Raw genomic sequence first — 66756 nt, forward strand, 5'->3', positions numbered from 1 at the left:
AAGAAATACTTTTCTTTCTTATTCTCATTTCAAATATTTAGCTTTTATTAAATAATTATCTGAATCTTGCGAACAAAGTTTTTATCTGACGTAAAATGTATAGAGATCATACATATACCAAAAAGACAGTGTACATCGCTGTCACAACAGCGTTTGTTTTCATTCAAAGGCTTTATGGCTTTAATACCTGGTGGGCTGGTCTGTAGTCAAAATGCCCAATTTTTTGTCCCAGTCCAGCCCTGCAGGTTAATACTGGCAGTGTCACCATGCCAGCTGACTGTATTTCATCATCAGCCAGTGTTGTTCTTTATACATCAATATTACCAAAGTTTACCATAAGGCAGCATAGAAAGTATTTACTTGCTTTCAGGTGTTATTCAAATGTTAGTCTTTTCATTTGTTTCCACACTTTTTTCCTGTTTCAAAATCAAACACCAGTTTGTGAGAAGATTATCTTCTTTTTTTAATAGGCATTGGTTTTGCATTGGCATTGGCTAATTTGCCAATTGTATGTTAAAATGTTCGTATTTTAATATTAAAAAATGTTTTTGCCCAAAACATATGTGCACTACATGTCAGTAAAAATACTATGCAAATATTGATGTCCTTGACTGCTGAATAAACACTGACTGATTGTATCTCTTGTACTTTATCAACGCAGTATCTAAAAACTTTGCACCGTAGTGGTTAAAATCTCATTCTAATAAGAGTTAAAAGCGCATTCGCTTATTAGGTTTATAGGGTTATTGAATTATGGTTAACGGTTGGTAGAATTGTTTTTAACATTATCTGACAATTACATCTGCCACCCTTCTCCAAATCTGTGCCCCTACCTGGCCCCCCCAACAAAAGATTTCTAGACACGCCACTGCTCGTTTACGGAGGGTGCAAATTGCGGCAGCTTGTGTTTTAACTGGCACTCGAAGGTTTGAGCACATCTCCCCTATTTTAGCTTCACTTCACTGGCTGCCCATTTCTTTTGGCATTCATTTTAAAATTCTTTTATTTGCCTTTAAAGCTCTCCATGACCTAGCTGCATCTTAACTCTCTGAGCTGCCACAGTCTTATAAACCCACCCGCTGTCTCAGGTCAGCTGATCAGCTGTTCCTGAATGTTCCCAGGACTGAGCGCAAACTTAGAGGACATCGTGCTTTTGCTGTAGCATCTCTGAAACTGTGACACGATCTGCCTTTAGAGATTAGACAGGCTTCTTCTCTGCCTGTTCTTAAATCACTCCTGAAAACTCATCTCTTCACCCTGACCTTTGACACCTTGTAAGATGTTGGTTTTTAGTTTGAGTTTTTTAGTTTATTTTTGCTGTTTTATCTTGTTTTTAAATATAGGGCTGTTTAAATTTTTTATGTATTATGTGTTTTATTTTCTTACTGTTAAGTTTTATTCTATTGTTGGGTATTTTAAAGTGCTTTCTCAATAAAGATGGATTGGATTGGACTGGAAGATAAACACTTTAGTTTGCAGTACTGTGGTGAGTTCACAGTAAAGCACTGTGTTGGACTGGCGCACAGTGATTGTGGCGTTCATGGTCAGTGTTAGGTTACCTCAAGTACAGTGGATTCATTTGCATTTAAGCTGATGATGCTTCGATTAAGTCATCAAATTTCACCTTTATATCAGCTGTATAAGACAATTCTCAGGATACTGTTAGTGTAGGAAATGGAAAGACAACCAAGATATCTGTGAAACGTCTGCTTACATCTTGAATTCAGCTCCGGCGTATGTGGTAAGTTGTTAATGAGTGACTTTAATTTATTCTTTCTTCAGATGTGGCTATACACTCTACTGAGAATAAGCATACTGTCACGATATGAGTGGATCTTCAAAATAGACATCAAAATAGTTCATGGAGAAAATAAGTAGAAAAAGTAAAGATCTTCTTAGGAACAATACTGTTTGGATAATTATAACCATCATAAGCAACTGAATCATTTCAACATGTATTTGCTCAAAAATTTATTACAAAGACGTATTTAATTATCAACACAAGGAAAGTCAACAGTTTCTAGAACTCCAACAGGGGCAGGACTTGGAGGTACTGGGATTTCAGGAGGCAGCAGAATGGTACACTGGTCAGTGTCATTATTATTGACCGGTGATGGTGGATGGCCTTGGGGGGAGCTGAGAGGTAACTCAGACCTCTTATCTTCAGGACACGGAAAGCAAACATACTTCTTTTCAGCAGCTGGAGACTTAGAGACATCCCAAGTCATCAGCCTCATGCGTTTAGGCTGAGGCAAAGGTTCCTCTTCATCCTCCACAGAAAAAACAGCAGAATATCTACGCTTTCTGCCCAGACCTAACTCTGCAATGGGTGGAGGTGTCAGAGGCAGAGGAGACATTAAAAAGGCCAAATCATCATCCAGGGATGAACAATCATATTTAAAATCTGGATGCATGATCTTGTCTGTGTCCTTTGACTGAAAGCTGGCATCAGCAGGTGGAGGAACTGAAGAAACTGGAACATCAGAACTCATCAGCCTCATGCGTTTAGGCATCAAATGTTCCTCTTCATCCTCCACAGAAAAAACAGCAGAATATCTGCGCTTTCTGCAGAGACGTAACTCTGCAGTGGGTGGAGGTCTCGGAGGCAGAGGAACATCAGTAGGACACATGAAAAACGCCACTTCATCATCCAGGGATGAACGATCATTTTTCAAATCTGGGTGAATGATCTTGTTTGTGTCCTTTGAATGAAAGCTGGCATCAGCAGGTGGTGGACTTGGGAGCTCACATGCAGGTGCACTGATAGGTCTGAACATGAAAGCGGGAACTTCATTGTCCAGAGCACAACGGTCTGCATCGGATGAGTGTGGGAGCTTCTCCTTTGCCTGTGGAGGAGGCAGACTTTGAGCCAAAGGGATCTTGTGTTGCAGAGGAACATTCAAGTCATCTGACGTTTTGCTCTGTTACATATTATTGTTGTTGTTGTTGGATTTTTCTTTAAAAATTCACACGATTTAATGTTTAGAAACAGACACAGTGAAGGGTAACTTACCACAGCTCGAGCCATTTTAGGCGTCTGTCAAGGCAAAGACGCAGGATTTGGTTTCTCTGTGTAAGATTACAGGACAGTTGTCAGTTTCATTTTCAAGTCAGTTGGATAAATTCATATCAAACTTCTCAAACTGTATCATTAAAGCATTGTTTAGGTGGACAAATATGAAAGATATGAAGATAAAAACAGTAACAGCTGGCAATCAAGGGAAAACAACCTTACGAAAAAGGTCTTAATCATTATTGTTTAAAAGTAAATCTTTCAGTCCTTACTTCAGTGATTGTTTGAAGTCTCTGTGCTTGTTGTCAGTCGCAGATTTGTGTAAAATAGTTGCAGTTTGTGAATAAAGTTTGCAGGAGCTCCAAGGTTTGTCTGTTCAGTACCAAAGTAATGAGGAGACTGAGTGCAGGTTTGGAATCCTCAGTGACAGAAGAATGCAGCAATGTTTGAATTTGAATTTGTTATTGTTTTATTAACAACAACTACCAGGATCATGCCATAGCAACACAGTGATGCCCAGTCAAATGTCAGGTACAAGGGATAGCCCACATACACATCCAACAGCACAGTAAAGCAATGGGCACCAATGCCACCAGTCAGGCCTTAACAGTGGCGTGTCTAGAAAATTTTTGTTAGGGGGCCAGGTAGGGGCACAGATTTGGAGAAGGGTGGCAGATGTAATTGGCAGATAATGTTTAAAAAAAATTCTACCAACCGTTAACCATAATTCAATAACCCTATAAACCTAATAAGCGAATGCGCTTTTAACTCTTATTAGAATGAGATTTTAACCACTACGGTGCAAAGTTTTTAGATACTGCGTTGATAAAGTACAAGAGATACAATCAGTCAGTGTTTATTCAGCAGTCAAGGACATCAATATTTGCATAGTATTTTTACTGACATGTAGTGCACATATGTTTTGGGCAAAAACATTTTTGAATATTAAAATACGAACATTTGTAACAAACAATTGACAAATTAGCCAATGCCAATGCAAAACCAATGCCTATTAAAAAAAGAAGATAATCTTCTCACAAACTGAAGTTTGATTTTGAAACAGGAAAAAGTGTGGAAACAACTGAAAAGACTAACATTTGAATAACACCTGAAAGCAAGTAAATACTTTCTATGCTGCCTTATGGTAAACTTTGGTAATATTGATGTATAAAGAACAACACTGGCTGATGATGAAATACAGTCAGCTGGCATGGTGACACTGCCAGTATTAACCTGCAGGGCTGGACTGGGACAGAAAATTGGGCATTTTGACTACAGACCAGCCCACCAGGTATTAAAGCCATAAAGCCTTTGAATGAAAACAAATGCTGTTGTGACAGTCCCATATGGAAAAGAAATAGTAAAAACGTATATGATTTACTCATGAAAGTGGCCACTTTCTCATTACTTTCATATATTGTTTTAGTAAGTATCCAAAACATACAAGATTCATTATATAATCTTTCAAGGGATCTTATATCTGTTTTTACTCTTGTATGCTTTTCATACAAGTTTCACACAAGACATTTACAAACTTTATAAAATTTATATATATCTTTTCCATATGTACACTGTCTTGTTGGTATATGTATGGTTTCTATACATTTATGTCAGATAAAAACTTTGGTTGTAAGATTCAGATAATTATTTAATAAAAGCTAAATATTTGAAATGAGAATAAGAAAGAAAAGTATTTCTTTGTGCCCCCCTCTCCCTGTTAATACCCTACCTGCCCCCCTGGCAAAACTTTCCTAGACCCGTCCCTGCACAGTTACCAGCTGTCAGCTACATAAAAAAAGGATGCTGGTGTTATTTGTCTCTCAGAAACAGTTCATAACTTCCCTTCAACTCATTCCTGTCACCTAAAAGGTAAACCTGTTTCTCCATCACTGTTCAGCTCTGATGATTCAGTAAGGACATCTCCTGGTTTCATCTTCATGTTTCCCTCTCACCACATAACCAAACCGACATCATGACCAGCAGCTTTACAGCTGTGGCTCCAGCAAACATCAGCTGATACTAGAAATTAATATTAAATAAATTCTAACAACAGCTGATCAAGCTTAAACGTGCTGCTGTTGTTTAGCGCGACATCCGCTGGTTTCCTGTTTCTGGCGCAAAGTGGGCAATAAATAAACAAGAGAGACGATCAGCTGATCATTGATCAGTTTCATGATTAAAGTAGCAACAGAAGAGGGAGGGTGGGGGGGATAAGAGAAGAGGCAGCTGTGCAGCATAAAGACAGAATAAATCCAGCTTTGTGTCTTTTCCCATTCTAGCTAAAGTACGGGACAAACTGCGTCTCTTCTCAGCTCAATACGAAACCCGTAATATTTTCTCTGAATGAGGGACCATTCCATTTTTTAAGGAGCCGTTGGCAACTCTACTAACTAACCTTATGAATAAAATAAAGTTCACTATCAGTAACATCATAGCAACCGAACAGCTGTATAGAAACTCCGTCAAGCTGGCTAGAACGCAGTACGAGTTATTGCAACTGACGGTAAAAAGTCAGCATAACGAAAATAAACTCCACCTAAACTTGGTTTATATCTGACCCAGATAGACTGCAGGTCATAACTTCTTACCTGAAGTTCAGTTCACCTGACACTCGGACTGGCGGCTGCCTCGGGGCTCTCCTCCTGCCTCCCCTTCCCTCATCCACCTGCTGGCCTCTGTGGAAGCTCCGCAATAGCCACCACCAAACAATTGAGTTATTTTTACACATCTCCCAGCATCTGGCCAATCCACCACCTTTCAGTGTTTATACTGTTACGGGGAAAAAATGAAAAAAAAACCATTGGCCCATAAAAACGAAAAATCACCATCGGCCCACCGGGCAAATGCCCAGTATGCCCGATGGCCAGTCCAACTATGTCCTCTGGGCTGGAGGGTGGCGGATTAAAAGCTTTGGTGCATTACCGTGAGGCGAAGGCCATCCATCACAGCTTTTTTGGGTTAGATAAATGAAAACTATGTTTTTGTAATAATTCCTGTGACTCCTCCTGCTTTTTCAACTCAGCCCATCACACGTCTATGTCTCTCCTTGTTTCGTCTTTTATTATGAAAGGGTTGTGTTTCCATGTTCAGTGTGTTTCATTTTGCTTCCCCTGTGGTGTCAGGTTCATTTGTGTCAGCTGTGTTTCCACTTCCCCTTTTATTTTCTGTGTATTTAAGTCCGCTGTCTTCCTCTGGTCAGTGCTGGTGTGTCTGTTTTCCTCCGTTCACGTTATTCCGGGTTTCAGGTTATCTCCTGATTCTGTTTAGGTCCATGTTCATGTTCATGTTCATGTTTTTTCATCAGAGTTTCTCGCATGCACCTCCTCGGATTCATGTTCATGTTTTTCCTGTCATAGTTGTCATAGTCATACTGAGTTATTCCCAGTGTAGGTTTTAGTTTTAGTTGTCGCCCCTGTTTGCTGGGCCTTGTTTTGTGTTCAGTTCACCTGACACTCGGACTGGCGGCTGCCTCGGGTCTCTTCTCCTGCCTCCCCTTCCCTCATCCACCTGCTGGCCTCTGTGGAAGCCCCGCCATAGCCACCACCAAACAACTGAGTTATTTTTACACATCGACCTGCATCTGGCCAATCCACCACCTCTCATTGTTCATGCCCTTACAAAAAAAAAAAAGTCACCAGGCATATGCCCGGTATGCCCGATGGCCAGTCCAGGTATGTTAACCTGCAACCAAATCTGCAGCTCCATACAGCAATGTTACGACTTAGATTATATCTTATAACTCATAACTCTTATGTTAGCTCCCCTCAGTAGCATACTGCCTGAAATATTCGACGGCTGCAATAATAAGTGTTATTTTTTCCTTGGTATTCTAATTTCACCGAAGTTTACTAAACTCAACAAACTTAATATTACTTACCGAGACATTTATTCTGTCCTCACTTTCTTTCACCGAAAAATTGTTTCCTGCGGTGCCGTCTTTCGTGCTTGGCTCTCCTACCTTTGCTAACGTGATGCACATAGCGCAGAAGCCGATGCTGCATTCACTTACACTCGGATATCTGAACTTCACCGTGAAAACATAATCGGACATTTGATATTTGATTGAATTTTATTGTTTTGCCTTTGGGGTGGCCAGTCTGGTTGGGGGGTGGCCTGTGCCCCCCCAGGCCACCCCGCTGGACACGCCACTGGGCCTTAAAAATACCTGACTTATATAACAGCACACTGACAGTGTCTCATCCAAAAATAGAAAATGTATAAATACAGTTAATATCATTTTTATTTAAATTTTATTTAATTCTCTTCATATAGTGCCAAACAGATGTCTCAAGTCGTCACTGTTACAACATAGATAAACATGAACATGAAATCCATTATTTAATTCTCTTCCATTCACTCCAGTTCAATTCAATAGCTATATAGATGGATAGACAGATACTGTATTATATACTATATTGATTCCAAATGGAGAATTAATGTGTTATATCACCAGGATAATGAATTCAAGTAGTACAATCTCCAATAAACAGACAACACAGTTCAAGTTCAAAGTGCAATATGTGCAGGATCCAGGCTTTATATTGTAAGATGCAAAACGTTTATATATACATAATATTGTTGAAAAAATAAAGAAAGTTAAAAATCAAAATAAGTTTATTGTCACGGTGGCTGATGTGATTGCAATATGAACCCGAAAGCAGACAAGGGAGAGATGGAACTGAATCTTAACAAAAAGCAAACCATTTATTAGGTTGAAAAAACATGAACACAAAACAAGGCCCAGCAAACAGGGCATTTGCCCGGTGGGCCGTGCTATGATGTTAATGATGTTGAACTTGTTTTATCTTATTTTATTTATAAGGTTAGTTATTAGAGTTTCCAACCATCCCGTAAAAAACGGAATGGTCTCGTATTCAGAGAAAATATTGTGCGTTTCGTGTTGAGGTGAAAAGGAACAGTTTGTCCCGGACTTCAGCTACAATGAAAAAGACACAAAGCTGGAGTTATTCTGTGTCTTTGCTGCACTGCTGCCTCTTCTTCTCTCATTCTCTCCCTCCCCTGTTTCTACTTCAATCATTAAACTGATCCATGATCAGCTGATCGGCTTTTCTCTCTGGTTTTTTTTATCTCCCACTTTGTGCCAGAAACAGGAAACCAGCGGATGTCGCGCTAAACAACAGCAGCACGTTTAAGCTTGATCAGCTGTTGTTAGAATTTATTGAATATTAATTTCTAGTATCAGCTGATGTTTGCTGGAGCCACAGCTGTAAAAGCTGCTGGTCATGATATCGGTTTGGTTATCTGGTGAGAGGGAAACATGAAGATGAAACCAGGAGATGTCCTTACTGAATCATCAGAGCTGAACAGTGATGGAGAAACAGGTTTACCTTTTAGGTGACATGAATGAGTTGAAGGGAAGTTATGAACTGTTTCACTTTTTAAAGGTTGCCCTGTTGGAAAAAATATTTTGCCCTGCCATGCTGTTTATTGATGTGGTAAATGAATGGTTTATGAAAATATATGTAAATCTGTCATCAGTAATCAGTAATGATCATGTCTCACCTCTAGTCTTCTCTGTCTTAATTTCAGGTTTTCACCATGTGTTGTAGATAGTTCAGGAGGTTAACTCGACCAAGCAGTCTACTTTCGGGTACTGTTTAGAATACCAGAATAGGGAGGATGGTGTAGGTTTAAGTTTATTAGACTGACGCATATATACCAACAAGACAGTGTACATCACTGTGACAACAGCGTTTGTTTTCTTTCAAAGGCTTTATGGTTTTTCCTATAATACCTGGTGGGCTGGTCTCTAGTCAAAATGCCCGGGCCGATTTTTTGTCCCAGTCCAGCCCTGCCAGAGGAACGAGACGCTCTTTTAAAATTGACATTCTCCTCCCTGGCAGCGTCCCCAGCAAACCATGTGGAAGTCAACCTGACCGCGTAGCTACTCATGCAGCAAGGTGGTTCCCCTCTCTTCCTAATCTGTCTTGGGTGTGTGAGGGCTCAGAGAAGCACTTCCAGTTCATTAAATGCCTCTCACTTCATACCCCATCATTCAAAGTTGTTAAGAATACATCACACTAAGTGTGCATTTATGTCTCATAGTGATGCATTGTACATACTAGGAGTACACTGCTGCTGCTTAGTGTAGTCTAGACCGCGGTCAGCTCCTCGACTAGATGGATGAGGTCCCGATGATACCGAGATTTTTAATTTTGATCATTTAGAGACAAAAAACCTCCACGAGGCTTGCATATTTCTGGTTCATGCTCCAAGTCACGCACATATAAAATTAAAATAAATAAGATGTAATGTTAATGGAACACCTTGAAAACCCATCAAATGTCAATGAGAAAGAAATCATGCTGGAACAAGAAGATGTCACAGCGTTAGACAGAAATGAAAATGATCATCCTACATCCCAAAAATCAAAGTAAAAAAATTACTATTAAATTTTACTTGATAACTAAATCAAAACTAATGCACGAGGACAAAAACGATGGTTGACTGCACTGACACTTTGATTAGCAAATAAAAAAACAAAAACAATCATTTTCACTTAGTTATTGGATGTGTATATGATCTGTTTTAATAAGTTATTTATTTTCATATTGTGAAATAGCCTAAAAAACAGACTAAGCATTCTAACTTTGTGCTATTCAGTCAGTCCCATACATGAACATGGACACACACTTGATCTTGTTTTATCTCATGGTTCTTCTGTTTGTTTCTGTTTTTAACGTAGAGATTTGTGATGCTGTGTTTTCTGACCACAGTCCTGTGATGCTTCAAGTTCCTCTTGCCCGTACCTCAGTTAAACCGCGCTGCTGCTCGCCGCTGTCGTATTTTTGACCCACTGCTGAGCAGTTTTTAACAGTTTTTAAGCAGAACTGTAAAATCCCGGAGCTTTTGTGCAGCCAGACTGAGGAACTGAGCTCATGGTTTTATTCCACCTACCAGATTGCTTTGGACACTGTGGCTCCGTTAAGAACCAGGCAGCCTAAAACTAAATCTGACCTCTGGCTGAAGGCTGTCAGACGCAAGTGCTGTCGAGCTGAGCGTGAATGGAAACAAGCTACAAGTGTCATTCCAGATGCTAAAGGACTGTTGGCATCAATATCAAAAACCTGTAAAAGATACCAAAAGACAACACTTATCTGACATTGTTTCGTCAAACTGTCACAACCTGCATGTTTTATTTAAAACCATTAACTCTGTTCTTAGTGCACCACATACTGACTGCAGCCTGTAAACATTTTTTTAAACACTTTTTTATTGAGAAGGTCTCCTCCACCAGGGCTCAAATCTCTTGGCAGCCCTACTGAGACCCCCAATGTGTATTTAGATACCTTGACACAGTACGTTAAACCAGCTGTGACAAACATGGAGGTCAAAGTGAACTCTGACCTGAAGCTTGTCAGCCAGATTAAGGCAGTGGTAAAATCAAGCTTCTTTCAGCTCAGGCAGCTGATAAAATAAAGACATTTATTTCACAGCAGCACTTTGAGACAGTTATCCACGCCTTTGTTAGCACTCGGCTGGATTACTGTAATCAGTGTTGGGGAGTAACGGAATACATGTACCGCCGTTACGTATTTAAAATACAAAATATGAGTAACTGTATTCCGTTACAGTTACCGTTTAAAAAGGTGGTATTCAGAATACAGTTACTTTGTTGAAATAAATGGATTACACTGCGGTACTTTCCTGTTTCATTTTGTCGCGGGTCAGGACTGTTTGGGTTTTGTTTGACAGCTACGTTCTGTTGTTCCAGGCGGCAGCGTTATGGTTGCCATGGTTACAGGGTGACGCTCTCTCTCTGTGTGTTTCCTGGGTGAGAGAGGCCTTTTTGTTGTTGTTGTTGTGCTAAGCTAACAGGCAGAATGCTACAAGCATAGCTCTAAAGAATGTAGCATCATGGGCAGTGTAGTCCGTGCTGCAGGGAGAATGGACTGCCATACACGTTATGTGTCTGTGAGCGAGGGAGGGAGAAAAAGGAAAAGTACGAGCTGTCATCGAGCAGAAACGGGAGCTGGAAGCATGTAAATATAATAATAACCACTGCAGCCAAACAGAGAGCCTGACGAGCCCAGCTGTAAGTAAGCTATTTAGACTCGACTGTACACCGTGTTCGTGTTTTCCTCCGAAACAATAAGTTCAGTTGGAGCAGTCTTTCAACGCCTCTCTCTGTCTCTGCTAGCAAAGTTGACCCAGACAACAAAGTAAAGCTATTTTTCGGCTACGAGCCCGACACGAACCCGACGTATTAGTCAGAGGTCCCTTTACTACGGTTCGGAGCCGCGGACCTTCAGTAATAGTAATAAATCACACAGCAATAGTACATTCACGTTGTTGTAAAAATGCATGATAATATATTAAGTAATCCAAAGTATTCAGAATACGTTACTGTCATTGAGTAACGTAACGGAATACGTTACAGAATACATTTTGGGGCATGTATTCTGTATTCTGTAATGGAATACATTTTAAAAGTAACCTCCCCAACACTGACTGTAATGCACTTTATATAGGGATCAGTGCTTCATACGTTACTCGTTTACAGTGGCGTGTCCAGCGGGGTGGCCTGTGCCCCCCCAGGCCTAATTTGCCAATTGTATGTTAAAATGTTCGTATTTTAATATTAAAAGATGTTTTTGCCCAAAACATATGTGCATTACATGTCAGTAAAAATACTATGCAAATATTGATGTCCTTGAATGCTGAATAAACACTGAAAAAGAACTGATTGTATCTCTTGTACTTTATCAACACAGTATCTAAAAACTTTGCACCGTAGTGGTTAAAATCTCATTCTAATAAGAGTTAAAAGCGCATTCGGTTATTAGGTTTATAGGGTTATTGAATTATGGTTAACGGTTGGTAGAACTGTTTTTAACATTATCTGACAATTACATCTGCCACCCTTCTCCAAATCTTTGCCCCTACCTGGCCCCCCCAACAAAAATTTTCTAGACACGCCACTGACACAAAGAAGGAAAACCCACCCGATTGACCAAAATCAACTCAAAATACTCCCACACAACAGAACCTCCTCTATTCCTCACTGGCTCCAAATCTTTCAGTAGAAATATCAGTGGTTCACTATTTGTCACCATCAAAATACTCCACAAATCTCGCGAATGATTCACTTCCTTATAAACCAGGGAATCAGACACCGAAGCAGTTAGGTTCTAAATGAAGCTTCGGACGTCACTGATCCGAATTTGACGTATTTGACTGATATTGACCCTCATGTCCCGTTTATTCTGGGCTTGTACCTGTAAGAGCTTTGGGCCTGAAAGTTTGCACGAGTAGTATAGAGGCCCTTAGCGGTTACTCGGTGGCTTTTACTCGCTACATAAAAACTATTTCACCTTCCAGATACTGCATTATATGACATCGTCAGTTGGTGAACTTTCCTCTCATGGATATTTTGTATAATTAATTTGCATATCTCATATAGAGATGACTTGCACTGATTTCATTTCAGATAAATATTCCAATTTAAAACTGATCAGATGTGCAGGTGCTTTTTAGTCACCTGGCCACTATTTTAACTCACTGCAGCCAATCTGAGGTTTCACAGAATTTCCTTCACTGACCATCTTCAACCTTCAATCTCTACACTTGCAATGTTGCTGTTAATGAGAGCAGCTTTGCTGTGATCTTTAAAGATCATTCTCATGATGTTGCTTTGGAAATGTTTCTTAAGAATTTGTTGAGTTTAAGTAATATAACAGTAATTATAATTATGACAGAACATGGCAGATTTCAGTGAATGTGGAAAAATATCACAATCACAGCAGTTATAGCAGCATCCTTTAGATCCTTTAGCTGCTGCTCCAGAGAATTTTATTAGAGTAGAGTGGACATCATCACTGAGGGTCATTGCACAGAAGTGAAAACAGGAGGAAGCTACAGACCACTTCAGTGGTTCACGACTTTGTATCATTTGTATTGTAAAGATTTTTTCAAATTGTTATTTTATTTTGGGGATTTTATATTATTTTATGTCTGTATGTAGTTATTAGTAGGGATGGGTACCGGTGTCCGGTGCCATGATGGCACCGGTTCTGACATAAACGGTAGTAACCAGACCGAAAGCAGCGCACATTTCGGTGCTTTATTTCGGTGCTTTTTTTTCCTAAGCTGTAGGATTCTAGCCAATCATTTTACGTTTCCGAGGATAGTAGGCGGGCCCAGGTACGTACGTTCTTTTAGAGCAGAGCTACAGATTAAAAATGTCCAAGGTGAAGCGGTCAAAAGTCTGGCTGTACTTCACAGCAAAATATGCAAACTCAGCAGCCTGCAACAAGTGCTTTAAGCTGATACTGTGATACTGTCAAAGGAGGTAACACCTCAAATCCGATGAAACACCTGGCGACGCATTAAAAGCCGAGAAATGCGCCGTATTTGATAGCTTGCTGCGAGACCTCACACCGTGCACATCTACTGCGGGTGGGTTGCCTGTTATGCAACATCCCCCAAAAACACGAAGAGGAGAGTCCTGGCCCCTAGCCCTGCCAGTGTAGCAGAAATGATGAGGATGATGACGGCAGCAGCAGCCGTTCTTTTCTGCGTGAGTAGCTTAATGTTGTTCGTGTGTAATTTACGTTGAGTAGGCTAACCACGTTATTACATTAATGCATGTAAGGTGAACTAGCAAACATCATCATAGCTACATGCGGCTGTCTTCTTGTTTGATGGCAGATACTAACTTCACCCTGGCCAAAAAGGCTAAAATGACCAAAGAAAAAGTGGAAAACAGTTAAACATGAGAGGTTTAGGACAAAGTTTGTGTTTTTTTCATTGTTTAAGCACTGCTTCCAGCCAAGAGTGATGCCATATATGCCCCATAGCTGCAGAAAAGGCTAACATTGTTATCTTTTTACAAAAAACCAGCTGAACATGAGAGGTTTTTGGACCAATTTTGTGTTCTCCATTCTTTAAGCACCGGTTTGAGCACCGTTTGAGCACCGGCACCGTCTCAAAAGTACCGATTTGGCACCGGTATCGGATAAAACCTAAACGATACCCATCCCTAGTTATTAGTTTTACACAAAATATAAAAGCAGCACTTACAGAAGTTTTGTAAATTACTAAAGTATTTACTAAAGCTGTCTCCCCTGAGTGAGCATCAGGGCCCTCTGCAGTTTTTTTGTAGAAATGCAATCTTAGAATTAAACTGATTTATCTGGAACACAAGATGGAAAACTGATATTCTCATTAAAGACAGAAAATAGATGCAAATGCGCAGAAATGTAACTGTTCATGCCTGTAAGAACAAAGATGAACAGCAGCTCTTGTCGTTTGGAGACTTTAACTTATATATAGAAGATCAAAATGTAAGGGTATGTGTGTCGTCACCGCATGTATAAAAAGGCTTTTTCCGAATCGCTTTCTCGCTTACGGCCATACCACCCTGAACACGCCCGATCTCGTCTGATCTCGGAAGCTAAGCAGGGTCGGGCCTGGTCAGTACTTGGATGGGAGACCGCCTGGGAATACCAGGTGCTGTAAGCTTTTGCACTTCCACACACAAACTGCAGAGGGCGCCGCTGCTCACTCAGTGGAGATAGCATCAAGGAATACTATGATAACAAGGACATCACTTAATATTTCGGTATTTTGTTTTGAAATAATACAAATGACAGTTTAAATATAGAAACTAATCTGAGGCCCTCTTTTAGCTCATTTTCTAATAGGATGGTTAGTGTGTCTTGCAAAGCTTTTGCACTTCTAAACAAACTGCAGAGGGCGCTGCTGCTTTCTCAGGGGAGACTTTCTCTTTTCTTCACGTGGTAGTAGTTTTGAAATAATGAACTGAGGCGAGAGAAAAGAGTAAAATAGTTTATTTTATCAGTAAAGATCAACAGAAGGCACGAATAACAGAATCCAAGGGCAGAAGAGAGACCAGTGTCAGTATGTTATACAACCATGTGATCAGATAGCAAAATATACCTTTACATCCACCATCTAGCTCCAGGAGTTCATGGGTAAATCCTTGGAAGGCTGAAGAAATACTTCAACAGGACAAATCGCAGCCTTTTGCAAAAATATATCCATATATAATTATACACTTTTTTCCTACATGTCGAAGCAAATAAACTCTACAAAATGCAGAAAACTATCCGAGGACATGAACTGCTGATGCATTCATAAGAAAGTCCATGCTTATTATTCGCATCAGAGTATCACTGAATCAAAAATAGAAGCAGTACCTTTGTCAAAAACAGCAATAGGAAAAACTTACGAGTCCATAGAAAGCCAAAAAATATCAGCTTTGAAAACAAGAAGAGGAACACAAAACATTTCAAACAGATGTTTATAGGATAATTCATAGGTCTGAAAATACAAGTCAGTCCCTTTCAAGCAGTTTAAAACAGAAACAGTAAAGGACTGCCATGGCTTTGAGATACTTTGGTTGTAATACAAATCCCAGAGTTCACAAGCAAGAGGACTACAAAGATGGCCATGCTACAAAAAAATACAACTGGCATCAAGAGCACTGTCACTAACAAAAATAATTTTAAAGATAAAAATGGAGCATTTTGAAGGGGAAAAAAAAAAAAAAAAAAAAAAAAAAAGCTTGGGAAAAAAATATTGAGCATCACAATTTTACAAGAAGCTGGAATATTTCAGGACCGATGCAGTTTTTACAAAAAATAAAACTGTCATTGTAATTTAACCAGCCTCATTTTGCTACAACTGCCTATCCCACCCAACAAACCTGACTCAATACCATTTTACCCATCACAAGTCTCCCAAGTAAAGTAAAGCCTTCTCCTTCTAGATACATGTTGTAATCTTATTGACTGCTCAAATGTAAACTAATCTTAAAATTCCAGGTATTTTTAGAATATTATAATACGTGAAACCAAATCAGAACTACGATGAGTTTTTTTCCCCATTTTCTGAGTTTAACCATCAGTTATTTTTTTTGTTAGCTTTCTGGCTTAATAATAATTTGTTTTTTGTGAAATTAACTTCTTCAAATGCTGCGTCTTTGTGACAGATAACGTAGGTACATACTAAAAATTCTCAAACACTGCTCCGTAAATATAGGTTACATCGTGTTAAAAATAATTCAGCTGCCAGGCTGTGGAGTCTAGTACGGGTAGCCGTCAGGGAGGCCCAGTCTTTGGATGCACTGCTCCACTCCTTCAGCCAGATAAGGCCCGTCATCTTCATAGCTGGGGAGGTGGGAGCCTTCGTCCTCGCTGGGAGGTAGGACAGCATCCGGGTCAGGCTTGAGACTTGGCCTCTGATTGTCTGGGAAAGCCATGGAGAAAAGTGCCTCGGGGTTGCACACGAACTTGTAGACGTACCGCTCACCGGCCACCTGCAAAGAGTTTGAGTTGAGAAATTTAAAATAAATAAATAAATAATAATAATAATCAAACAAAAGTAATCTCTCAAAAATTTGGAAATTGATGACAAAATGTTGAGGACAGAAAACTGCAGTTTCTCTAACGGCCACTTGAGGCTGGTTTAAACAGCGAGTCAGTCTCCATGGACTTCAGTGTTTAAATGACCAAAACAGCAGAAAAAAAAAACAACACTGATGATGTTTAATAGCCTGGTACAACAACACACACAAATAAATAAATAAATGCCTTTAATAAAAATTATTTATATATATATATATATATATATATAAAAAAAAAAAAAACACCCAGCACGCCCCTGCGGGCGGTTTATCCTTCAAGCTCGGGTCCTCTACCAGAGGCCTGGGAGCTTGAGGGTCCTGCGCAGTATCTTAGCTGTTCCCAGGACTGCGCTCTTCTGGACAGAGATCTCCGATGTTATTCCCGGGATCTGCTGGAGCCACTCGCCTAGCTTGGGAGTCACCGCACCTAGTGCTCCGATTACCACGGGGACCACCGTTACCTTCACCCTCCACATCCTCTCGAGCTCTTCTCTGAGCCCTTGGTATTTCTCCAGCTTCTCGTGTTCCTTCTTCCTGATATTGCTGTCATTCGGAACCGCTACATCGATCACTACGGCCGTCTTCTTCTGTTTGTCTACCACCACTATGTCCGGTTGGTTAGCCACCACCATTTTGTCCGTCTGTATCTGGAAGTCCCACAGGATCTTAGCTCGGTCATTCTCCACCACCCTTGGGGGCATCTCCCATTTTGACCTCGGGACTTCTAGGTTATACTCGGCACAGATGTTCCTGTACACTATGCCGGCCACTTGGTTATGGCGTTCCATGTATGCCTTGCCTGCTAGCATCTTGCACCCTAGCATCTATATATATATATATATATATATATATATATATATATATATATATATATATATATATATATATATATATATATATAAATAACCTCAAGTCTTTTAAAACTCAAAACATTAAACTGGATGGCTTCCAGATGTGCTTCATTAGAGGCTAAGATTAGAAATAAGAGGTCAGAAACTCAGTGCTTCAGTGTAAGAGCCCAATAGCTAGGTTTTTTTTTTTTTTTTTTTTTAAATAGTTTGTGATTACAACAACATAGGAGTAAAGGAAGACTCAAGTGGAACATGACCTGCCTTTACCTTCTGCATAATGCCCTTTTCATAATAGTACCGCAGCGAGCGACTCAGCTTATCGTAGTTCATGGCAGGTCGATTCTTCTGGATCCCCCAGAGCCGAGCCACCTAAAAACATGATGGGGGAGGGAAAAATTAATATATGGCTTTAAAATGTTGTTTTTCCCCAGTCTTAAGAATATTAAGCTTCTCAAAGTTCCACATTAGGTATGCAGTAGCTGACCTCTTCGGGGTCAATCAGCTTGAACTCCATGTTTCGCCCCGTCCAGATGATCAGGTGTGCATTGGCTGGGTTGTCCAGGAGTGTGAGCAGGAACTGCCACAGCTGCAGGGAGCCACGGCGCTGGTACGGCAGACCCTCCTGTTTCACTTTACCTGGTGAAGACACGCAGAAGTCACCTTTCCTGCTTTTGTGCCGTTTTGTTGGTTGGTTGTTTTTTTTTTTTTTTTTGTTTGTTTTTTGTTTTGTTTTTTTAAAACCAATTTCTTGATCGTTTGCTCATTTAAAAAATAAATAAATAAATAAATTATGCTTTTTTTTTTCTTTTTTTTTTTAAATCACATCTCATTGGACAGAACATAGTTACAACATTAGAAACAGAATACTCAACCTGGTGTATGCAAATGCCAATAACGAACACAATACCGCCAACTCACAGCACACTGCCTTAAATGATATTGTCCTTCCCTCCTTTGTCTTATACACTAAGTGTTAACAAGGATGTTTTGGAAGTCCGTGTCTTACCTTCCAGCCTTTCCGGCACAACACAGGTGTCATCATAGTACAGACACTGCTCTCTGTCTGGACCAAATCCTGTGGAGCAAAGAATAGAGTAAAAAGGCTGTGGCAGCATGAAAAGGCATTTTTAAACCCAGGACACAAACTCACCTGCACTGTTATTTTGGTACAAAGCAGACTTCTCAAAGGATGACGGCTGGCATGTTTGAACCTCTGAAAGGCACAAAAGTCACAATTCTTCATAAACTGCAAGCAAATGTAAAGTGTCTGAGCCTAGGCCTGTAGTTATTTGAATGTTTCACCTATGGCAAGACTGCCTGTTACCCTAACAGACGTGAATACATTTTATTCAGATGCCGTCGCCACACTAAGGGTAACATACCCGAGTCATAGCCAAAGTCCCTTGGCTCTTGTTTAATTGTGACATGGTTGAAGGCAGTCTGAGGACGTGCCAGACCTGACGTAGGAGGCCCTGGCTCTGGATATCTCGGGTCCACCAGTTCTTGTTTAAAACCCCGGGGAGCGTGGGGAACCAGAGGCTCTGAAAGGTGGCGCTGATACATTGGCCTCCCGTCACGGATGGCGGGGTGGTATGGCGTGTTTGCGGTCTTCTTTGGAGGAAGGAAAGACAGGCAGGGATCCGACAACTGCCGCTGGAACCTGAAGTGTGGAAAGAAGTGGATGTTTAAAGGTTTGAAGCTCATTCGCTTCCAGCTGAAACCGCGCGCGTGTGTGTGTGTGTGTGTGTATATATATATATATTTATTTTAAAGCTTACCTTTGTTCTGCATTGAACGACACACTGGAAGAGCCGATGGGAGGATGTGGCATAGCAAACTGCTGGCTTTGATTGGCCTGTGGAAGGTTGCGGAGGTGGGAGGGGCTAAGGGCAGGAGTGTGGTTTGGGGAGCAGTTGTTGGTCAGCTGAGGGGTAGATGGCTGTAACTGCCTCTGTAAAGGTGGAGGTCCAGTAGGGTGGATGGAGCCACGTTGTTGTACTGCAGGTGTGGAGGATGGAGTCGGAGCGGGCTCACAGGCACTAAGGAGACCAGATAAAAACACATCATCCAAAAGTTCTGTCTGCCAGGTGTGTGGTGGTGGTAGTATTGCAGTATATCACACACAGGTTTAAAAACATGAATGGTTACCTGTAGCTGTAAAGGCACATGTCAGCCTGAGGCGTTCTGCAGGGAGAGAAGTCTTTGGACGGACTGGGTTCACGCTTCACTTTGCTGGCGGCCAGTCCATGAAACATCACTGCAAAAAACACACAGGCAAATAATACATACATGTTTGCAGAGCATGGAATGAACACCCTTACATTAGATGGCCAAGTGGACTGCTTCAAAGATTAGTCTTTTTAAAAAAAAACAAACAACAACTTTCCTTTCTGATAAAGCTCATAGTTCAGGCAGAATCAGGTGATAAGCTTAGGCTACGCAGGGCTTCCCATGATGCAGTGTTCTACTCAACACAGTGTCTCTGTACAACACTTTGCATTTCCACAGTGTCTCGTCTGTCCTGTTGCCCTCCCCTCAACCCCAATGCCTCAGTGCAGATGGCCACCCCTCCCCAAGTTTGATTCTGCTGGAGGTTTCTTCCTGTTAAAAGAGAGTTTCTACTTCCCACTGTCACCAAGTGCTTGCTCACAGGGGTCATCTAATTGTTGATTTTCCCCCACCTGTGTTACTTCAGTTCTTTAACTTCCAATATCCTAAAATTTATTTATTCCCCCCCCCCGGTATTACAAGTATATGAACATCAGTCAGTCTTTATCTCAAAACTGTGTTTTTTGCTGTCTCAAATGAGTAAAATTGAATGTTCTGTCTCTATTCAATGCCAAGGCATTTTAATTGACTTCATCATCATCAGTTCATCTTTTGCACAGTTACACAAGTCTCACACTCCTAATTTGCCTCCAACTGCCTAGTGTTGGATCCCTGGTGAGCGTAATGGTTAGACAGTTAGGATTACGCAACATTACCTCTGGGAACACTGGTTGGGAAAATAATGTGTTTGTTGAAGCAGCACTTCCATAACCAAAACACACTCGAGACCTATTAAATGGCAGCTTTGGTGGAAACATTTGCCTGCTGGTGTGGCAGAACGGCTTCAGATCCAAATTAGAGTTTACCGCCAGCGCTTCAGACCCTGAATATTTCCCTCCTAACTCTTATCTGCTCATGTTGATAATTTAGTAGCAATGACACCTCACATTAAATAGACAAGCTCTGCACATCTTTAAGTTGCACTCTTCCAGTTTGCAATGCAGGCTTTAGCATAAAGTTTTTCCTTTATCGTCCCTTTCAGCGTTTGCTCCCGACTCCTGCGTCTGTGAAAGAAAGGAAACCTACCCCTATCTGATCTGAGCTTTCCAGGAATCTGTAGAGATTCTCATCAGTATGCTGCGCCGATGACGCCAGGCCACTAATGTTTCCATCCACGACACGGTCTCCGTCAGCTTTATTGTCCGCACGGGGAGTCGTTGTGTTGAAGCAGCTATGATTACGGCAACAATAAGTATATGCAATACGTGTTTGGCAGGAGCACTAAACGCACCATTTCCTCATCGCCCGCGTTATCTGTAACACTTTTAAGTACAGTACTTTTTTTTTTTTTTTTTTATCTCGCCTCATTTCCTCTGGTACATGACGACTATCATTTAACTGGCAAAGCTCCAAGGTGAATGGAAACACCAACGAATGAGAGCACTGTAAACAACTGGTTTTACACCAATGACCTTTGAGATCACAAGTCACAATCTGGTAAGTTCAGTGGAGTTTATCCATTTGAGCAGGAAGCTGCACAGATCCTAAATGAGAGCCAACAGCTGACAGTGCAATGTGATCACACGTGCCAACCCTCTTATGTCCAACTCCACGTTAAAGACCAACTTCCAACGCTCAGTTCCAGACCCATCATAAAGCTCTCACAAAAATACTCTCGTGCATAAATAGTGCGCACCACTGCTAAAACCTGAAATCGTAATCTCTCCAAACATCCAAGAAGAAGCAGGTACTCACAGTTATTGGACTGGAAATCCGGGACAAACTGCTCGTCATCGGTAGCTTGAGCTGAGAGGGAGGAAAAGACATGCCGTTTAAGGACCCCTCTCATCAACTATCACACATCATTTGTATAATGTGGGATGCTCACCTTCAGCGATCCATATTTCTTGGAGCTGAATCAGGTCTTGGAATAGATCTGGAAGATGGTTTCACATTCATTTGTTAGAATGTGTGTGGGCGCAATTATTTGACATTTCACATGTAATTAATGACAACAAATGGCCTATATAAGACTGTCAGAGAAGCATGACCTATTAAAGAAATACCAAAGACCACGAGGGGCACTTGAAAGAACAGGGGAGGGGAAAAAAAATAATCCTATTAGCAAATTTATGAATATAATTTCTCCCCACATTGTTTGTATCCAGCAGACAGATGTTATCCTGGCACTCACAAGAAGTTAGACTGACTATGAAACTGCAGTTGAGTTTTATATGTACCTTCTGTGTCCTGAGCCAGCTCGGTGTCCATGAACTTCCTCTTCCTATCGCTGAGACACTTTGCTGCTTCCTGTGTGTGACATTTCTGCAGAAATGGGCAAAGGAATGAAACTCAGCACACATGCAGCAAGACAATAAAAAGATAAGAATATAAAACCATAACGTTTCAAACTCACACTCTCAGGGACCACAAAGGGAACCTGCTGATCATAAAAGGCCTCCATGTTGCAGGAGTCTTCACCCTGGGATGAGCAGTGAGGAAGTGATATACTTTGAACATACTGGAGTCATTAAGCAGAAATCCAAGTCTATCGTAGTCTATTTTTCCCCCTACAGGACTAGCCCCTCCATCCATACTACCATCATCCCTTTCACATGACTTGGCATGTTTGTTTACAGTGGCTATAAAAGCCCCGTTGTCACAGAAAGAATTATGCAATCTGCAGTACGCAAATCTGACATGAATAAACTGACGTGAAGCTGCGGGAGGAATCGCTCTTCAAAGGCTGATTTGAGGCAATGAAAAGAAAGCAGCTGAATAGTCAAATAAAACATGACGTCTTTTCCTTTGGCTGTGCTGTGCCAACTTTAATGACGTACAGAGAAGCATATGTACAAAGAATGACAATGCTATGTTTGAAAAGACAGGAATTAAAATGGTTTGATGCTTTGCTTGCCAAGAGATAGGATTAAAGAAGAAACATTTAAAAAACAAACAAACAAACTACTTGTTCAGCTAATAATGCCAATACCTAATCACATTGCTGCAACTGAGTGCATTTAGGCACAGTCAAGGTGACCAGCTGAAGTTCAAAGTGAGCATTAGAATGGGGAAGAAATGGAAGTTAGGTGGCTTTGAATGTGGCATGGTTGTTGGTGCGAGTATATCAGAAACTGCTGAACTGTTGGGTTTCCCCGCACAATCGCCTCTAGAGTTTACTAAGGCTGTTTATGCTAGAGATCAGAGGTGAATGACCAGACTGCTTCAATCTAATAAGGCGGAAACAAATAAATCAAATAACCACTTGGTACAACCAGAAGAGCATCTCTGAATGCACAACACCTCAAACCGTGAAGCAGACAGGCAACAGCAGCAGAAGACCACACCGAGTGACACTCCTGTCACCAGGAAACAGGCTAAAATTTGCACAGGCTAACCAATAATTAGACAAGGGGGGGGGAGAAAGCTGCCTGATTTCTTCTGTGACATTCAGATGACCAGATAACTGGTTGTAGTGCTGCAGTTTGTGCCAGCTGGGCATTGTTAAATGCCACACTTTACCTGAGCTTTATTGCTGGCCATACCCATCCCATTATGACCGTAGTGTACCCATCCAGCAGAACAACACAACGTCATAAAGCTCAGATCACCTCAAACTGGTTTCTTGGTGTACCTAAAGTAGCCGATAAACGTATATATGCGATAAAGATATGGGACATTATTTTAAACAATGTTTTGCACCTCTTAACTACACCAGATTTCAAAGCTTTGTAAATTTCTACATTTTTAATGTTTCTTCAAACAAAAAAAAGGGGGTTATTGACCTGGCTCAAACTGCTCAAGAGTCCAACTAAAGCTCGTGAAATATGGGACAAAAGTAAACAGTGAAAAACTATTTCAAGAGATGAAAAGGTCAGCCCCCGACGTTGCGTAACGTTTTGTCTAGTCTTCGGTTAAAGTAACCTCCACAAACGATTTAGTGTGTGAGTGTGTGTGTGTGTCACTCGGCTTTGCTTCAGTGACTACAAACACCACCGAGGAGAAATCACGCCAACTAACTCCGCTAACGTTAGCAACAAATCCTCGCTTAAAGTGAAAGATTTGTGAATGGAGTTTCGCGTGACGCTCGTTGAGTCCTCCTTGTTTTTCTCAATGAAGTGAAACACGATACTGGCTGAGGCTGAGGAGGAGGGGGGGAGACACCCGCTCACCATTGAGAAATTTCGCCACAGACAAACAGTGAAGGATTCCCGGCGCCAACAAGCTGAAAAAAAGGCTGCTGCAGACGGAAATGCCGCACTGCAGGCAGGCAGACGGTCGCGGGGAATAAACGCAGCGCTGAGTTAGATTTTTAAGAAAATGGCGTTAGCCTCTGAACGCCTATGTGCTCCCCTCGGAGCCTGTAGCAAAGAAAAAAAACCCGCGACCATGCATCTGGTGTTTATGTAATTAAAGGCAAGCAGGCGCCAGCTTTTACTAAAGCGGTAAGATAAAAACAAAAAGAAGAAGACTCACTCGGTAAGTGAAGTTTCTTGGCAGTGTGAAAACAGAACTCGTCGCAGATTTCCTCCCCTACATCCCATGCAGCACCTCGATTAATCACTCGGCTGTGGATTTTTCTCAATGAAGGACTCTGATAGCTGCGGCTAAAACGAACGATCTCCTGCCCTGCCATTGGCTGGAACTCAGAGTCAGTCAGAAGGCGAGCCAATCGTCATCGAGGCTGCTCTGTGGCCCGGCCCCCGCTGTTTTTTATGAATGGCTGCGTTTCATTCATGAAACCAGGACTGTCTTAAAGTGCCAGCGCTGCAATTAAGGTCTTATAAAGTAAACAGGTAAATAAATAACCAAATTCAAGGTCATCTGTAACTTCTACACGGGAACAATAATGATGAAAATAGCACTAAAAGCATGCCTTTGCTGGTTTATTATATAGCCTACTGATTTCAACTAAATCAGGGGTGTTAAACATAATGCCTGGCAGCTTTAGAAAATTTGAAGCAGGGCATATATGCACACACACACACACACACACACACACACACACACACACACACACACACACACACACACACACACACACACATATATCCCTCGGGTGGGTTCCTCTGGGAAATTCGATTTCCAAAAAAGCACAGCACCGACAGAAGTTACAGAGTTACAGAATATTATATATATATATATATATATATATATATATATATATATATATATATATATATATATATATATATATATATATATATATATATATATATATATATATATATATATATATATACACACACACACACACACACACACACACACACACACACACACACACACACACACACATATATCCCTCGGGTGGGTTCCTCTGGGAAATTCGATTTCCAAAAAAGCACAGCACCGACAGAAGTTACAGAGTTACAGAATATTATATATATATATATATATATATATATATATATATATATATATATATATATATATATATATATATACACACACACACACACACACATACACACACATATATAAATACAGAGACAAATATAAATAAAATATACAAAGGGGATAAATAGAATAAATAGGAATAAAAAATAAAAATACAAGTGAATTGCACATTTCAAGTATTGAGTCTATTGCACTGTTGACTATTTACAAAAAGTATTGCACAAGGTATTGTACAGTGAGGTGAAGAGGCACTACAGCTTAGTTGTTCCCTCCTTTGTCCTCCTGTCTCCCCTCCCTCTCCCCTCCAGAGAGGAGTTAAACAGTTTGATGGCGTGTGGGACAAAGGAGTTTTTAAGTCTGTTAGTTCTTGTCTTGGGGAGAAGCAACCTGTCACTGAACAGACTCTTCTGGTTGTTAATGGCCGTGTGCAGAGGATGCCCAGCATTGTTCATAATGTCCATCAGTTTCTTTAATGTCCTTTTCTCTGCCACTGTCACCAGAGTGTCCAGCTTCATGCCGACCACAGAGCTAGCCCTCCTGATCAGTTTCTCCAGCCTGGATGAGTCCTTCTTTGCTGTGCTGCTCCCCCAGCACACCACAGCATAGAAAAGTACTCCAGCAACCACTGACTGGTAAAACATCCTCAGGAGCTTCCTGCAGATGTTAAAAGACCTCAGCCTCCTGAGGAAGTACAGTCAGCTTTGGGCTTTTTTATACAGGTGCTCTGTGTTGCATGACCAGTCCAGTTTATTGTCCACCCACAGCCCGAGGTACTTGTACTTGTTGACCACCTCCACCTCCTCCCCCTCTATCTGAACCGGCAGTGGACCTGCTCTAGACCTCCCGAAGTCAACAACCAGTTCCTTAGTCTTTGAGGTGTTGAGTTGCAGGTGGTTTGTGTGACTCCATGCGACAAAGTTCCTCACCAGACTTCTGTACTCCTCTTCCTGATCATCCCAGATACACCCCATGATGGCTGTGTCGTCTGCAAACTTCTGAATGTGGCATAATTCAGAGATAAAGAGATCTTTATCTTTAGACCATGCATGCTGCACCAAAGTAATAATGTAATACACAATCTACTATATTTAATTCTACACTATTTTTTCACAATTTAAGCCCAAAGAGTTACGCTGACAAATTTTCTTTCACTGACTACAACATCATTTCATTATCAAGTAGAAAAACTGCTGAAATTGCATTTAAAATGAGTGTGACACCCGAACTAGGTTATATTCATGAGATCATCTTTCCTGCCACAGATCATAATAAACACTATAGCAAGAAGAGAGAGAAATACTTGCCATGTAATAATAATTGATTTCCTTAATTTTATTGTTCTCTTATGATGTTACAATTGGAACTACAACGACAACCACCACTGAGTAGATCATATATTTAGTGTTACTGTTATTAAACCTTACAGTCAATTACAAGGGTTTTTTGGGGGGGAGGTTGCATATGTAATAATTTAACAAAAAAAAGTCAAAGAAATAATAAAAAATGTGTCTCTTAGCTTCAGCCTGGAATAAGATGAACCAATGTTATACTCACTATAAAGGTGAGCACAGGCACAGGGGAGCATCATCAGGTTATCAGACTAACAGTCGTTTTACAATAAGACCCTAAAAGGCTTTATAGCTTTGTTGGTTCACAGCAAGTACAGTAGGTCCTATCTCCCAGCCTCATTATCATCCCATTCTGTGTGGAGACGGCACAAACTCCATGTGGTTATGTGGGTTTCCTCCCAGTACTCCGGATTCTCCCAAAAATCCGCATTTTAGGTTAACTAGTGATTGTAAATCGTCCATAGGTGTGAATGCAAGATAGATAAAGCACTTGAACATGTATGAAAAGGTTAAATCTGGCTTTGAGGGCCATTAACCCTAGAAAAGCTTCAAATCTTTGTTACTTAGAGCATTTCTTACTCAGGACTGTGGAATACCGAAAACTGTACCCAACCCTAATGCAGTTCTTTCACATGTTCCTCCTCAGCTACCTGTATTGCCCCAGTTACAGTTTATTTCTTTTTTGAAGGCACATCCATCAGTTTTTGGAAGCTACCGCAGAATATGTGTTTTTGTGGGAATAAGACTTCAAAAAGACTCCCGTGACCTGGACTGCATGTAACACTGAGGATATTTAAGTAGTCCTGTAAAAACTGGGAAACTGTCAAATGTTCGACGGGTTTAATCCAGCATCGCACATGACTGTTTGAAGAGTATTCATCTCAGTGGGTGGCAGAGCTCTTGCTGCACTTTTAATTCTACTCTGATCTCATTCCACTTCATTACCTGCTGCTGCAGAGTGATCACCCAAAGAAATTCCACATGATTACAGGGTAAATCCCCTCATACAGTACCTCCACAATAACAGGTGGCTCTTTACAATGCTTGGAAAGCTACAACATTGCAAACCCTGCAGTTATCAACATGTTGCTCTAAACAAATACAGTGTTCCTGTCTACCTAGGAGAAAAATCAGTGCATATTACTAAGGTGTTTGTGCATTTTTCTGCTTAAAGTTCTGCAGACTGCATCACCCACTGAATATAGATTTAGTAATTCTTTTATTCCCCTGTGCTCTTTTTGTCCCAAATCTATTATGTATTTATTAAAAAGGAACTTGACAGAGCTGATGACATAAAACCGACTTTACAATTAATGGATCCAAACAACAGGAAGGAAAGAGCAGCTGTTCAGCATTAAAGGGTTAATGTTGATCTGCTAGCAGTGAAAATGCGTGTAAATGTTTATTTTATGACTTCGTACTGACTGACCTCTTCAGGTGGATTTTTTTTTTTTTTTTTTTTTTTGCAGGGCTGCGCCGACTGTTTGCATTCGACTTAGAAAGTGCTCGATCAGCGTGGGGAGATGCCAGAACGGATCTGTGCGTGTGATAAAAGTTCCAGTTCAAACATCAGCTGAGCTCAGCAGCTCTGTTACTGATTTGCAGTGTCTCCTGTTTGCTCGGCCACCGCACGTCTACGACTGTGCACAATATCACATCACAGATTTTTTTTAAAATTTATTCTTCCGTTCTGGCAGATCAACAAGCGTGATATAGTTGAACATATCCTGGAACAGGAAATTACACACTGCAGTCTTAAAGCTTCTTATCAAATGTTCCAGTTGTGTGTTGATGTCTTTTTTCCCTTTTTATCTGTATATTTATTAGGGAAACAGAAGTTGTCACATATGATAAATTATCACCCCATTTTGACCTACAGCAACGGGTAAGTATTGTAAGTAAAATTACACCCGTATAATAATTATTGTTTTGACTAGCTCTAAATATGGGATCAGTTACTTCTCAGGGATTATGCTGATTTACAATATTTAGTCAATTTTACATAAACAGATCACAAGGCAAAATATCAGGATTAAAAAAGACAGAGATGTATGGATATTCTTTTTTTTTTTTTTTTTTTACTAAATCGCACAGTTTTAAAGCTTTTTTACTACACTTATTTCCTGTCATGTGAAATGCAGTTGTTAAACCACTGGGTGGCTCTCATGCCTACATCCTTTAGTCCTCATAGAGTGATAAATTACCTCAGCTCTCATAGAACCAGAGATCTTAGATCACATTGTTTTTCCCTGCATAGTTTTGTGCTCCTCCTAAACTTTCTAACGTTTGCACACAAACCCCTAAAAGCCAGCTGCTCTGCACTGACCACTTATTAGCAGCTCTCAGCTCAGATTCACCTTTGACACCATTGACTTTGCACTTTAATAATAAATTAATTCACAGATTACAAATTCAAAGACAAACCCGCTTCTCAAAAGGTCAGAACACTGTAAAGTGTAAATAAAATAAAAATGTAATGATAAGTCACGTAACCCCATCTTTTAATTACAGTTGAAAAGAAAATAACACACTGAAATTGAGACATTGTATAATTTTAAGAGCAATATTAGCTCGTTTTGAGTTTGATGTGATCTGAATGGAGCAAATGTTGATCTAAAATCTGTATATGCTGGTTAAGGTGTCTTTCCAGATGTGCAAGCTGCCAGTTCCACAGGCACTCATGTACCTCCATACCACCAGAGACACAAACGTCTGACCTGAGCACTGATAACAAGGCAAATGGTTCCTTTAGTCTTTAGTCCAGAGTACACAGATTTCATTTTTTCCAAAAAGAATTTCAAGTGCTGATTCATCTGACCACAGAACAGTTTTCCACTTTCTTTTAGTCAATTTTAAACAAGCTTTGGTTCAGAGAAGACGGCAGTGTTTCTGGATCATGTTTGTGGCTTCTTTTTTGCATGATACAACCACAACCTGCGTTTGTGGATGCCACAGTGAACTGTGTTCAAAGACAGTGATAAGGAAGTGTTCCTGAGGCCATACCCAATCATGTTCCTGAGCTGTTGTCAATTAGCCTAATTAGTTGGTATTATAATTAGTTGTTAATTATAATACAATTACAAAACACAAGAAACAATTTAGCTTTGTTTCTTGTGTTTGTTTATTTTTTTATTTAAAAAAATGTTTTAATCGTCATCATGTACATATGCTGATGTTAATGAATGGATTTAGACACAAGCTCATTTCTCCAGAAAGTCAAAGGTCAGAAAGTCCATAAAAGGCTGAAAACACATTGTGAAAAAGAATGAAAAATACAGATTGGAGAGGGACAAACTGTCCAAACCCTAAACCTACCTGGCAACCCTAAAGGTATCGTTTAATTATTATTAAAAGATAATAATTAAACTATAAAGGATAAGTAAATCATTCACTATTATTAGTGTCTTGGTGGCTGTTTCTTGTCCTGTCTGTGTCTTTAAGTCTCTGCAGGTCCCTGATTGGATAAGCTGACGGCTGCCGATTGGTCCCCTGATCATGTGGTTGCTTTCAAAATCCCTCACCAGCAGTTGTCCCGGGGCAGCCACTGACAGCAGCAGCAGACCTGACCCTGGCTTCCAAAACCTGTGACATTTGTTTGAGATTCTCGTGACTTACCGAGCTTTGTATATAGTGTGTACATTAGTTTTCACTTGTAAATAGCACATTGTAAATAGCACTGAAACAGAAGGGGTGAGCTGCCTTATTATTTTTCCTTGTACTGTTTTTTGATAGCACCTCCTCACCTGACTTAGCTTGTTTTGTTTGTTATTTTGGCCTTTGTTCACCCCGGAGCTTCATTTTCAGTGTAGACAAATAAACCACCGTTCACTAAGAAATTGGTTTTTCTGTGTATGGTTTTGGGGCCCGGGGCGGGTCACTTCCTTTTTTAACTCTTATGTTACGTTCCTGTACCCCTAGACGGGCGTAACAGAGCCATTAATGCAAACCATTACCAGTGTTGGATTAAAGCACTGTATCAAATGTAAAGGCACTACTTTGAGCCCAGGTCAGGCAGATGTTGATGAAGTTAAATAAATCGTAAAATCAGCATCCTGCATCATATCCGCAGTACTGTGTATCAGCGAACCATAGCTGTCTGACATGGTGACAGTTTTTTGCTGTTGTTGTCTGGGCACCTGCTGGGCAGTGGATATTGTTGCTCTGCTGTATTATTTCTGCCACCTCTGGCACAAATAAACAATAGCTGGCTGCTGGCATACCACTAGCCCCTGTTGGTGAACCCTCCTGAATTACCAGCAGGCTTTTTTCAGCAGTTTTATTTCTAGGCTTTACCACGAGCCGCCAGCTGTTGGCACGCTAATTAAAAAAACTCCCGCCGGGCACCGCAAAGTGGAACTTATCCTGTTTTATTTTGTTTTGTTTTTTTGGGTTGGTTTAAAACAACAAGAAATAAAATCACAGCAGTTCATTGTTTGTCTATGCCTGTGGGTTTATTTGCTCATTTGAATAAGCGACGGGAGGAAAGCAAGAAAAGGCAAGTGAGCTTTTGATCTAGAAGTCCACGACGCGTCTAATGGAGCCTACAGATGGATTAAGAGCTCCCCACTCCGAGTGTCGTCTGTATTCGCCCTTTTCCAGCAGGTACTGGCGCCCCCTGTAGCTCGGATGCTCATAGAAGACCCAGGTGCCGTCCTGGATGTGGGCCGAGTGGATGTCGCGGTAGCGCCAGCGGTCCTGCAGGTTGGGCATGTCTTCGCTAAACTCTATCATCTGGCCACTGAAGTCTGGACGTTCGTAAATGCGGATCCTGTGCCTGGTGGATGGCTTAAAGATTTAAAAATAAGAACATGTTAATAATTGATAGGAATTCCTTTAACTTTAAGCAGCTAAGACCACATTTGTTCATCCTGTAAGGAGGAGAACATTTCTCACAGCGTTGCATTGCTCTCAAAAAAAATTACAGTGAAGAAAGTATACATAGTATTCTAGTTCTGTGGTTGCTTCCTGAGACTTACATATCTAATGAAGCGACAGGAGCGAATGGTGTCATTGAAGCCATTCCAGCTCTGATAGTTGGGGTACTCCCCTTTAGAGAGGACGTACTGGTAGCCCATATACTGGGGTCTCTCATAGATGACCCAGGCTCCACTCTCCACCCGAACAGAGTTACAGCGGCTGAAGTGGGAACTCAGCTCGGGACAGTCACTGCTGCATTCGAAGTAACGACCCTGGAAGTTCTTGTCCTCGTAAAAAAAGATCTGCAAGCAAGAGTGTGAATTAAAAGCTGTGCAAGTAAAGCAAACCCTAAAACTCTCCATATCTCTATGGACAACACCGCTGATATAACTCTTTTGACAGAGAACTTGAATTATACGTTAGAGATAGTTATAGATAAGTTTGTTGTACTAAGGCAGGGCAAATGTTGGACTTTCACTTTTTTGTGCTGCTCCCTAGTGGCTAAAAATGAAATAATTCAGCTTTAAGGTTTTTGTCAGGGTTACCATCTATTTATTTGTGCAGGAACATTCATGCACTTCAGGTTATATCAGGTTATATCTGACAAAAGCCCCGCCCGCTCGTCACACTAACAAACTAACATTTGACAAGACATCAGCTCAACGCCATTTAGCAAGAAGCAATTCACCCACAGCTTAGCGTGAGGTCATTACGGCATTATCATGTCGCACAGTTGTGGCGCTTACCTTCCCTGTGCGCTCCATAATCGCCTCGTGTTCCTCCTCACCCAATCAGATTAAAGCCACTCATACACACTGCATTGCCGGCAGTCCACTTTTAAATAAAGGCTGATGAACTGCATTGCCAGGGGAATCATTGTCATTCAAATGAGCTCTCCATTAACATCGGCACATTAGCTGATTCTGCAATTGTTTTAGCACATGGCCTTTATATGTGTTGATGCTGAATGCTGTTTAACTCTAGAAAAATAGAAATATTGTTGCTGAAAAATCACTTCTTCATTCATGTCACCTCCCATATCCTCCAAAGAACCAGCCTAATCATTTATGTCCTCTGTAATGGACATTGATTTTTGGTACTAAATACAGGACATCCTGGGCTTTCCATTGATATTCATGTGTTTGGGTGGTTTCTTTTAGCTCCAAAGTTCAGTGGGAAGATTCTTTTTTCCTCGGTTCTCAGGAGGATATAAGATAAGATAAGAAGATAAGAAGAACTTTATTTATCCCGAGGGAAATTCTTTTGTCATACATATGCTCAATGCAGCCAGAGAGACAGAGGAGCAGAGGAATAAGATATACAATATGTACAATAGAATACAAGTATACAGTAATATACAGTAGGATATAGCTGCTATTATCTTAATATTTATGGAAACATTGTTTCAGCATGTATTATTGTGTTTTGTATTTCATGTTACATTACATTACATCACATATACTCTTTTTCTATTTTTCTGTTTTTGTTTTGTTTGCCCAGTCAACTGTAACTTATCCTCTTGTTTATTATTATAGCTGTTCTTATTGTCACATGCACAGCCTTCCCACCTGAACACTATTCACTACTAGAGTTAGATATAAAATATTTATAAATATAAACCATTGACCATTACATCATCTTATAAATATTAAATAATAAAATTTTGTGTGTATTCTCCTGTTTTTCTTAATAAATATACTCATTTATATAATTAATAAAAAGCTTAGATATAAAAAAAAACCTAATATATTTCTTTTGTGTAATGCAAGTGCATGCATAACGTGCACGTGAGTTTATATACTGGTGCAAATTTTAACCTAAAGTTCTTGTAGTTATTTTACTATGATTTAAAATGACTTTCACTATTTAAACATTGCATTTGTCCAGTTTAAATCAATATTTATTATTTATATATTAAGTTTTAAAGTCTAAAAAAAGCTTTAATTTGATTTTTTTTAAATGTTGTGATTAAATGTAACACAATATGGATAATGAGTGAAAAGGATCATGGGTAATAAATGACAACCAATGTTTAATTTTCTATCATGACTTTATTTTAAGCATGTTTAGTTATTTTCCTTGTTTTTATTTTTTTCAAAGATTTGTCAGTGGCTACTGCTCTTTAACCCGGCGGATGGATCCAACGCTGGGCTGCATGCCCCCCCACTCAGCGTACCTCCTGTATTTGCCCCTCTCAAGCAGGTACTGGCACCCCCTGTAGTTTGGGTGCTCAAAGAAGATCCAGGCTCCTTCGAACACCTTGCAAGAGTGGACATTGTTGCTTTTCCAGTTCTCGGGGAAGGCAGGCAAGTTGTCTGCCATCTCCATCGACTGACCTTCAAAGTTTGGCTTTTCCCAAACTTTCAGCTTCCATGAATTCCCCACCTGGAAGGAACAAATGAAAGAATGGGAATGTCTGCATTGTTGGTTTCTGTATTATATTGTGAATTGATTATACACCATTCACACACATATATAGTCACCTACATTTCGAATAATTCGACAGGACCTGATGGAATCGTTGATACCTAGCCAATACTGGTAGTCTGGATACTCTCCTGGGCTTAGCACGTACTGGTAGCCCATGTAGTTTGGTCTTTCATAGACTACCCAGAATCCTCCCTCCACTCTGATGGAGTTGCAGCGGGGGAAGTAGGTGTGCAGGTCACTGCAATCATTGTCACACTCGTGGGACTGACCCTGGAAGTTTTTGTCCTCGTAAAAGATGATCTGAGAAAACAAGTTTTGATGAAACGTTGCACTCACTGAACTCTAGGAAGTGGCTGTTATGGTAAAACAAACACATTTTGTACTCATTCATCTCAAAATACGGTATAAGCATGAATCATATTGCCACAAACATGTGCCTGTCTTAAACATACAGTACCTTCTCCATTGTCGATATCAACAGGTTTGGTGTGATATAAAACATTAAAGCAGCCACCTCCTATATTCACTTTATACAGAACAAGGACAATAAAACTAAGCACATGGCTTGCTTTCTGTGAACTGGATTATTCAATCACTGATTCAAATATTTATCCAGGCTTATCACATTGTTCTGAAGCAGTGAATCCTGTTTCCCTAAACAATGCAAATGCACAGTGCAAAGCATCCCAAAGCCACTGGATGCAGCAGAGCGTGCTGACAAAAACAAGGGCACTGCAGGACAGTTGGTTTGATATGAAACGTTTTGAGCTGAGTCAGTGACACAGCAGGAAGGCACCAGAGACTCTGCTGGAGATATTTATACACATTTTATAACTAATCCATATTATAACAAGTAAGCAGTAATTTGATCGATCATTTACCCCTAGCGTTCCTTTCCATGGTAAATAAGCTGATTCCATGCACTGTTCATGATGCAGGGAAAAACTCCCATTTGAAACAATGCATGAGGACACAAGTGATGGTCTTCAGCACGACACTGTGGTGAAGGTTAGGTAATGTTTAGGAAACAAGCAGGATTGCATTTAAAAGGAACCAACACAAACAAAAGGTGATCTCCTGTTCCCACCCTGTTATTAATCAGAACCTTAACTCCACACTTAGTCATTTCCACACAAACAAATGTCATTTTGATAAACTTCCTTTCCTTTATTGAATCATCAAGGCAGATTTTTCTTTTAAATGTAACAAGCAGATTGCCACAGCTTATATGAACATTCATGCTCCCCAGAGGGTGAACTCCCACACGATGATCTTCACCTTTAAATCTGCCACCACAAGATCGCTGTTGTTACTGAAGAACGATCCAGATTCTTAAAATAACAATAACAATGTTTTAAGTATTGCCCTTCTAGTAATGATACAATTCATCATTTAAAGGTATCCAACATTAAATCATCAGTACTGAATTACCTTCAGCAGTGAAACTACTGGTTTCTTTGTACTTTGTCATAGTTGCTCGGTTCTCCTGCTTCTTTCCCACCTGAGAGAGATATGATTTCCTACTTAAACTAAGATCAGGATGCTCAGCCCGTTAATACAAGTGCAGAGTTTTCTTTTATAATATATGTATTTATATACATACACGTACATGACATATATATATGGCATGGCATGGAGTTGTAGTGTTGTATTTACACCAGAGGTCTAACAAAGGAGGAGTCTATTGCAGATTCCTGAACTTTGTGAAACTGCCACACAAAAAGTCTTCACATCTTTAAAATAACGTGATTTAATAGTTCTACTTGGTTTTTATTAATGTATTCATTCTTCCAAATCGAGCTTGAGGCACATTTGATGAAATCCACAAGGACAAAGTCAGTTTGCTTGAGTCATTTATAAGTCATTTATTGATTGTCATGTGCATCACTTTTTCATTATGACTGTTAATCAAAACTCTGTGATCCTGCGGAAAGAGCCGACGCCAGGTGAAGATGCCCCCCAGTCGCCGTGCTGCCGGTACTCGCCCCGCTCCAGGAGGTACTGGTGCCCACGGTAGTTGGGGAGGTCGTAGAATACCCAGGCACCATCTGTCACCACACAGGAGTAGGCCTCGCGCATCTTGTAGGTATCATAAACCGATGGGCAGTCATCAGAGCACTCCACCATCTGCCCACCAAAGTCCGGCCTCTCGTACAGCCTCAGCTTCCACGCACTACCGTAGACCTGCAAACACAAGCAAAGCACAGTGTACTCGGTGCAGATTTACACTGCCAACTTTGGAGCAGCGTTTTCATTTTATGGCTAGTGTTATGAAAAATCCTGGAAATTCCTCCCAAAGATAAAAAATACATGTGCAGGGTTTCACTCTAGGCTATCAGCTCACATGGGCTTACATTTTTATTATGTAATCTCTTCAAAAGCTGGTCTTTGGCTGCTATTGCACTGTCAATTAGACTGGTTTAAAGCACAGACTGATTAAATCAAAACAATGAGCTTAAAGAGGCTAAAATGTTCCATCAAACAGAAAGAAATTACATTTCTTACATACATTAATCTTTTTTTTCTTTAAGAAAAAGCTAAAAGTTGCTGCCAGTTGTGCTTCCTATTGTCTACTTGTTTAGTCTGCTGGCTTAACAGTGAGCACCCAGCCTGGACTGGTGCCCTTGTACAATGCTGTCCTGCAGGGACTGCACAAACACATTTCCAGAAGCAGTCTATGTGAAACCTCTGTTGGATTTTGTGGTTGAAGGAACTTGGGAAAAAAAGGGGGGAACTTACATTTTTGACGGTACGGCAGGATTTGACATTGTCGTTGAAGGCCATCCACTGCTGGTTGTCGGCGTACTCCCCTGGGCTGAGGACGTACTGGAAACCCTTGTAGTTGGGTTTCTCATAGATGACCCACACGCCGCTCTCCACTCGGATGGAGCTGCAGCGGTTGAAGTATGTGTGCAGGTCAGCGCAGTCGCTGCTGCAGTTGTAGCAGCGACCCTGGAATTTCTTCTCCTCAAAAAATGTGATCTGTGGAAAACGTACACTTTTAATAAACCCAAGAGGAGGAAGAGTCTTTAAACGCACACTGATCGCAACAGGTCTTAGCTTACCTTCCCCATTTGGATGCACTGTAGACCTCATTCTTTGCTGCAGCCCCATCAAAGTATTTAACGATAAACAAAATGTGCAGAGTGTGGCAAGTCTTTGATACCCAAATGAGGTAGATTTACATATCAGCAAAATAGCTTGGAGCTGTTTGATTTGCCTTTGTTCTGGCCTGATGATGGCTCTGTATCAAACACATGCTGGAACAGTGAAGGCAGAGGATCAGTGTTAGACTGTGAGGGACAGAAATCATTTAACACTGTTTAATAGTAACTCCCTTTAAAACAAAAAACAAAAAAGTGAAGGTATTATTGAAAATTGAGGTATTACTGCAAAAAACCTATGTGAACATGTAACTAAAATGGCATTTTTAGGCTTTTATTTTCTATTTCTGATCCTACATGAAACAAAAACCCCGCCTCATGTAGTATTTACTGGTTTAAATATATGCAGATAGACTCAAAATGTCTTTTGGACTACTGTTGCAAATATAAAATGCATACATTAAGACCTGTTCTGTGCAATTTAGAGTGTTTACATTATGTGAAACTGTAGAATATTACATCTTTCTGTCTAGTTTCATTAAACAGGATAGACCTTTTATTTAGTGATGATTTGGTTAAGTCCATTAGGAACCTTCAGACTATATATGTAACAGCTTTAAAGTAATTAAACATCAATACATGCAAGAAATTGATCAACTATACTATACTATAATGTACAATCTACTCAATAAATATTTAAGATGGACACAGGGGGGGACTCTGCACTCCACAAGTGGCCTTAGCCAATTTGGCCATGTCACCTCCAAAATACACAATATGAGCACTTGTGCCTCATATTGTTTCTACTTTCTATTTACTCCAAGTGCTTCAGTTTTAAGGCACACACTTAATGGATCACACGGGCATAAAAGAGGGTGACAACCTTTTCAAACAACTGATGTCCTTCATCTTTCTTTTCCTAAACCGTCTAAAAATAAAGAGGTGAATCCTTAAAAGTCCACCGAATGAGTCCTTTTGATTTTATCTCCTTGGATTGTTTTTTATTTTTCTTCTTCTTGGGTTCTCAGTCTTGGTATAAGCTTGGGGGGGAAGTTTTGTTCGTTCTTGTTTGGCATTCAGCATGGTTTGCTCATTACAAACCCACTACACTTTCACATCTTTTGATTGTTTCAACACGGTTCTCTGTTCATATCGTCTTTTAATTTATACACAGCACTTTGTGACTTTAATGTCTGTGAATAGTGCTATATAAATAAACTTCACTTACTTATGCTTTACAGTTTCCCTTCTTCCTAAAGTCTTTGAGTTTTAGATACAAATAGAAGTCTTATGAGCTTCTAGTTCTGAAATTTACTGATAAAATAAAACCGAACTCTCTCAGTATTCAGAATTCCTTATTATTTCTGTTTGGGATGTATTTCCTAATAGTAAATCCTCTCTCAAATACAGAACTTTGAAGCATCTGTAAATGCAGTTAATCTTCGAAACTTTCTAACATATTACTTACAACTGAATTTTGACTTATCAGTATTTACATTAGAAAAACCAGGGGTGTGTCTGGATGGGATTTCAGCTTGCTTTATTATTATTCACAGTACATTTGGAGTGTGTCATTTTGAGTTAACAGGAGTCCATAATGCGCCTGATGGAGCTGAACTTTGTGATGTTGCTCCCCATCTCTCTGAGGTTCCTGTACTCTCCTGGCCTGAGGTACAGCATCCTGCCTCTGAAGCCGGGCTGCTCGAACATCAGCCAGTGACCGTCCATCACGTTGCAGGACTGACAGTCAGACATGTGAAAACGATCCATTATGTTGTCGCAGTCGTCGCTCAGCTCGTACATCTGGCCTCCGAAGTTCTCCCTCTCGTAGATCCTCATTCGGAAGGGGCCTCGGTGCTGTGGATGAAGAAGCAGAATGACTGTGGCCTGTAAGTCTATAAAACTTATCTTTAGCTGAGAATGTAAATCTAAAACTACATCTTGGACAACATAAAGTAGCAATATTATTAAAAAAATTAAATATAAAATTAGCATAAATAGAATTTTTAAAACTATATTTTAATGTTTCCCTCCATTCATCTTCTTCCACGTTTATGAAAACTTTTGCTGCTTCATTTTATATCGCCATATCCATGGGATCTGGAGGTTTTGTTCTCTTTCATTTAGGACAGGTGATTACACCAGAGGATGGTTAAAGAAGGCTGGGAGATATGGATGACTTCTAGTGAGCGAATCCTAAATTTAAAATATTATACATGCAGAAAGATAGGACTGAACAGCTAGGCTCAATTTTTATTTCAATATATTTCACAATTAATTACAATTTTTCTCCTGCATGCAGGAGGGCAGCCTTTGTGCTCAGACAAATGTTGACCAGATGGCTGTTTCTTTTTAGCTTTTATTGTCACTGGCCTTCTACATCTACATATTTAAAAGGTCTCTGTCTTGTCCATTCTGTTGTGGCTGGGCCCCGAATGCAGCTCAATGTCATCCACCTACCGTGGGGATTATGCGACTGGATCTTATGCAGTCGCTCATGCTCATTCCCATCAGGCGCTGGTTGTCTGGGTATTCTCCTCTCCTCACCAGCATCTGATGGCCCATGAAGTTGGACTTCTCATAGACCATGAAGAGGCCACTCTCCACCCTGCAGGAGTTACACCTGCTAAGGTAGGACGTCAGCTCTGGGCAGTCACTGCTGGTTTCATAGGAGCGACCCTGGAAGTTCCGGTCTTCATAGAAAATGATCTGCAAAAGAGAAAAACAAGTGAAGTATATATAAATAAGCAACCTGTAAACAGCTATTTTGCATATTTGTTATTATGAACTTGTGAAGTTTAACTTTAAAACTTCCTACTGTTATTGGCTAAGTTTCACTTACCCTCCCCATGGTCATGGTTATCTCAGATACATCTCATCAACATCGACCCTTTTCCCTTTTTATACATTGCGCAGCTTGTGCTGAAACCTTTGAGTCATCACTCTATATTGTGGCACAGCAGCACTATAGCGTGGCAGACTGCATGTCCGATTCTGCAAATCGGTATTGTGATAGAAATTTGGGATTTATGCTCCCTTCCAGCAACTTCTACTATTGCATTCATCTCTCTTCTGTAAAAATCTATGTAGTATGAACATCAGATCTGTAGATGAGACTGAATGTTGTGGTAACAATAACAGTATTAAACAAACTCTATTGAGGTATACTGTGAAATGTGAATGCTGTGCCACGTGAACCTCATGATGAGTCAGGATTGTTTCACACAAAGGTGAGGAAGGTGGTCTCGGGCTCATACTGTATATAAAAGTGGCACGGGTTGGCATCAGTTGGAAAAAAAACCAAACCGTCACCATGGGCAGGGTAATACTTCTCATTTGCTTGTATAGTGCTAAAGAAAAATCTGACAATACTGAACAATTAAGACTTGTGGAAACATCGCAAGAGGGTTAGAAATGCAAAGCAAGTCCATCCAAATATTAAATCACTACTCTGTGGCGCTGTCAGCTTACCACCTCTTTCCTGTTTATTTTTTGCAGATCATTTTTTATGAGGAGAGGAACTTCCAGGGTCGCTCCTATGAGTGCAGCAGTGACTGCTCCGACATCCACATGCACCTGAACCGCTGCAACTCCTGCAGAGTGGACAGTGGGTGCTTTGTGGTGTACGACCACCCCAACTTCATGGGTAATCAGGTCTTCTTGAGGAGAGGAGAGTACTCTGATTTCCAGCGCATGGGAGGCATGACGATGATGGATACCATTCGCTCCTGTCGCATGATCCCCATGGTAAGACATTTTGGTGGTTGTAGATGGTCTGTACCATTTCATGTGGGGATTGCACAGACACTCCAAAGTCCAAAGAGGTAGCTGCTAGGTCAGCTGGACCTGGGACAGACTGCATTTCTCATGATTCGTGTCTTTTTCCCCCGCTCCATTAGCACAGGGGACAGTTCAGGATGAGGATCTATGAAAGAGAGAACTTTGGAGGCCAGATGCACGAGCTGATGGATGACTGCGAGTCCCTCCAGGAACAATTTTATATGTCTGACTGCCAGTCCTGCAACGTGCTGGACGGCCACTGGCTGATGTTCGAACAGCCCAATTTCAGAGGGCGCATGATATACGTGAGGCCAGGAGAGTACAGGAACCTCAGAGACATGGGAGTGAGCAACATAATGAAAATCAGCTCCATCAGACGCATCATGGAAATGTGCTGATTGTCTGTCCGTTCACAAGAAACTCTGGGAGAAAAATAAAAAAAATGAAATATTTTTGAAGTATCTCTTTCGCTTCATGTGTGGAGTCAAAGATGCAAACGTCATGCTTTATATCCTTTAAGATAAACTTCTAAGTTTATCATAACCTTACAGCCTTAATCAGGAATATTTCCCATGGCATTTGTGCACATTCAACAAAATACTAAATGCCATCACAACTTTCACACCAGCTGTGTTAGAGCAGGGGTGTCGAACTCCAGGCCTCGAGGGCCGGTGTCCTGCAGGTTTTAGATCTCACCCTGGGTCAACACACCTAAATCAAATGATTAGTTCATTACCAGGTCTCTGGAGAACTTCAGGACATGTTGAGGAGGTAATTTAGTCATTTAAATCAGCTGTGATGGATCACATCTAAAACCTGCAGGACACCGGCCCTCGAGACCTGGAGTTCAACACCCCTGAGTTAGAGGTTGGATCCCTCGATTCAGCATCATCACTTAAACAGTTTCTACTTAAATACTTATGTAGCAAAGCGCCGCTGTTGCTCTGTTGTTATCTCAGTTATAGATAATTGACATGGACACAAAGATAACATACAAAAATGACCATGATGGTCTAATGTAAACGCCATTTGTAATACAGCACATCACAGCATCACCGAGCTACTTTAATGCTCCGTATTGGCTATAATCAACATATCAATCAAAATATTATTACAGCTATGAGAAAAATAAACATTCCACAGGACTCTATACAATCATTTTAAAAATGAAGTACACCCCATGATTCAGCGGCAATAACTTGAAGTAATTAATGTATGACTTTATCAGTCTCTGGCATCATTGTGGAGGAATTGTGGCCCACTCTTCTTTTTAGTGTTGCTTTAGTTCCTTTGTTTATGCATTTGGTTACGCATCGTTCTCTCAGTGTCACACCACAACATTTTCATCAGGTTAAGGTCTGAACTTTGGGTCTTGCAACACCTGCATTCTTTTCTTTTTCAGTCATTCCTTTGTACATTTAGGGGTGTGCTTCAGATCGCTGGTCCTCGTGTACTAATATGTTAAATCCTGTGCAAAAAAGAGTTTCCATGTAAAATTACTGTCAGATTTAGGACACATATGCACTGGTGACTATGAGTTTACCTGGAGATGAAGTGAAGAGAGTGGTGACTATGATGTAGGAGGGAAGGGAGAGAAACCTAAAATATTAGTGTCCAATGGTCCAATGGTTCAGAGGTCCAATGAGTAATACAGAAATGGGAAATCTTTCCAAAGTGTTTCCATAGGAGTGATGATCATTTATGAATAAATAGAAAACATTGGGTTTGGGTTGAAATAGCAGGGATGGTGATGATTGTTTCCCTGAGACAGTCAACGTGGCTCAAGTGAAAACATACAACAATGAAAAAATGAAAAACCTTTGGATTCAAAGTTAACATGAATAAAGACAAAATAATTTACAAGAAAAATAAGAAGAAAGGAGGAGGAGGGAGAGCACGTGAGCATGTGAGCTGTCAGTTGCAGAGACAAAAAAAAAAAAAATCAGATTTGCCAACATCAGTCAGATAAAGCTAAGAAATACAAGGGTAAGAGATGCATCCAGTAATGATAGACGCTATTTTTAATAAAGATAAAATTAGATAAAGAATACCAGATATTTAAATTAAAAAGGTTCAGTCCTGATAAATCACTGATGATTTACACTCACACCTGTGCATATGCACTGTTAATACATGAAGGCTAATGAACTTTGACAGTTTTAGCTGTCAGACACATGAGCTCACCTTTGACTGAAATGCTTTCAATTCAGTGACTGCAAGTTGGCCAGTTCCTGTAGCTGCAAAACACCCAAATCTTGACTGTTGGTTTGAGATGTTTGTGCTGATATACTATGTTTGGTTTTTGTCACATGTGTGCATTATGGCTTAAACATTTCCACTTTGGGAGATGCTTAAGCCATACTTGTTCAGCGTTTGTCTAATTGAACTTTACATTTGACATGCTAACCGAAGCCTGTAGAGTCTGAGATGTAGCTGCTTGGCTTTTTGCAGTTTCTCTGAGCATTGCACGGTCTGACCTGGGGGTGAATTTGGGTCCACTCCTGGGAAACGGTGGCATTGTGTTAACACACACCTGAATGCTCCAGACCAGCGACCTATCAAAATCTCTGCTTTTGCATAAGTGCTCACACTTTCAGTGAACAGTCACCCTGGATTGAATAGGCAGTTAAAAGAGTGGATGGATTCTATTGTTTCAGTCTTGCCATAAAACTAAATGCAAAGTCTGTCCTGTTTATGGTGTGGAAAAAAAAGAAATTAAAAAATGCAGCGTCAAGTGAGTTGAGAACTGCACCATTTCGTCTTTCAAATATTATATATTTATCCGAAAATCAAAGCTTTTTTTCATCTTTAAACACTATTATTCAATGCTCTACAAATATAAATGTGTCCTATAATGAAAAAGATGTTTGCTTTGCCGCCATTAAATCTGCACAAGTTAAATCTCAGTAATTGCAGTGTTCACAGTTTGATGTGTAGTACAGTAGAGACTTCCATACTGATGAGCTGACTCAGTCATTCCGTACAATTGAGGCAGATTCTTTGGATGTCACATGATGCATAAAAGGCAGCGCGCCAGTGAGAAAAACAACAGAAATCAAATCGTGCGACCATGAGTGGAAAGGTAATGCAGGGTACAGATCCCTGCAGCAGCTGGTGTAGGACATTGAACTCTATATATACTGTGTCAAACTCAATAGTATTTTTATTCTGTAACTTCTGCCGTGCAGCACTGTCTGATATGACTTACTCTTACGATAATCTCAGACACTCTGAACACTTTCTCTGGAAATAGTCTCACACAAACACAATTTGTGTCTTTTTCTCTAGATCATCTTCTTCGAGGAGAGTAACTTCCAAGGCCGCTCTTTTGAGTGCGTCAGCGACTGCTCTGAGATTGCCTCTCACTTGAGCCAATGCAACTCCTGCAGGGTGGAGAGCGGGACATTCATAGTCTATAACCAGCCCGACTTCATGGGCCAGCAGTACCTCCTGACCAGGGGAGAATATCCCGAATGCACGAATACCTTTGGCTTCAACGACTGCATTCAGTCCTGCCGCATTGTCCCTGCGGTAAATATAATATAATCATTTGTAAAGACGAGGACAGTCAGCAATGTAAAGGATCAGTTTGTTGAATTCATGTGTAACCCATTAGATGAGAAGCTCAACTTCGTTGTCTGAAGCAGAGGATATGTGTTCTATATATGTCCAGCATATAGCTTCTATCACGCATTTTTATCTCTTTTTTTATCTCTCTTTCCAGAAACATAATTTATGTTTCTATAAAGCAATTTGCCACAAATGTGAATGTAGCCTACCACAGTCCTTAAAACCATAGAAAAAGTGCATAAAGTAACCAAACAGTCTAAACTTGAGCTAAAAAATTGATCGTTTTTGTTACACTTATTAGTCATGAATGAACATTTTGTATCAAAGCTGTTTTATGTATAGATCTTATATATCTAGCCTATAAGATCTGCTACCTGTTAGCATGCTACCTAGCAAGAGCTTAAGGACTTACATTTTTCAAAAGACAACTTTCCAGAACTACTATTAAGATTCCCACGTGACACAGCAGCACACACATTCTTCAACAAAAGTTAGCATATAGCTTATTCCCATTTCCTTTCCAGGCCTAAAGCAATTTTTCGGTACCTCTGCATTAGCATTAGCTGGGTACATTTGTTTTCAACTGCAAAACTATGATTTCATTCCTTTAAAATATATACTTTTTATAACTTTTACAGCACAAGGGACTTTTTAATATGAGGATCTATGAAAGACCAAACTTTGAAGGCCAGATGCACGAACTGACAGATGACTGCAACTCCATCCAGGATAACTATCACATGTCGAGCATGCAGTCCTGCAAGGTGATGGAGGGCTACTGGTTGATGTTTGAACAACCAAATTATGAGGGCCGGATGTTTTTTCTGAAGCCAGGAGAGTACAGGGACTTCAAAGGAGTCGGCAGTAATGACATGAAATTCAATTCCCTCAGACGCATCACAGAATCTTAACTGTCCCATGACTTTTATTTGGCTAAAAGGTTTTGCAGATGGTTTGTTGTATTAATATTAACAAATTGTCAAAGGCAAAAAGAGAAAGCTTTGTTTTATCCTGAAACTGTGATTTGTGCATTGTTTGAATGTAGTTTCAGCTGTAATGTACAATTTACTTTTATTGTGTGGTGCACATAATAAATAGACTGGACACAGATCTGGGTAAGTTGTTTTTCAACTCAGTCCTCAATCAAAATAAATAGCTGATTTACCCAATCATATATGTATATTCACAGTTCACATATTGATGGTTCTAAATCTTTAAACCCACTTAAATAAATACATTATAATTTTCTATATTTTTTTTATTTAACACAACTTTGCTAAAAACAAGGGCAAACCAGTTTTATATTTTGAATAATCAGTAACTAACACATTTTGGCAATCTTTTTTGATATTTCCGGTAGAACAATTGCTCTCATTTGCATAATATACAACTTTACATACAATACTTACATTCCCTACTTTATTAACCATCTATCATCTATTTTTCAGTTTTCACTATACTGGATAACTGTATTAGGATTACATGAATGGTTCTTCTTAATGTCCTTAAGTTTTTGTTTGATAGAAGGGAAAGTATTTTATATGGGTTGAATTCTGATAGACCCATTGTTCACTGACTAAGTTACACCAGTAATATTAGTATAGTAAAACAAACTGCCTGAACAAGCTAACCCCTGTATGAAAAAGATCAAGTGTTGCACTTCTGGCAAATGTGGGTTTTTACTGCAATAAAACTTTACAGAAATATGTTTTATAGACTTTACAACTTTGCAAGGTTCTGAGATATGAATAATTACAATGTCACAATAAGCCTCTTGCAGTTAAAATGCATGCTGTACACCATATATATATTTATAGATGACTATAATCATGATTAAGACTATAATCATGCTTTAAATTAGGCAATACTACTTTGACACGATGCTCCTAATCCACAGTATCGACACTGATTCATATGTAAATAAATTAGTAATGATTTAATTGTCATATGACAAGCAAATAAATCAAATAATCCTAACAATACAGATTGAAATGTATTGATGCATTAATAATAGCACGTTATACTTGCTGTATCTCCATTGCATTAAATAATCACAGAGTGTATTAAACATCGTATCAGAAAAAGCTGATAAGAACCAAACAAAAGCACAACAGACAAGAGGTTATTTAAAACAACTTGTTTGCTGACATAAAAAAAGCGGTTGAATTGTTGGACCTATAAAAGGCTGCTGCCACTTTGCACAAGGGTGCAGCAGTGGCAGCTGAAAGCAGTACCATGTGAAAGATGTTCACTGCAGCTTTTATCACTTTTACAAATGCATCATCTTTGCTATTAGCATTAACATTAATACATTTAATTATACGCAATGTGTAAAATGTGTACCCTAACACACGTGAATGTAATTTGGTGATATGTCTATATACCATCTTTCACCATTCCAGTGTAAATACTGTATATGTTTAGGGATTTGTTGACAATAGTTGTTGGTATTTTTAGTTTAGTTGTGGATTTTATGTGTAGGCCATTAAACAAATGCAAGGGGCAGCTTCGGCTCAGAAAAAAAAACAGCTGATTTGCACTGCAGACCTCACCAAACAAAGCACAAGAAAAAAATATGTTCTGTGTGAAAAAGCTGACCAGCCCAGTCATTGTTCTCAATCACAATGACACAGGTCATCCATGGGTTATAAAGGCAGCCTGGAGCCCACGGCTGCTGCTACAGTGTGACAAAAGTTAGCCGACACAATGGGTAAGGTAAGGATACCTTTTTAAAAAAAAAAAATCCTGTTCCTTTTGTGCTTCTGCATACCTGCATGGACTATTCATCGAAAACCAGTGATGCAGAACCACTTCACGTGTGGTATTTTTTAGCAAAATGTCTTTAATTTAATCAAGCATGCATCCAATTTACCGAAAATCCCTGAATAAACTTCTTTCAGATCATTTTCTACGAGGACAGGAACTTCGATGGTCGCTCTTATGAGTGCAGCAGCGAGTGCGCTGACCTACATTCCCACTTTAGTCGCTGCAACTCCATCAGAGTGGACAGTGGTAACTGGATGGTCTATGAGAGACCCAACTACATGGGCTACCAGTACTTCCTGAGGAAGGGCGAATATCCAGACTACCAGCGCTGGATGGGATTCAACGACTGCGTGAGATCCTGCCGTATGATCCCTATGGTAAGTCTCAGTTGGGCATTTTTGTATTAAAGGTTTCACTGATCTACACTGATGATTGTAATCATCATTTCTGCAGCACCAAGGCACTCACAGACTGATGATCTACGAGCGCCCAGAACTTGGAGGACAGATGATGGAGCTGACAGATGACTGCCCCTCCCTGTATGAACGCTTCCATTTCAATGACATCTACTCCTGCAACGTAATGGATGGCTACTGGATCTTCTACGAGCATCCTCACTACAGGGGACGGCAGTACCTGATACATCCTGGTGAATACAGGAGGTTTCATGAGTGGGGAGGCATGAGTCCCAGGGTTGGATCCATCAGACGCATCATTATGTGAGAATGCCGATGTGAGATATTTCATGTGAAATATTTTAAAAAGTACTACCAATAAACCAAACAAAAGACCAGAGTGGTGTCAGCTGCTTTTTGTTTGTTTTTTTCCTGGTTGCTTAAACTTTTTAGAGTCGTCTGGAATATTTAAGGACTGATTGCTTCTCGTTACCTCTGAAGAAAGCGGCATGAAATGGTCTAAGTCAACACAAACATTTCTTGTCTAACAAACTATTGTTTTACAAGAAGTTTAAATGTTACAGCAAAAAAATGTTTAAACATCAAGGCTGTCTTCTTTTGGATAAAGACATAAACACAAGCAGTTTAAGCCCAGCATATTTATTGAGAAGAGACAAAGGAACAAGGTTCAGAAGGTTTTAATTAAAGTCGGTGATTCGCCTGAGAGAGCCGATCCTTGGACTCGCACCGCCCCAGTCACTGTATCTGCGGTATTCGCCAGGTCTCAGGTAGTAGGTCCTCCCCCTGTAGTTGGGCTGGTCGTACAGCAGCCAGTGGCCGTCTACCACATTGCACGAGTTAATGTCAGACATACGGAAGCGGTCCTGGACGTTGGGGCAATCGTCGCTCACCTCCTGCATTTGGCCGGCCATATCTGGACGCTCATACAACTTGATTTTGTAGGAGCCCCGGTGCTGCAGAACAATGTTTATTAGTCAGACACTATGGAAGAGTAAAACAGTCCATCTAAGACAATCTAATGGAAAAACATCCTTAACCAAAAAGTTCTTCTTCAGTTTATGTTTCTTTTGTGGAGCAGGGACGACCAGATGGTCCCAGCATCTGAGCCAACTGGATGTGGGGAACCAAATATGATGAAGGTTTTGGTCAAACATTAGCTGTCAAGGATTTATATTCTGAAATGTTCCCCAAAACTAAATTTATATCAATTTTATTCCAAGTTGTCTAATAATAATGACAGTTCCTTTACAAAGTTTGTGTTAGAGTTTCTACCTGTTGATCCAAGTCAGCCTTTATTTTACTTTAGCTTCTTCATTTTGTTACTTTGAGTTTTATTAATAATTTATTGAGCACATACATGTCTTCTTTCTTTGACCTTGCTTTGTACTCCAATAATTCAACAATTCAACATGCCCACTTCTAAATAATATTAACTCATTGCATCTTTAATACAATCTTATGCTTACCATGGGAATCATGCGACAGGAGCGAATGCAGTCATTGATTCCGATCATGCGCTGGTTGTCGGAGTACTCCCCCCTGCGCAGGAAGTACTGGTGGCCAAGATAGTGAGGTCTGTCATAAACCATGAAACAGCCGCTCTCCACCCGGATGGAGTTGCAGCGGTTGAAATAGGGGTGCAGGTCAGCACAGTCGCTCATGCACTCATGGTGCCGACCCTGGAAATTTCTGTCCTCGTAGAATATGATCTGCAAATGTATTTCACAGCATTCGCAAATTTTTAGCTCCTTTTTCATTCAAGCTCCTAGCTCAAGGTTAATGTTTTGCTTTGGTTTTTAATTCTGTATTTTCAGTAACATAATAAACTTACCTTTCCCATTGTTATTTTAGTGGGGGCCCGACTGATGCTCAATAGATGCCCTCTGTGCTGCTGTCCTTTTATATAAAGTAGCTGTGTGATGGCACAGCATAAAGTATTGTCATCCAAATAGGTTTTATAAAACAAATCTGGTTATGTATAGCGACGCACTGCAGTGTGATGATGAGTTATTGTTGTCCACTTTTCACACGTTCATCACTATTGATCAAAACACCATAGTTTGCTAGTGCCCCACGGGTCAGTGATCACATTATGTGCAAAACAACTGCGTCCTTCTCATTCAAATAGATTCCTAACTGTACAAATGCCAGGGTCGGAGCAAGTATTTTTCCTGAATTTTGTCATTCAGGGATCCTGGACGGCTTTGAGGGGCTAAAGGCTACAGTTTTTTGTTTGTACCTCAGGCTGTTTTGGATAATCAATAATTTCTACAACGAAAAATGATTAAATCTTGTCATAAACTTGTTTAAGGGATAATTAAATCTACCTTTACCGTTTTTTAATTGATTTTTTTTTTATCTAGCCATAATCACAGAACTGCTGTGGCCCTGAGTGTAATGTAACAAATGTTAGAGCTAAATAGCAAATATAGATACACTAAAGCCTCTACTGAAATTGTGAACATCAGTATTTGTGTTTGTATTGACATCAGCATTGCTACAGTGCCCAAGTATAGTGTTTAGCTTGGACATTATGTCATCTTTGCATATATTTCAATCATTTATGGAAACAGGCTACACTGTTGTTGAATTAATTATTCAATTTTTAGGTTTGCTGATGTTTACTGTGGGTTTTTGAATGGAGGCTTCGCAAAGTAAGCGCTGCCGTGTACACCCCCATTTAGGGCCTATGATAACGCATGCCTGTACGTGATGATAACAGAAACACTAAATCCAAATCCTAGCATTTTTATGGTATGGGTCCCACTCCGTTTCCATGAAATGGTTCGTGTTGGGGCAGCTTTAGAAAGAAAACTTCAGTAAAGCAGAAATTTACATTACTGCCTGTATTTTCTATTGACATTTGACATTTTTTTCATGTAAACCTGTTATTCATCCAGTATTATTTGTCAGTTGATATTATTAATAAAGATTACAGCATTGTATATACACATGATACACAGTATTGACAACAGTTTGTTTACATTGTTTGTTTATCTATATAATGGAGGGAAATCCAAGCCAAAGCTTCAGTATGCCAATTTCACTATTGTCCATGTAAGGCCTAAAAGTGACATTATAAAGTATGAAGCAGTTAAAAAAATAATAATTATTGATTAAGAGCCTGGGAGACTGTGTAGTGTAGTTTGCTCCCTTACACTAAGCTTGAACAGGAGACCTTAAATATGATGCTGTTTGCCACTTCTGGGTCACAGAATCTATTTTAATGTGTTGTAATATGTGTATTACACATATGTGAAAGCTTACTTTCAGTTTTACAGCAGGTAAAGCAGATCTTGAAAACTGGAAAAACTCTGAAAATGACATAAAAACAGTATAATGCTACTTATGCATAGACACACAACTTTTTTTTTTTTTTTAAAAACTTCAACCTAAGGTCACGAGACTCCATCTCTTGTTATTCTAATAAGCTGGCATTTTGTTGGCTTTGCCACTCTGCCAAGGCCTTTATCCCATTCATACACATAAAATCCCTGATTCATCAGTGCCAGACTGCTCCATTATTCAGCTGCAATTATCCCATACGGTGGCCACACATATAATGTCTAGAGTTTACAAATCCTTCCGAGCATTTAAAAAACTATATTCATCCCATCTGTGCTAAACTGATGTATGCAGATTTCATATTCATAATGCAAATCCTGTGTTACACACTCAATTTGAAAGATTTGCTCTAAAAGGCACAAATCCTTTGCACTGTGATCATTGCTTTAGAAATGGAAAATTAATATTAAGTCATCTACAACTTCAAAACATTTTAATTTGATATTGTACATTTCAAATCACAGACCCAATAAAGGATTTTTAAGACCAGATAATCTGAAACTTTGTCTGATATTTTTTCTTCTTGCTTCTTAAAATATAAAAAACATGTCCCACATTTGTTATGTGTAGTTGTTTATTTACACTTTAAGTACACTTTGCCTGACTGCTTGGAGCAACTGGTTGTTTTGTTTGTGGCAAACAGGGAAGTTACAGAGTGCCCTCTTGTGGACAAACTGTGCAATGTCAGCAATGATAACACAGTTGAAGGGTGTTTCCCCCCCCCAACTCTTCTTTACTTTTATCATTTTCACTTATTGGCTGTTCTAAATCCTGACACAGATACATATATGCAAATAGCGATTACAAGCCAATAACATTAATCTACCGATAAATCAGTCTGGCTTTACTTGATTTTTTGACCCATTTACTTTAAATCTGCACATTTAAAACATGCTGTTATTTTAAACTGTTAAATATTCCCATTTTCCATCCTTTCAGGCACCACTTCAGAATCGCTGCCTACAAATGGAAACAACATGGCGACTACACCACAGGAAACATTTATTACCACTGAAGAACTTAAAATTATGTGAGAACAAAACAAGCTTTGGTGGTCATGTGACATTACAGAGCTATTTTTTTTTTTTATTATTTCTCAGTTTTACAGTTTGCTTTAAGCTTGAAAACCTCAAGCAAAATACAGAACAAAAGCAAAGAAAATGAACAAAGACGATCAGCAACGTCATAAAACCACACAGACAATTTTAAATGTATAAAAACTAATTTGTCTATTTTAAATGACTAAGCACAAATAGCTGGAATTGAACAAATTACTATAAAATTGACTGTTAGATTTGATATAATTCATATTTAAGTTGAAGTCCAAATTTCAGTCCATGAAGGTCATGACTGGACTGTAATGACTGTAATCTTGAGGGTACAACTTATTACTGCACATGAACATCTTCAGCTTTTATTTTGATCAAGTCAAGATATGCTATGAATACTTATGTGTTTTCACACTAAAGTAAATACTTGTTACTGGGATACTTCACCACTGCTACTATTTGTGCCTAAATGTAAAAAAACAAAAAAACAACAACAAACAATACAGCGTAAGAAAAGAACCCCACTGTAACAGTAAATCTCAGTCATCTGACTGCACAACTAGATGAAAGCTTACCTTTATTGTGTTGTAAGGCTGAGGTTTATCAGCTACCCATAGGGCAAAAAGGAAGTGACTAAAATTAGATGTGTAACTCGTTTCTCTTGTAAAGCCCTCGGTGGATTTAGCCTACATTTGACATTTGGGGAGTGTGAAACATGGAGGCGTCTGGAGGCTCTATTGATTCTGGCAGATGGTGGTATTCCTTGTGGTGGATGTGGCGGCGGTGTCTTGGCTTGTGATGGACCCACGAGGGTGAAAACCTTAGATTCTGCAGAGGGAGGAAAAAAAATAAAAATAACACACTATGACTCAGTGAACACTATTACACTAACCATGACAGAGTCAGAGGAGAAGCAGTGGTACAGTCTGACACTGGGTGTGCAAGAAAATAATTTCCTCATTTAGACTCCATCTATCTAACTTGTACTCTTACTTTGGCATCTTTATAACTTGGGACCATCCAAGAAACACCATACAGAGAAAGCAATCTGGTGATATATAAGAGTGCTAGCTATAAAGACACTCTTACTTATCACCTGCACCTGAGCCCTCCCCTACTCAGACACAGAGACCTATTATTATTTTCTTTACTTACTGTCATATATAATTTGCTGTAATGATGGATGTTCACATTAAACATGGCCAAAGTTTAAAATAATCATGTTAGTATACAAGTTAAACCCTCTGAACCAGATGCTAAGGCTTCAGACTGGTCTAAATACTGGTTGTGCAGGGGTTTTTTTGCCTCTTGGCTCTTTATGATGTCAACGAGAGCACAGACGCTCTACCCACCTGCTGCGAGGACCTTTTATTTATGAGCTGGCTTACAGGAGGGATATCCATTTCTTACCTTTCCAGGGTCATGCTGCAGAACAGCAGGTGCCATTTCTTCTGCTCTCTGAGGATACACTGGGTAAACATGCTGCACTGTTGGCTCAAGAAACTGCAAGCGTAGAAGAAAAGGACAGAGTAAGTGCCTCCTGAACAGCATGTTTCCTCAATAGTCATGACAGAATTATAATATGGTACGTTACTTCATTTTGCACACAAGCTACAAATATAGCAGAAAGATCGAAGGCATTTTACAGTCATGTATCATGTCTTATCTAACAAAATAAAACATACTCAAGGGAATAGATACAGTTAAATAAATGTGCAACATTTTGGTCTTCCTTGATGAATCTGCACCTCCACTGTGGAGTCCTCCATGAACAACACAGGTGGCTGAACAGAAACTCCATCAGCAGGCAGGTAAACATATTGTGACTGCTGGGGGTACAAGACTGCATAGGATGGCATCTGCCACTGGAGAACAGACATCAAGAACAGGTCAAAACTGGCCAAACGCTCCTGAACTGAAGCTAAAGTCAAGCTGCATTTTGCCTACCTGGGGTGTATTCCACTGATACTGGTTTGGCATGCACTGCAGTGAGAGTAGGCAGAAAGAAAGTTTGCTGTTAAATAACTTGCTGTGCTTGTTAAATGGCACCAATGGGAGAAATGATTGGATCCCTGAAAGGCTGAGCTGACCTGGTAGTGGTGACTGGATAGTTGCTCATACACAGGCTGATAAGGATGGGGGCCCATTGGCGAAGATGGCGGCTGGAAGAAAGTCATCAATCATGCAAATATTTAAAGTTAGAAAAGAGCTTCTGATTCATCTGCGTTACTGCAACTATAACTGGAGATGCAAGTTTGGTCTTTGTGGGTATAAATTTGTCTCTTTTAGAAAAGACACCACAAACGCATGAGCTCTTATTAGACCAGCTCCCTTGGATAAACTGGTTAAAACCAAATTGGCATTTATAACAGCTGATTAGGGTGGTGGTGGTGTATGTTATTATGTTGTTAGTTTTGCATTGCTTAGTTTGTCCACTAGAGGGAGCTACACCACAAACTACTACCAGCTGAGGCAAACTGAGCATAAAATCAAGCCTTCTGCATAGTACTGAAAGTGTTAAATGGGTGTTATATGAGCACTTACAAGCCACTGGTAGGAAGGAGTATTTATGTTGGAGCAGTGGAAGTAGGCAACTCCATTATGGTAAGTGTAGGGAGAGCCTGTGGATGTGGTCAGGTAGAAGGTCCCATAGGATGTTTGCTGAGACATGGCAGGTTCAAGGCTGGCTGTAGAGGTGCTCTTTGCTGAGAAAAGAATGAAACCACAGAACCATGATCTGGTGTCTTTAGCCATCACAAGAAATGTGCCTGTAAAAGCTGGACCGACCGTAAGCCTGAAATTTAGTACTCCAGTTATCACAATTATTTTAGAACTGCTGATAACAATTAATCTACATGTTCAAACACCTGCACTACTGGACCGTCAACCTACTTTGACTTGAAGGTTGATGCTTTCGAAAAGCCGGACCAACACTGAGTTTCTTGTCTTTGAAAGTGACTCCATTAGTCTGTAACAGCACATAAACAAACGTACAGACAACAAATTCTAGTCAGATTACTTGCATGATTATATGCATGAAATATTCCAAAGCAAGACACTAAACTACTTACATTGTTGATGATTTTCAGAGCATCTTCTTGGGTTTCAAATGTAACAAACCCATATCTGTTAAAAAACAAAAGGCAGAGCGTGTTTTACTGTGACAGTAAATGTGTAAATAACGCTTATAACTCTTAAAGTCAAAGCTGAGAAAATCAGCTGTGCATACTTTATCATTCAGTCGCACTCTGTGTATGAGAGGAAAAAGACAATGAACTCACCCCCTCGACACTCCTGAATGATCTAAGACAATCTTCACCTCTTTCACTGTGCCGTGTTGAGAAAAAATGTGCCGCAGGTCACGCTCATTGACCTTGAAACACATTAGTTTGGTTCATCATTGCCAAAGAGCTTTTAAATCATGGTCTGAATCATTTGCTCTACATTATTTCAGCAGCCCTCACCCTGTAGTCAAGTCCCCCAACAAAAATCCTGTTAGGGATCACGTTGCCAAAGGTGGTGCTGTGGTCTGTCAGGCTGTCAGCATAATCATCTGGAAGTAGCACATCACTTAGGGAGGAACTGCCCCCGCTCTGGGAAAAAAACAAACACCAAATATAATTTTGTGTGAAAAGTTTCATGTCCAGCTTTCAAGCCAAGAGCAATTATTTTATTTCTCCTACCAAAATTTCTGTATTTATGTGTACATTATTGTGCAAATGTAAAGTGGAAAATACATATCTCTGTTCACTCAGGCCCAAAGACAGCGTGTACTGGTCTTACTCTGGGCCAGTAAGAAGCTTTACACGTAATGAGGTTGGCCTGATTTTTTAATTTCTTTCCCAGAAAGTAGTCAAGATTATGAGTATTAAAACTTAAGTGCTACACTTACTGGACAGTTTATTAGGTACACCTTGCCAGTACTGGGTTGGGCCCCTTTTTGCATTCATGGCACAGATTCGACAAAGTGCTGGAAACACTCCTCAGAGGTTATGGTCCATATTGACATGACAGCATCACACACATCCATGATGTGATTCTCTCATTCCACAACATCCCAAAGATGCTCTTTTAGATTGAGATATGGTGAGTGTGGAGATCATTATAGTATTGAGTCAGGCAGGCTGTGGTGTTTAAACAATGGTCACCTGGTACTAAGGGACCTGAAGTGTCAAGAGAAAGGCATTGGGACAGTCCTCAGCCCAGGCAAAGGTTTTCCAGTTTTCTTGAGCCCCTGCACACTGCAACCTCAGCTTCCTGTTCTCAGCAGACAAGAGTGTCACCGTGTGTGGTCTTCTGCTTCTGAACCTCATCTGCTTTAAGGCTCAAAGTGGTGCTCCTTCAGAGCTGATCTTCTGTATACTTTGCTTATAACGAGTGTTTATTTGAGTTACTGTTGCCTTCTCTCGGCTCAAAGCAGTCTGCTCATTCTCCTATGTCCCCTCACCTCAAAAAGGCATTTTCACTCAGAGATTCCCCCTCACAGAATATTTTATCTTTTCCAGACCATTTTCTCTAAATCCTAAACATGGTTTTGTGGGAAAATCCCAGAAGATTAGCAGTTTCTGACACACTGAGACCAAGAGGTGCAGCAGCAGGATTACTTGTTCAGTGACTTTGAGTCACTTACTTGCTCTGTGATTGGCTGATTACATATGTGTCTTAAGGAATAGGTAACTAGCTTTACTTAAAGTGGCCAGAGATTATGAATCCCACTTCTATTTACACAACCTGACTCGTAAAATGAATGTAGCCATGTTCACAAGGAAATTCTGCTCTAAAACTTAACACTTAATCAAAACTAACAAAATAAATAATTAAACAGCAGGTTCTTAAACCAAAGTAGATGTACCTTCAACCTTTATACACAAGAAACAGCCTCTGGGCTGGGTAACAATTCAATTCCTTTAAAGATTCACTTCAAATGTCCAAAGAATATGGAGAAAAATTGTCAGGAAGATACAACACAGTGAAAAATGATTAGCAATTAACTTAATCAGTATATTTCCCTATAGTTTAAAGGATTGTGTGCAAATTGAGAAAAAAAAAGTTACTCAAACAGCACGAACTTTTTAAAATTATCTTCAACGAGCATTAATATTTCTCAGGTAAAAATGGTTTAAATCGTGTAAACAGCATGCCCCATTAAAGTGTAGTTAACGTCTTAGCTACTTTGAACTAACCTATTTAGCTAGCATGTTGCCAAGTTATATATATTGCACAAGTTAATTCCAAGTTAATTAGCATTTTTCTTAATGTATTTTTCACGTAAACTAAGATTATAACCAACAATTTATTGGAAATAAAGTAGCTCAAAAGTATCGAAAACTAACTGTGATAAAGTTTATATCACATAACATAACCCAGCATTACTTACTTACCTTAGCTCCGTTAGCTGTTAGCTAAAATAATTGCTCGCAAAGCGGCAAGGGCAAACTTGGCAGTGCACTCACCTTTTGGCTCTCCGCTTCCATAGCCATATTATTCTGAAGCTAAAAAGATAAATGCACGTTACTGCTCTGATTAACGGTGGCCTATTCACGATTTGGCTAATGGTTGTTACACAGCTTCATTGCTCCCCTCCGACCGTTAGGTTAGGTTAGCCTTCACCACTCACACGAACTATGACCTCATCAGTTGGTTTGTGTATCTCGGAAAGCAACGGGTGAATACGTAACATTTTTATTACTTACTCTAAAAGTTTTTTTTATTGTCTCCCATTAAACTATGTATGAAGGCGTGTTTTCACCACAGATTATTATTTTTTATTTAATTATTTATTTATTTTGTCTTAAGTCAACATTGTGGGATATTATCTAAAAAAAAAAACCACTTAATAACTCAAAATTTCAAGGTATCAAATTTTCATGTATTTTGAAACAGTCAACACAAAAAGGTTAAGAAAAAAAAAGCATTAACAGAATTCAGTGGGCTACATACTGAACTTAGAAACCCACATCCTGTTGTGCTACTATCAGTCAAATCTAGTACCAATATCGACACTGGTATCGATATTTAATGATAATGATACGCCCACCTCTAATGTACGCTCTTATTTTAACTACAATAATAAGTCATATAATTTAATTTAAAAAAAGAGACGTTAAAACAAGTTTTAATTTTTCTTTTACGTCTTAATAATTCCAGACAATATAATTTTCATAATAATAAAAGAAATCCTTTCCCGGCTTCTTTCTCACCTTTTATAGAGAAAGAATAGCCACAATGTCCTGTTTGGTTTTAGGTGGGGAAATGTGCTCATTTTAAACCTAAAATGTGCTTAACTGCTGAATCCTTTCCTGATTTAAAAAAAAAAAAAAAAAATAATGGGCATGGAACAATTTTGCTGTCCTACTTCAGTCCACGTTTGTTGTATTAAAAAGTACAGTACTAAAACGTGGCCACATAGAGGCGCCATTTCTCTGTTGCTAAAAAAGGCATAGGTAGTCACAGAGACCCAGGGCGCATCGGAATCAAGCATGTTCTTCTCTTTTCTTTCTATTTGAACTATGAAAGTGAAAATTTTGTTAAATGTGAAATATTGCCAAAGAAATCTGTCTACAAAGTTCACAAATATCTCATCACTGACTGAATCCCTTTGTGCTGATTAAACACACACAGCTTATATTTCCACTTAAAAATCTTTTTTTGTTTTTGTTTTAATGTGTTTTAATATTATTTTCCTCGCCATTAAGAGCTGCATGAAAAACTAGAATAGAGTGACTTTTCCACATTTCCACATTTCTTTCCTCTCTTGATGCTTCAGGAGCCACTTCAGATGTTGAGCAAAATCCTCACGGAGCCATAATTTGTCTATGATTGGCTGCAAAGTGTTCTGAAACGCCATCATTTGCATCTCGTGCCCCCCCACCACCACCTTTTTATGCTCCTCCCTGGGACCACAACAAAGTGACACTGAACACTGCACAAAGTCTTCAAGAGCTGGAGGGTGGTGGTGGTGTGGGGGAGGGGGGGGGCAACCAATTCATACCTAGTAATACTAATAGTGAATGAAAAACACACAAGCAGGAACAGGATTTGCCTTGAACACATCCATATTATTATGAATAAATGTGCAAACACAGTTTATAATCCACTCAGTGTGTAATTCTTCTCAGTCTGTGTTGCACATTTCCCACCATTACACCCTTCTGTCTCTGGATTGCTTGCCCTCATCTGAGTAATGTGGGCCACACCATTACTTGTCATTCATTTCCAGCTTTCCTTAATTGCTGGGGTGAATTTGCCAACGAAGTCTGACTGTGCAAAATGAGAAGGGCATGTTTGATAATTACAGCAATTTACGAGCTAAAAGTCCTTTTATACTCCACAAAGATCATTTAAGACACAAGTGCTGTCAGGGCAACTCGCCTGGCTGTTTGAGTTTTCTCTGGAAACAAAGGAGAGTGAAGGTTTTATTCTTTGACTGTTTTAGTTTGTCGCTTTGTATTGACTACCTTCATTTCCTCTTAATATAAATTTTCCATGTTATACATTATTTTTCCCCCCACCCTGTCATTGCTAGGGAATGTTGTGCGTCAGAAGCCTTTCTATCACTGCGTTTCAAGATTCAAGACTTTTTATTGTCATCAGACCGACAAATTAGGACAATTCTCCAACACAGGGTTCCAAAAAAGGACTTGAATAACATAAATAAATATATATACATATATACACATACATACCCACATATATATCTGCTCATACATACACCCATATCTATCTATCTATCTATCTATCTATCTATCTATCTATCTATCTATCTATCTATCTATCTATCTATCTATCTATCTATCTATCTATCTATCTATCTATCTATCTATCTATCTATCTATCTATCTATATATATAGATATATAGATATATATATACATACTCAGTTAGATTGGGACGTTATATTGCACTGCTGGACTGAACATGAGTTATTTGCATGCCATGTGTATGTTTATGTAATGTATATATGTTTTGCGATCATTTCAACCTTTAATTGACTTAAATCAAACAAAAATGACCTCAGATGAGTCTGAATCAGACACAAACTGCTGACTTGACGTTCAAATGCAATATTCATTGTGTCATCTGTCTTACATCGGAGTGAGTAATTTGGCCCAAAATGAGCCTCGCGCTGGAGGGGTGCAGGCTTTGCCAAATGCAGAGGAAGAGGGCTGGTTTTAATCTAGAATATAAGGTTTGGAGGTAGCTTATTTGTCATCAAACATATTGATATGAAAATGACAAAAAGCAGCATTTTCTGTTTGTTTATTTCAGACTAAAAATACTGAGGTAAGTGTTCCAAAATAAAATCAGTTGTGCCTCACAGAGATTCAAATCTATCCACTCTTGGTTTTGTGACAAACAAGAGGTAGAGAGTAAATAACAGGCATGGAAGAAATAAAAATGGAGGTCAAATATCAGGTCAGACTTGCATTCCCATTGAAAAAAGGGCCCGTTTTTACCTCAGTCGGTCACTCAGTCAGACAGTCGTGGAGACAGAGGTTGATGAAAAATGAGCCGTAACAGAAGGGTTCAACTCTGACTCTGTAATTACTCTACAAATCTCTGATTTCCCCTCCTTCATCTCCAGACTATTTATAGCTGCTGCATTCCTCTCAGAGAATAAAATGATCTCTTTGAGACAGTACAATGCCAGAAATAACAGGTTTGGACAAACATTTGCTGAGGCGTGGTGGGCCTGGCTGACCATCGCTGAGTTCCACTGTGGTTTTAGTCTACTGTTTTTTCCCCCCTCGTCCATTTATTCATCTGTTCTTCTAAATGTGCTCGGGGTGGGGAGGTGGTGAGTAAGATGCGATGGCTCGACAAAAGCAGCTTGTACGGAGCGGGATGAAATCACTTTCTGACACACGAGGGGATTGGGCGAAAGAAAACACACAAACGCGCACCTTCATGTCTGCAAACACTCAGGTGCCTACAAGGCCCAGACCTCCCTCTTTGTGCATCACTGTGTTTATGTTACAATCATATGGATTTGCTGGCAAATATGATCCACTGAGACATGTGCGAATATGTGTGTGTGTGTCCTTGCGTGCCAGTGTGTTTAGGTTATCGGAGGAGCTTTGCTATCGACTGTGTTTTTTGTCAAATTTCGTTTGCCAGAACGAAACAAAGATCATATGATGCCTGCTTAGCATCCAGGCTTCATATCCAATTTATTTAGACCAGTGTTTAGAAAAGGCTGTGTGGGTAAATGAATGGGTAACGCTCCTTTTAACTTTGGACCACTGGCCCAGATGACCCCCTAATTTGGGGTAAGTTTATACCACTGAGTAGAAGAGATCTTTTTTTGGGGGGGTGGGGGTGGGGGGGGTTCATTGTTTATAGTATATTGTGTGGAGTTTTGGTCTTTAGTATGTCTAAATTCCCCAAATGGATCCGATGAGAAAAGATAAGTTAAACTAATGTCACAGCTAATATCTACTTTTGTGGACCCAGTTCTATTTGATTCAAACCCTTGATCTAACGCTTGTTTAAGGTTATCCTACTCTTTTTCAAGTTTCAAAATTCCTGCCAATAAAACCTCAGACTATGCAAAGGACCCTAAACATAGGCTATAGTGGAGGAAATATGAAGCTACTTTTAAAGCCATCCAACTACACATGGCATCTATAGCCTGTTGTTTCATTTGAGTGCACTGAACCTATTTGAACCTCATGGCAGGTTCTTTCTCTCAGCAAATTGTTTCCTAGCTATGGCTTTGTGTTTAACTTGCACACGGCAACATCTGTATGTAGTAAAAAAACAAACAAACAAACAAACAAAGTTTTCACAGGACTGGTGTAAAAAACTAAATATGTTTCTGTTTCATTTAAGGGGGTAAGTAATACCCAGCTGCTGCTAATCAAATATACTTAATTAAGTAATCATCAAAGCTGTGACCACGTCTGAAAAAGCAAACATTTTGGGACTATTCAGGTGTGTGTTAACACAATGTCATAACTGTCATAGTCTTCTCAGGAGTGGGCTACCACCAAATTCACCCTAAGGTCAGAGTGTGCCATGCTGAAAAAAAAATGCATGAGTTACATCTCAGATGCTACAGGCCTCAGTTAGCATGTTAAATGTTAAAGTTTATGACAGCACAATTGGATACACTTCAAGGAGAAAGCCTCTTCTCTTCAAAAAGTTCATAGCAGCTTGGATTAGGTTTGCAAAGTTGCATCTGAAGTCAACCACAATATTTCTGGAATAATGTCCTCTGGAGAGATGGGATCAAAGTGGAGATGTCTGGTCACAATAGTGCACAAACACCTCATAGAAAATGTCAAGCACAGGGATGGAGGGGTGATGATTTGGGCTTGTTTTACAGCTATAGGACCCGGGCCACTCCGCAGTCATTGAGCTGTCCATGAATACCAAAGTCTTCAAGAGCTAAATGTGAGGCCAGCTCTCCACAGCTAAAGGTTAACCAAAATGGGAAAAAAATGCCTGCAAACTTCAGTAAGCTGAAGCAATTTTGTAAGGAAGAGTGGGCCATTACATGTACTTCAACTTATTGCTGCTAAAGATGGTTCTGCAGTCTGCTGAATTTTGGGGCATGGCAAGTGAAACCACTTTCTTTTGCATGATTGTAAATAGACTTTAAATGAAATCCAAAACTTCCATGTAACAGTAAAATGCCTTTATTCTCATGGCGTGGTCACATGGTTACTGAAGCCAGAAGTTTGCCATTAGTTGAGCATCACTGGATAAGAGTCATTGTTTCTATGGAACCCATTTAACTCCCTAACATATACTGAAATATGACAATGCCGTCTATATAGCTGTGCCCCAATTCCTAGGCCGCATCCTTCGGAGGACCCAGTCTTCACAGTCTACATGGGGTCGGTCCTTCGAAGACCGAGAAGACCGAGAAGCCCGGAAGCGCGAGGCTGTGAAATGGGACGGGCTAGCCTTCAAATTTGCATCCCCAGCTGTCTCGGTGGAGTTTAATAAACTCAACCGTCTGCTCCTTTCTCCCCTAAAATATAACACGACATTGGAGTAAATTCTCGACCATCAGTTTTCTGTTTGATGTTTATTCAGCTGTGTGAAAACTTTAACTTAAATCTCAGTCAAACTGATATACTCAGAAACAAAAAAAAAACACTGAAAAAAGCCAAATAACAACATTTTTAAGTTATCCAAGTAATTATATATCATGTTTAACCTGGGTAGTGAAGGACTGTGGGGGGTCTGAAAACAATGTGCTAGAGGTTCGGTGTTCTCGCCGGCTCTAGTGAGCCTTGACCTCCCGTTTAGCTGTTGAGCTGGTGGGTAACAGACGTCTCCAAAAACGTCGGAGCACTTTTGCAATTATGTGATGTCTTGATAAACCAAGCAGATGAAAATAACTTAATAGTTTATTTTGTGACCCAGAAAGAGTAATATTAAAACTAAGTAGCTGCCGCCATTGTTGGAAACTGAAATTGGCTGGGCTGCGCTATGAATTCTGGGATAGTTACACCCCATGCTTGAAATCCAGAGAAACAAAGGACACATTTGTCAGCCGCATTTGTAGCAGGCTTCGAATTGGGACAGCCTTTGTCGCCTGGCTGTGACGTAATTGGCCTTCAAATGCGGCCTCCGAAGGATGCGGCCTAGGAATTGGGACACAGCTTTTGTTAATCTTTTTACCAGTACATTAAAAAACAGCTTTTCTTCTGAATGCCAGCTTTATGCCACTCTATCTCACGCAAAGTTTCCTTACACATTGGTTAATGTCTCTAATAGAACTTCAGGTAAAAATCCAGGACTGTGGGCCAGATTTGTATGTGAGTACAGAGAACGGGGATGTTATAATAAACCCTTTTAACTGCTGATATTTTGACTTGTCACAGCAGTATAAGCAGAGGTGTTTCTAATAACCTCAACAATAAGTACAGTGGGACCCCGACTTAAGTAATTAATGCGTTCCCGAGGGTCTTTTGTAAGTCGAAAATTTTCTTAGTCGAAGCACCCATCGCCCTTTTGAGTGAGGCGATGCTGGCTGGAGACGAAGTTCTTGGTGGAGGAGGAGGTGGTGGAGGCTGAAGAAAGCATACGCATGCATGCATACAGCGAAGCGGAAGTACGAAAGCCAAGGGTTTGTCACATGATTCGGAAGGCATTTTTGGGCATTCTGGGCTTTTTCGTTAAATGGGGTATTTGTAAGTTCCACTGTAATGGTAATAACTACAAAAGCACTTTTCATTCTGCTATATTAATTAATTAAAAGGGCCTGATGCAATGCAAGAAAAGCAAGAAGATGGAATTAATCATTTCACTGATTCTATTTTACCATTTCTTAACAAGAAAAAAACAACAACAAAAAATAATTGCACAAAAACATCTTTGCCCACAGTGGATGTTGAAGTATTTGCTGCATGATAACCATTATAGGTGATCCATATATAATACGGCCACAAAAAAATACACGTGTCAATCACATTGTATCATAACACAAAGTCGTTGTCCCTTTTCTGGCTTTCTCCAGTGGTTGTTTGCTCTTTTGTGAAAATGTTTTACCACAATGGTGTTGCATTCCACAGCGACACCCGATGATTTCTCTAAATGTAGACATATTATTTAGGGTTTTATATGCTGAGGCCCTGGCTATAGTTAGTGGGTGTGCACACACTGACCTATAATAAAGTAAACACAGTCAACTGGGCTCCGGCCAGTGCACTAAAAGTGAAGCCAAGTCTTCTCGCTATTTCCCTCTGGAAGTATCAGGTAAAAGGAAAATAATGGTACGATTCAGTTGATGTTTCACGACATAAAGTCAATGGAGCTGGAGGACATTTCATAGTATCTGTCAGCTGCCTCTACTCCAGCGCTCATCAAATTAATTGATGACTGGTAATGTTTTTTATGGTTGTGCTTCCTGAGCGTTCCTTCCTGAGGGAACAAGATATTCTGCCACAGTAATGCTACCTTTTTTTATTTAAAAGGCGACTTTGTCATCACCCACACACACAGTCATTGCCACTCTTGGTGGAGGAGAAAAGATCCACTATAACTTAATACTAAATCACTGTTTTGTTGACCTCTTTTGATTGAAAGCTGTTGTGGGTGCAGAGAAAAGCCACATCCCAAACAACATCAGTAATGTGCTTGCCGCTGCTTTTACGGTTTGCTAGCTACCTTGTTGGCCAAACAAATGGGAGCAAAATTGCAGTTATTAGATCACAATTTCTATAAAAAGGCATATATTAGACTTGATATGGTTCATATTTAATCTTCCTCTTCTTGTTCCAAGCCACATAGGCCCTGAATTACAGCCCTTGTGCTTTTTAAAGCAGACCTATTATGATTTTGACCACTTTTCTGTTCAAATTGTGGATGCTTGTATCAAGTAATGAGGCATACTGTATGTACTGTAGCCCTATAAGCTAAAAGCTCAGGCTTCAGTCTGCTCTAAGCACTCAGTTTCTTTCTACAAATGGTTCTCAGTCATCTCAGTGAGAGCTGTTATCTCTAATGTGGTCATCTTAGAAACACAGCTAGAAGCTCAGAAGCCCCACCCACCTGCAGCCTTTCGTTAAGACTATTGACAGCCAAATCGTTACAGAAGACACCCTTTGTTTGAATAGTGTTTTAAACTCAAACTGCAGTAAATATAAATATGCAGTCATGGCAAAAACAAAGTACACCCTCTGTCAACTCTAAGATTTAAAAAATCAGGAGATAAAAACTATGTAGACCTTACCGGGGCTTTAAATTAGGCAAATACAACCTCAGATGAGCAACGACACATGGTATATTGCACTGTGCCATTTATTCATTTGACAAAAACTAAGTCAAAATGAAGAAGAAAGTTCTCACAGGACTACATATAGGTTTGTAAAAAGTACACCTCAAGATGCAGTAGCTTGTAGAAACACCTTTGGCAGCAATAAGTTGAAATAATTGTTTCCAGTATGACTTTATCAGTCTCTCAGATCATTTTTGGCCCACTCTTCTTTACAGCACTGTTCAGTTCATTGAGGGTTTCCAGGATTTGCTCATGGATAGCTCTCTTAAGGTTCTAACACAGCCCTTCAGTCAGGGTAAGGTCTGGACTTTAATTGGTCCACTACAACCTTGATTTTTTCCCCTTTTTTTCAGCCATTCTGTCGAGTTGCTGCTGTGTTTGGGATCATTGTCCTGTTGCACGATCCAGTTTAGCTTTTACAGTCAGACAGATGACCTCATATTAGACTCTTGAACAGTTAGGTTTACAAAGAAGTTCTCCACTTTGGTGTGGTCTGTCCACAGGACATTGTTCCAGAGTTTTTGCAGTCTTTGCCATGTTCTTTTTGGAGAGATGAGGCTTTCTCCTGGAAACCCCTCCAAACAAGCTATTTTTGTTCAATCATTTTCTAATTGTACTTTCATTAACTTTGATATTTAACATGCTAACTGATGCCTGTAAAGTCTGAACTGTAGCTGTTGGGCAAATTTGTACTTGGGGGCAATTGCTGGGATATTCACTCTTGGAAAGATTGGAAGCTGTCTTGAATGTTTTCCCACAGTGAATAACTTTTTCTCACTGTAGGATGATTGTGTGGAAACAGCTTTATAACCCTTCCCTTGATGGGCAGCAACAATTACTGATGTCTTTTCTGCTTGGATCCCTCTCAAATCAAGCACGTTTGGATAGCAGAGCGGCGTTGCTTCCTCTCAATTCCTATAAAGGTGTACTTAGATTTCCCCACTGTGTTTCTGCATTTTGTCAAATTTTATGGTTAGTGTGAATTTGTATTTGCCTAATTCCAAGATCCACCCAGGTTTAGATGACTTTTTAATTACGTCCTAGTACATAAAGCCTTAAACTGAAAGATAGTGTACCTTCTTTTTACAATGACTGTAAATCAAGATGCTGCTTCTTCCTTTCCTATGCCCTCCATGACTCGAATCATGCCTAACGGTCATTTGGGATCAAACCAGAGAATTGTCAGTTGTAGCTGTTCTTAATTACTACTTTCTGCTCCATGTGACATCTTAAATAAATCATCGTTCATGGGGGAGGAGTGACAAAGACAGAGGGGACGACAAGCCGAGTCATTCTGCGATCATTTCAGATGCGGGCTCATGAATTATTTGGTAGGAAGATAACACTAATTTTGCATTAGATTTATGGCCCAGTGCA

At 39.9% G+C, this 66756-nt stretch overlaps 10 protein-coding genes and 1 non-coding gene across 11 annotated transcripts; 4 read left to right on the plus strand and 7 right to left on the minus strand.

Moving 5' to 3' along the window:
* The first annotated feature begins 14378 nt into the window (after nucleotides 1-14378).
* On the plus strand, nucleotides 14379-14497 carry LOC146642679 (5S ribosomal RNA). The gene has a single exon (XR_014909842.1). It is a non-coding gene; the product is annotated as a 5S ribosomal RNA (ribosomal RNA).
* A 312-nt stretch (nucleotides 14498-14809) lies between these two features.
* On the minus strand, nucleotides 14810-24157 carry LOC146642680 (ETS translocation variant 5-like). Its single transcript, XM_085398780.1, has 13 exons — nucleotides 23999-24157; nucleotides 21939-22004; nucleotides 21763-21847; nucleotides 21411-21458; nucleotides 21278-21328; nucleotides 19403-19511; nucleotides 19033-19293; nucleotides 18637-18914; nucleotides 18405-18467; nucleotides 18261-18329; nucleotides 17739-17890; nucleotides 17522-17623; nucleotides 14810-16316 (listed from the first exon to the last, which is right to left on the minus strand). Exons 2-13 carry the CDS (start codon nucleotides 21984-21986, stop codon nucleotides 16083-16085), a joined length of 1500 nt encoding a protein of 499 aa, XP_085254906.1. The 5' UTR covers nucleotides 21987-22004; nucleotides 23999-24157; the 3' UTR covers nucleotides 14810-16082.
* Nucleotides 24158-30783: 6626 nt separating this feature from the next.
* On the minus strand, nucleotides 30784-31952 carry LOC146642681 (gamma-crystallin M2-like). The gene is made up of 3 exons (XM_085398008.1): nucleotides 31935-31952; nucleotides 31248-31490; nucleotides 30784-31056 (listed from the first exon to the last, which is right to left on the minus strand). The coding sequence occupies exons 1-3, from the start codon at nucleotides 31950-31952 to the stop codon at nucleotides 30784-30786; spliced, it is 534 nt and encodes a 177-aa protein (XP_085254134.1).
* A 1348-nt stretch (nucleotides 31953-33300) lies between these two features.
* LOC146642682 (gamma-crystallin S-1-like) lies at nucleotides 33301-34120 on the minus strand. The gene is made up of 3 exons (XM_085398005.1): nucleotides 34076-34120; nucleotides 33676-33918; nucleotides 33301-33573 (listed from the first exon to the last, which is right to left on the minus strand). Exons 1-3 carry the CDS (start codon nucleotides 34118-34120, stop codon nucleotides 33301-33303), a joined length of 561 nt encoding a protein of 186 aa, XP_085254131.1.
* A 1406-nt stretch (nucleotides 34121-35526) lies between these two features.
* Nucleotides 35527-36692, minus strand: LOC146642683 (gamma-crystallin M2-like). The gene is made up of 3 exons (XM_085398007.1): nucleotides 36684-36692; nucleotides 36358-36600; nucleotides 35527-35802 (listed from the first exon to the last, which is right to left on the minus strand). The coding sequence occupies exons 1-3, from the start codon at nucleotides 36690-36692 to the stop codon at nucleotides 35527-35529; spliced, it is 528 nt and encodes a 175-aa protein (XP_085254133.1).
* Nucleotides 36693-38303: 1611 nt separating this feature from the next.
* LOC146642684 (gamma-crystallin M3-like) lies at nucleotides 38304-39579 on the minus strand. The gene is made up of 3 exons (XM_085399245.1): nucleotides 39565-39579; nucleotides 39183-39431; nucleotides 38304-38579 (listed from the first exon to the last, which is right to left on the minus strand). The coding sequence occupies exons 1-3, from the start codon at nucleotides 39577-39579 to the stop codon at nucleotides 38304-38306; spliced, it is 540 nt and encodes a 179-aa protein (XP_085255371.1).
* A 456-nt stretch (nucleotides 39580-40035) lies between these two features.
* Nucleotides 40036-40900, plus strand: LOC146642685 (gamma-crystallin M3-like). The gene is made up of 3 exons (XM_085397767.1): nucleotides 40036-40044; nucleotides 40221-40469; nucleotides 40622-40900. Exons 1-3 carry the CDS (start codon nucleotides 40036-40038, stop codon nucleotides 40898-40900), a joined length of 537 nt encoding a protein of 178 aa, XP_085253893.1.
* Nucleotides 40901-43572: 2672 nt separating this feature from the next.
* Nucleotides 43573-44983, plus strand: LOC146642686 (gamma-crystallin M2-like). Its single transcript, XM_085397768.1, has 3 exons — nucleotides 43573-43584; nucleotides 43791-44033; nucleotides 44711-44983. Exons 1-3 carry the CDS (start codon nucleotides 43573-43575, stop codon nucleotides 44981-44983), a joined length of 528 nt encoding a protein of 175 aa, XP_085253894.1.
* A 1758-nt stretch (nucleotides 44984-46741) lies between these two features.
* Nucleotides 46742-47564, plus strand: LOC146642687 (gamma-crystallin M2-like). The gene is made up of 3 exons (XM_085399242.1): nucleotides 46742-46787; nucleotides 46973-47215; nucleotides 47292-47564. The coding sequence occupies exons 1-3, from the start codon at nucleotides 46779-46781 to the stop codon at nucleotides 47559-47561; spliced, it is 522 nt and encodes a 173-aa protein (XP_085255368.1). The 5' UTR covers nucleotides 46742-46778; the 3' UTR covers nucleotides 47562-47564.
* A 333-nt stretch (nucleotides 47565-47897) lies between these two features.
* Nucleotides 47898-49094, minus strand: LOC146642688 (gamma-crystallin M2-like). The gene is made up of 3 exons (XM_085399243.1): nucleotides 49086-49094; nucleotides 48721-48963; nucleotides 47898-48207 (listed from the first exon to the last, which is right to left on the minus strand). The coding sequence occupies exons 1-3, from the start codon at nucleotides 49092-49094 to the stop codon at nucleotides 47932-47934; spliced, it is 528 nt and encodes a 175-aa protein (XP_085255369.1). The 3' UTR covers nucleotides 47898-47931.
* A 2229-nt stretch (nucleotides 49095-51323) lies between these two features.
* On the minus strand, nucleotides 51324-57245 carry LOC146642689 (protein boule-like). Its single transcript, XM_085398806.1, has 11 exons — nucleotides 57102-57245; nucleotides 55113-55241; nucleotides 54930-55021; nucleotides 54720-54774; nucleotides 54541-54616; nucleotides 54193-54353; nucleotides 53739-53810; nucleotides 53596-53631; nucleotides 53397-53513; nucleotides 53059-53151; nucleotides 51324-52476 (listed from the first exon to the last, which is right to left on the minus strand). The coding sequence occupies exons 1-11, from the start codon at nucleotides 57126-57128 to the stop codon at nucleotides 52330-52332; spliced, it is 1005 nt and encodes a 334-aa protein (XP_085254932.1). The 5' UTR covers nucleotides 57129-57245; the 3' UTR covers nucleotides 51324-52329.
* Nucleotides 57246-66756: the final 9511 nt, after the last annotated feature.

Source organism: Rhamphochromis longiceps, linkage group LG23 (assembly GCF_057381845.1).
Source record: "Rhamphochromis longiceps isolate RC_006_pf linkage group LG23, R_longiceps_female_GT1.1, whole genome shotgun sequence".
Classification (NCBI taxonomy): Eukaryota; Metazoa; Chordata; class Actinopteri; order Cichliformes; family Cichlidae; genus Rhamphochromis; species Rhamphochromis longiceps.

Bases quoted from the DNA above. Each gene is read 5' to 3' on its own strand.
- LOC146642688 (XM_085399243.1), bottom strand. The intron at 48,208-48,720 runs GTAAGCATAAGA...ATTGTTCTGCAG, and splicing joins CCTGTCGCATGATTCCCATG to CACCGGGGCTCCTACAAAAT.
- LOC146642681 (XM_085398008.1), bottom strand. The intron at 31,057-31,247 runs GTAAGTCTCAGG...TAAATCTTTAAG, and splicing joins CCTGTCGCTTCATTAGATAT to CCATCCACCAGGCACAGGAT.
- LOC146642686 (XM_085397768.1), top strand. The intron at 44,034-44,710 runs GTAAATATAATA...TAACTTTTACAG, and splicing joins CCTGCCGCATTGTCCCTGCG to CACAAGGGACTTTTTAATAT.
- LOC146642682 (XM_085398005.1), bottom strand. From the start codon at position 34,120: ATGTTTTATATCACACCAAACCTGTTGATATCGACAATGGAGAAG. The intron at 33,919-34,075 runs GTACTGTATGTT...TTGTTTTCTCAG, and splicing joins TGATATCGACAATGGAGAAG to ATCATCTTTTACGAGGACAA. The intron at 33,574-33,675 runs GTAGGTGACTAT...TGTTCCTTCCAG, and splicing joins CCTGTCGAATTATTCGAAAT to GTGGGGAATTCATGGAAGCT.
- LOC146642689 (XM_085398806.1), bottom strand. From the start codon at position 57,128: ATGGCTATGGAAGCGGAGAGCCAAAAG. The intron at 55,242-57,101 runs GTGAGTGCACTG...TTTTTTTCCCAG, and splicing joins TGGAAGCGGAGAGCCAAAAG to AGCGGGGGCAGTTCCTCCCT. The intron at 55,022-55,112 runs GTGAGGGCTGCT...ATGTGTTTCAAG, and splicing joins TTGGGGGACTTGACTACAGG to GTCAATGAGCGTGACCTGCG.
- LOC146642687 (XM_085399242.1), top strand. The intron at 47,216-47,291 runs GTAAGTCTCAGT...TCATTTCTGCAG, and splicing joins CCTGCCGTATGATCCCTATG to CACCAAGGCACTCACAGACT.
- LOC146642680 (XM_085398780.1), bottom strand. From the start codon at position 21,986: ATGGAGGCCTTTTATGATCAGCAGGTTCCCTTTGTGGTCCCTGAGAGT. The intron at 18,915-19,032 runs GTAAGCTTTAAA...TCCACACTTCAG, and splicing joins TCGTTCAATGCAGAACAAAG to GTTCCAGCGGCAGTTGTCGG. The intron at 17,624-17,738 runs GTCAGCTACTGC...TCATGTTTTTAG, and splicing joins AGCTGATTGACCCCGAAGAG to GTGGCTCGGCTCTGGGGGAT.
- LOC146642683 (XM_085398007.1), bottom strand. The intron at 35,803-36,357 runs GTAAGTTCCCCC...TTGTGTTTGCAG, and splicing joins CCTGCCGTACCGTCAAAAAT to GTCTACGGTAGTGCGTGGAA.
- LOC146642685 (XM_085397767.1), top strand. The intron at 40,470-40,621 runs GTAAGACATTTT...CCGCTCCATTAG, and splicing joins CCTGTCGCATGATCCCCATG to CACAGGGGACAGTTCAGGAT.
- LOC146642684 (XM_085399245.1), bottom strand. The intron at 38,580-39,182 runs GTAGGTGGATGA...CTTCATCCACAG, and splicing joins CCAGTCGCATAATCCCCACG to CACCGAGGCCCCTTCCGAAT.